The sequence below is a fragment of the Eulemur rufifrons genome, chromosome 7, assembly GCF_041146395.1.
Source record: "Eulemur rufifrons isolate Redbay chromosome 7, OSU_ERuf_1, whole genome shotgun sequence".
Taxonomy (NCBI): Eukaryota; Metazoa; Chordata; class Mammalia; order Primates; family Lemuridae; genus Eulemur; species Eulemur rufifrons.
In genome coordinates, this window is record NC_090989.1 from 181,409,987 (window position 1) to 181,482,075 (window position 72,089).

Here is a 72,089-nt window from a genome sequence, read left to right on the forward strand (position 1 = left end):
TCTGCTTGAACAATAGCATTCACATCCAAAGAGTTTCCTGAAAGAAAGAGATTGTGCCACATAATTGTATAACTCATTAGAACAAAAACAAAAGATGATGTTTCTTCTTTAGGGTGAAATAATTCATTTTCTATTTTAAATTAATCATTTTGAATATGCAAAATTAGGGGCAAATATTCATCATATTGGCAATTACGTGAAATAATTTCATATTTAATATGGTACTATTTTCAACTCATTTATACTGCTGGCTAACAGCTACCATAAAAAGTTAATATTTTCCTGAATTTATATTCTATATAATAGTGTGATTCATTATGTTGCTATGAAGGGGGAAAAACTGTATAGAAGTAGGTTTGCTATGGACAGGTTTGGTTAATACTACGTTGAGTAGACTGTGCATGAAATAGAGAGTAGATTTGGACCTGAAATAAAAATGCATCAAAAATTACGAAATTTCATTCAGTATTAAAAAAAAAATTCTTTTTATAACGAAAGCATCTCCAGGATCCCACCTCTGGCCCATCATTGCTGGGTAGTAGAATGCACTGGTAGTGACTTTGGAAATGAACTTTGTTCTGGCCTGGTCTTGATCACAAATGATGGGCTTATTCTCCTTTAAGTTTTGCTAACCCAGTTTGACCCCCTATCTTCAGTTTTACCAGAGATTTGAATTATACATTTAGATTTGCAATGACACTATAGAATGTGGGGTTCAAGCCTTTCCAGATGTTGATTTATTAGATAAGTCTTAAATTTTAAATTGACCCAAAGATGGTGAGTTTAAAATCCATAAGATAATTTAGGAATCAGGCAGAATTTTAGGACAAAGCAATATGCAGAAAACATCCTTTGGCCCAACCCAGTCAGCTGTTAAACTAAGAAAGAGCTATTGAACTAGGGGAAAAGAAGAAAAGAATAAAAAAAAAAAAATATGTCCTTTTGGTTAGAGAATCTACTTCTCCCACCCAATATCTGTGTCTGTTTTTCTGGAGTCACTTTTTATTCTGATTTTCCCTTGCCCTGGGTTAGTTTACATTTCTTATCTCTGACCATGTTAAGCCACGATAGGCATTTCAAGCTTCCCCACTTGCTGTACCCTGTTTGGGTCTTTTTTTTTTTTTTTTTTTTTTAATTGAGACAGGATCTTACTCTGTTTCACTCTGTTGCCCGGGTTAGATTGCAGTGGTGTTATCATAACTCACTGGAACCTCAAACTCCTCGGCTCAAATGATCCTCCTGCCTCAGCCTCCTGAGTAGTTACAGGCACACACCACCACACCCAGCTAATTTTTTCATTTTTGTGGATGTGGGGTCTTGCTATGTTGCTCAGGCTGACCGGTGTCTTTTTTTTTTTTTTTCCCCCACGTAAGTTTGAGCCATTATAACTTTTTTGATGATAGTTTTATGACTGTGCTCATGTTGTGGATGAAATTTTTATTTTTATGTGGGATATCTTAGGATTCATGGTGGTTTCAGACTGGAGTGAGAGCTGTTTTTGAAAATAAGCTAAGCTAATTTCAGCTGTTACTAAAGTTCTCTGAGTCTCTGTTTTTGCCTATTTGTAAATGAAGGTAATAATAAATTAAATAATGCATATAAAATACTTAGCATTTGCCTTGCATATAGTAAATGTCCAATAAATCTATTACTGCATTTACCTATTCTATCAGGATGGTTTATGCTTTCCCAAAAATCATTGCAATTAATTCTAGTTTGGGTTAATAATGGATTTAGTCTGTTACATGTATTCTAAATGGGGTAACCATGAATCTTATTTAAATGTATATTTATTTCAATGAAGAGGAAAAGCCAAATGGTTTCATCATTACCAGCTCACCACATAATCATGCTGTGGTGGAAATCTACTTGTGAAGAGTAGCCTCCCCATTTTTCTTCAAATAGAATCAATAGATGTGAGTTATTTCATTACTTATGAAATATTTCAGGGAGAAATGTAATAGTGTGCATAATTTAAAATAATTTAATGTAGACAGACAAACCAAGACTAATTATGGGGTTAGATTTTCCCAGTAAATATTTATATAACTGACTTTCTTAGTTTGGAAATCGGTCCTGTAATGATTTCCATGTTCTCTGCCCTCAGTAATGCAGCACTTTCTCATCATCAAGATCTAGTTTCTTTGTGGGGCTTTCCTGAGTAACCCTACCATGGAATAGTACTTTTCTACTATAACCATTTCTAGTATTACAAGACCAGAAAATTGTTTCTGTGTTATTTTGAAATTTTCTCAATTTTTCATTACATATATATTTCTTCTTCTTCTTCTTCTTCTTCTTCTTCTTCTTCTTCTTCTTCTTCTTCTTCTTCTCTTCTTCACTTCATTACAAGATTTTGGAATCCCCTGTTTCCTATCCACCTTCTCATGTCCAAGATACATGTTTATGTGTTTGTAGATAGTTAGGGAATTAAGTAACATAGCTCAACTTCTAATTGTGAGTTAAGTAAATCAAATAAACAGTTGCAAAATGTAGGCTTAGTAACAAGTTAAGGTTTATTTCTGAAATATTAATAAAAATGTTAATAAATCTACATGACTTTAATAGTGTAAAAATTATGACTACTATAATTTTAATTATGAAATATTTGATGAAATTTTGTACCTATAAGCCAAAAAACTAACTTTTGGATGGCTTTTATTCCATGTTTTCCAGGAACTACTTTGAAATCATTTGGATTATGCTGTACATAATGGAAGAAATATTGCCCCATGCTCCAACTTTCAATTTTTAAATGAAAAATATATATATATATCCCTTAAACCCCTCTTCCCTGGTTTGAAATTAAGCCCTTTGGGGAGTAAGTATTGTTATAGTTCTTTCTAAGACTCTGATAAGATAGGTATGAATGTAGTGGGAAATTAGCACAGACATGTTTTTGCACATAATAAGTAATCATTTCATTTTATTTTTTTGTTCCACTTTTCAGCTTTAAAGTATGTATACCAAATATTGAAATGGAATTATCCCACTTTGATCAGCCAGTGCTATAGAGTTAGATTATTTTCCAAATTTGACACAATCATAATCAAGAATTACTTCTTAGTAGACTTTTCAGAGTTTCTCAGTTATGTTCTTTGGATCTCATGATGTTAGGTTAGAAATGGATCTTCGAGAACATTTTATTCGTTACCCTAATGGGGAGATAGACCCCAAGAGTCTTCTCAAGGTTATAAAGCCTGTTAGTGGTGGAGTCAGATACAGAAATCAGGTCTCCTGACTTCTTGTATGGTGCCGTTTTTAGTACACCATATTTCCTCTGAGTCAGATCAATATAATGTTCCCTGCTGACATTCACAAATCTTTCAGGTATTTGTGGATAATGTAGCATAGTGGCTATTTTTGAGTATCACCCCAGAATTTAAAATATTAAATGATGGTTTTCACTTTAACATGCTTTTGCATATAAATTAATTCACAACTTAGTTTTTTTTCTGTAAAATAATAATAGATTCCTGATATTTTGGTTTTTCTAGTTTTCTCAAGTGGGTTGATTGATGGAGACAATCTGAGTAATTCACGGGGAGGAAAGCAAACAAGAAAGAAGAAAGAATTATTTCATTCTCATTCAGAGTGTACAATGCACATAGTTTGATGTTTTCATCAGGGATTCCAAATCCGTTGTTTCTATAGCTAATAATAGTTTGCTCTTCAGATAGGCTGTAAAACTTTGTAGAGGTTAAAACTTTCACCACACAAGTGTGGCTGTTTGTTCACTGCAGTACATTGCCAGGTAAACTTTAACCGAAAGCTCAGGAGATTTAATATTTTAATCCTACAGAAGCAATTTTGTGCACTGGCAAAATAGAACCTGGATTTTGAGTATTTCTCGGAGGAGCTAGGCTGAGAATTTAAAATATGTTAGAGCTCTCGTTGAGGCAAAGAACATCTGCTGGACTGCAAGCTAATAAAACAGAATCGGACAAAGATGAGGTCTGTGACACATGTCCTGCTAGAGCCAGATCTGAGAGCTCAAACTGGTTGTTTTGACAAACTGATCAAGACACCAGCCTTGTGGAAACTGCCTTGCTAGGACAGCTGTCCCCTTCCTTCAGGGTTCTGCCTCCAAATCTCCCTTGCAGCAGAATTTAGGTGCATGTCATCATGTCGCACACATACAATCTAAAGGCTGAGGTCCCATCCCTTTTCTGTTTGATAGATTCTCCCATATGATTTGGGGGGTAAATATTGGGACTTGGACCAAGTAAAAATTAACCAAATGACATAGGGAAAGATATGAACTTTCAGATTCAAGTCTTTTCTTCCTCCACCTTTGATTTATACAAGTTTCTCAATGTATCTCATATCCACTAGTTTCTTGTAAAATATAGTAATAGCAATTCCCACCTTCTTTATGGTATAATTTTTTTTTAATGGAATTTAATATACACCTGAAGTATGTGAAAGTTCTTCAACTGGGTCATACCCTATGCAGGATAAATTGCTGTGATTGCAGTAGTTCTTTGCAGATCGTCTCTTTTAAATGCAGTAGTGCATTATTTTTCTAGAGCTACCACAAACTGGATGGCTTAAAGAACAGAAATGCATTGTCTCATTGTTCTGGAGGCGAGGTTTGTTCCTTCCTAGGTCTGTGAGCATCTGTTCCATACCTTTCTCTTTGCTTCTGGTGATTTCTGACAATCTTTGGAATTCCTTGATTTCTATTATCCCAATCTCTGTTTTCACCTTCATGTGATATTCTCCCAGTATATATATCTATGTCCAAATTTCTTCTTTTTAAAATGACACCAGTCATATTGGATAAGGGACCCACCCTACTCCAGGATGACCTCATACTGGAGGGAGCAGGGATGCAATTCAACTTATAACAAGGAACATGACCTTTTTTTTTTTTTATTTTGTATTATTTTTTTCTTATTGCTGCTTTTATTCATTTAAAAATTTGGGATTACCATAATGTTATTCTGGATCTTTTTGTTCCTCCATGCATCCTCTCTTTATAAGCCTAAAATCAATTCTTATATGTTCCTTTGCATAATCTCAGAGTGTACTAGAATATGTGTACCATGAGATTAGCACTGAGTAATTGTGAATCAATCATAGTAAATTAACGGTCTAGGCTAATGTGACGACCTACTATTATTTTAGTGGCTTCTGAGAATCACCAAATGATACATCCAAGCCTGATGATTCTTTGTGTATTTTTTGAATTACAAAGAACTTTAATTTACATTATCTCACTTAAACCAACATAGTTACTATTTATACCCATGTTAAAGATGTGGAAATTCAAGTGAAGAGGTGATGAACTGCCAAAAAGGTCACTTGGCTAATAAGTGATCCAGCCTGGTTTAGATTTTATGAGAGACTGTAATTTTAAATCTAGAATTCTTTCTACTCTAGTCATCATACTGCTCTTTAGAAAATCGATGTAGGTAGGCTTATGACCTCTGTTTGAGAGCCATGGATTTATATGGTGGACCCTGTAAGCACAGATTGTCCATATACAATCTCCATTTCCTCACATCAGACATTTCTGATTTCTATAATCTGTTAACAGTGGTTATTGTGCATGAGGTTCTATAGTTGATATATATTATGAAAAGAATTGTTTCATTTCTCTGAATCATTTTGTTTCTGCAGAAATCTCATGTATTTGTTTTCTGTTGCTGCTCTAGTGAATTACCATAAATTTAGTGGCTTAAAACAAACTCATTTATTAGCTCATAATTTTCATGGATCAGAAGTATGGCATAGTAACCTAACTGAACTGGGTTTGTTTATCCCATGCAATGGAAACCCAAACATCAAAGCACCAAGTTTTTGCAGGGAGGAAAGTTTATTGTCAGGCGGCCAAAACAAGAAGGCAGAACTCAGACTCAAATCCGTCTCCCTGAGCACTTAGATTCCGCCTGTAGGTTGCCTGCTGGGTTCATCTGGGCATGTTCAAGTTAAGGTATTGACTGCCACGCTAGAAAAGAAAATTTTTTCCTTGGGGCCATGATGTTTTATTAGGAAAATAGAATAAAAACTTTGAAGACAAAATGATCCTTTCGAAATTAATGACAAATTTGTTCTTTTTTTTATTGTTTTCTGTGTGTGAGTTATATGCAGCTTGAAAATCAGTTCTTGCGGCTCCCAGGGTGAAGAGACGTGAGTTACATATATTTCACTAGGCCCTGGGCTCAAAGGTAGCATGAATTAAATACAACTCACATGGCAGTTAATGTGTTAAGTGACATTCAACCTGGTGGTTCATGGCAACAGAAAAACAACTCACAACTTTGTTATATAAAAGTTGAACCAGATTGGTCTGTTACAGTTACAGGTGCAGGATGGATCTCTGCTCAGGGTGTCACAAGGCCCAAAGCAAGGCCATCATAAGCTTGTTTTTTCTTCCCCTGGACCTACAGTGAAAATTTGTTTCCAAGCTCAAGCTGTTGGCAGAATTCAGCTCCATGCAATTGTAGGATTGAAGTCCCCACGTAAGCAATAACTTCTATTTCCCCGCAGCTTCTCGAATCTGCTTTCTGTCTCTACCAATTTGCCTGTTCTAGATGTTTTTATATAAGTGGAATTATATAATATTTGTTTCTTTTTGTTTAATGTAGCTGCTTATTTTAATTTCAGTGCAGTATCTGCTGCTGTAAGCAATATTTTCAGACTTGTGTGATTTGCATGATCGGGAAAGTATTTTGTTAATGTGTTGTTAAAAAACAGCAAATGAAAACATAATTTGTCAATCTTATTTAATAACCAATGATTCTGACAAGAAATTATATGTGAAAATTTTCATCACTATGTTATTAATTACAGCAAAATGATAAGCTATATGATAATATGAATAAACTATATGCATATATGATGATAGGTGAATAATTAAGAAACTATAAGAAAATGCTGCCCGATGATTTCCACATAGTAGAATAACAGGTGAATTTTATTTCTGTTTTTATTTTACACATTTGTTACATTAAACATGATTGTTTTCCTAAGAGAAATATCTATAAACAAGAACAAATTTATATAAATTGATGAACACTTCTATATATCTATATATTCTATTTATAATTATTGAAGCTAAAAAGTTCAAACTACTACTAAGTATTATTAGTTCATAACGTATTTCTGAGTTAAAATAAAACACAAATCTGTGAATTCTTACCAGGAGAGGAAGTGACAATGAGGAAATACAAATGTGAATCCAAAGCCCTGGATTTCAGTTTTGCATGTTAGAATTATTTTAGCATAAAACACATAATAAAATTAGTGTAAAGTATGTGGCTGGGCGCGGTGGCTCACATCGGTAATCCCAGCACTCTGGGAGGCCAAGGCGGACAGATCACTTGAGCTCAGGAGTTCTAGACCAGCCTGAACAAAAGCCTGACCTCATCTCTACAGAAAATAGAAAAATTAGCCAGGCAGCATGGTGGCATGCACCCATAATCCCAGCTACTCAAGAGACTGAGACACTAGGATCCTTTGAGCCCAGCAGTTTGAGGATGCAGTGAGCTATGATGACACCACTGCGCTCTAGCCAGGGTGACAGAGCAAGACTCTGTCTCCAAAGAGGAAAAAAAAATTAAAATTAATGTAAAATATTAATATCATTTAAAAAAAAAACTTTTATTAAAAGATTTGTTGCATAACAGTAGATGAAAGAAAATTTAGTTCATGTTTTATTATTTTTGAAAATGGCAGCAATAAATGTTTCATTAATAAGATTACAGGTATATTTGCATCTAGAGAGAAGATTCATAAAGAAAGAAGTTATTTTTACTTGTCATTCATTTAGCTTGAAACAAAGAGGAAAAAAAATATGAGCTTAATCAGTTGTCACATAGCTTCTGAGAAACCCAATATCTAATTATGCTGAGATTTGACATTCTCTTAGGTTTTGGGGGGTTTTTGTATGTTTTGTTTTGGCTAATCAGTCTATGGATTGACCAATGTCTGACTACTCTTAGAACATAACTGCCATAAATCTATCTCATTATATGGAAGAATGCCTTAAAACAGAGAAAAATCATAAAATAAAATGAAGGAATAAATATAAAAAAACACTGGAGAGGGATTTGGGTAGCATATTTTTGCAATCTTACCTCCATGTGTTGCTTGACCACATTCCTTGAACTTGACTTTCTCATCTGTTGTTTGGGATATTACTCCCTCTTTGGGTTACGAGTTATATGTTATATGTTAAAATTGATTATCCAAATCAGACCAAGTGTCTTATTTGATGTCTGAAGGCTAACAAACAAATGCATTTATGAAAAGTTATCCCCATCCCTACGAGGGAAAGTCTTGATTTAAGAAAATCTACTATTTCAAAAATTGGTAAATTAAAAGATTAATCACTATATAAAATAAATCTTCATGTCATGCCTGTCCATCGACACGCTTGAAGCTCTGACTCGGGGGGTGGGGCAAGGGCAATATACATAACCTAAACTTTTATACCCCCATAATATACTGAAATAAAAAAAAGCAAATAAAACCCCAAAACAATCATCTGTCATATATCTAGAGAATTATTTGAATTTTGAATAATTTACTTTATCTTCATTCACTTGTTTTCACATTAAGACTCCTCCCACCCCCCCCACCCCCCGCCTTTTATTTTTATTTCTATTTTCTTTTGAACATTTCTGTCAGATTCCTAGAAGGAAATTGAGGAATTCAAGCTTGCTTTTTTCCTATGTAATCATCTTGTTTAAAATCGTCCAAGTTCATAAATGTAACCATAAATGTTAAGATAAAACAAATATATCAAATTAAAAAAAAAATTTTCATGTCATGAAATAATCCTTATATGATACATCTAAATTATTGGCTACTGTATCCCTAATAATATTATATACACATATGTCTATATCTGTGTACTGCTATGTAAATGATAAATATTTGTGATGTATTTATTTAAAATTACTTCATTTCTGAGCAACATGGTAGGTCAAAAGGATTATCATGGTCATTTTGTGTTAAATATTGATTTAAGGAGAAAATGTCTGATTTTTTTTCTTATTTTATTTTTTGCCATCTTTTTATTCTGATAAGCAATTGTGTCATATAAACAATGTATCACCAAGTAGATATTTTCTGTACAGTCTGAGAGGGGGTTTGGACTAGGGCATTTCTGTATTGATATCCTGAGAGTTACATATCCCTGGAGACCAATTACAAAGGTTCACAGGGTTGTTTTTATTTTGCTTTCTCTTGATGCCTTTTTAATGAGGTCTCCCAGTAAACAGCAAGCATGATGCTTTCCTGTTGGAGACCTGTCTGCCGCCTTCAACCATTTATTACTAATACATCTGGGAAACGATTTATAAATTAAATATTAGGAAAATGTACTTGAGGAAAAAAAGTGGTTAAGAGGTATAATTTATAATTCTCATTTAGGAGAAAGTTGTGCTAGCCATTTGCTGATGGAAGGACTCCGAGAGTCACTCAAAGGAGCACAGTTGTGGTTTATATAATAAATAGAGATGTACATGAAAAGAATCTTCAGTGTGTATATCTGGGCATGTGGTTCATTTTAATAACTGTGAAGACGTAAGTTCCCAATTTTTTCCTCCGAGTGACCCCATGGAGTATTGGTAAATAATAAAGGACAGAACTGATCTATCAATATGTGCTATCTCATCACTCCTCCACATGACAAAAATACAATGTTTATAAATAGTGAAAATAGTTTCATCATAGCATAAAATGTGATATTAGTAGATGTCGCTGTCATGAGTTTGTGCTAGAGGATTTCAGAGGCTATTTTAGAACAGTCTTTCCATTGTATGGCTGGTGAGACTGAGGGCATGCCTGTATTAATGACTTACCTAAGGTCTCATAATGCTAAGATACTAAGTTTTGGAGATTATCTGTGAAGCTTATTTGGAGATTTATTTTTGCACATATATGGCAGATTTGTATGATAGAAATCTGCTCTGCAGCTAATCAATCAGATTAAGCCTGTGCATTATGATTATATCTTTTACATTTGTATTATTACAGGAAGAAGAACAGAAGCTGTGTTTATACATGCAGAATGTAGGAGGAACAAATTATAGCTTTGGGATCATTTTCTTTTTCTTTTTTTTTTTTGAGACAGAGTCTCACTCTGTTGCCCAGGCTAGAGTGAGTGCTGTGGCATCAGCGTAGCTCACAGCAACCTCAAACTCCTGAGCTCAAGCAATCCTCCTGTCTCAGCCTCCCGAGTAGCTGGGACTACAGGCATGCACCACCATGCCCGGCTAATTTTTTTTTTTTTTATATATATATTTTTAGCTGTCCATATCATTTCTTTCTATTTTTAGTAGAGATGGGGTCTCGCGCTTGCTCAGGCTGGTCTCGAACTCCTGAGCTCAAACGATCCGCCCACCTCGGCCTCCCAGAGTGCTAGGATTACAGGCGTGAGCCACCTCGCCCGGCCAAGGGATCATTTTCTAAAATGTGAATTCCAGCTGGGTGTGGTGGCTCATGCCTGTAATCTTAGTACTCTGGGAGGCTGAGGCAGGAAGATTGCTTGAGCTCAGGAGTTCCAGACCAGCCTGAGCAAGAGCGAGGCCCCATCTCCACTAAAAGTAGAAAAATTAGCTGGACCTAATGTTGCATGCCTGTAGTCCAAGATCAGTAGTCTGAGGCAGGAAGATTGCTTGAGCCCAGCAGTGTGAGGTTGCAGTGAGCTATGATGATGCCACTGCACTCTAGCATGGTGACATAGTGAGACTCTGCCTTAAAAAAAAAAAAAAAAGTTATGAATTCCAGGGAATCGAAACATACTCCTCTTGAGTTTTAATTAATTAATTAATTTCAAAATATTAAGGGGGTACAAATGTTTTAGGTTACGTGTTTGAGTCCTGGCTATAGGTGTGCCCATCACCCAAACGGTGTTCATAGTATCCATTGGGTTGTTTCATACCCCTCCCCTACTCCCTCTCCCCACTGGTTGATTTCCACTGAGTTTTCCTTCCCTCTGTGCATGTGTGTGCTCTTCAGTTAGAGTTAGTTCCAATTTCATAGTGAGTACATATGGTGTTTGTTTCACCATCCTCCTATGTATTACAGGTTTTTATTAATAAAGCATTTGTTCCTTTTTTTAAAGTTCTGAATAATTTCCAGATATCTTCAATACTGCTATAATGGTTACACATAATAATTTCAAAGATATAAGAAATGAATTCACAACTCTGAAATCATAACTTTGTGGTCAATATTTATTTTCAGATCCCATTTTAATCTTTTTTATTTCATTTTTACAAGAATGTTTAGTCGGTACTTCAATGTGAATGTCAAAGAAATACTGAAGTATGTATCGTGATATCTATTCTATTTATTTGAAAGAAAATGTATATATATTATCTATGTATACAATATACCTATATGTCTGCATCTATATAAAATATATAATTTTATAAATATATTTATTAGGATAGATAGATAAAGATAATAGTTGATATTTTTTGGTGAAATCCAGCTAGTATCCAGCTGTTACCATATCATGAAAGGCTTCCACTGGGTCCTTATAAAAATTTCAGTATTTGGGAAAGTTAATGGAAATTAACAATATCATAATTTTGTAGGTACCTGTATATAGTTTCACTTACCTATATTAATCTAATCCAGGCTGGTTTGTGAGGAGAGATAGCAGAAATCAGTGATGCACATTCAATCATTTCTCTTTATCTTATTTAAATCATATTCTTCTTGATAAATGCTATCTTGGCAAATGTAAGAAGATAAATGACCCTTAAATGAACTTTGTGGGACAGACGCTGAAAATCTGTGTTGACAGCATGTCTCTAATTCATCCTCCTGACAACATTTACAGTTGGAAAAGAACAGAGTATTCTGTAAGAGTCATAGTTTTTAGATAAAGATTGTTACGGAGGCATAATAATTCTAGACGATTTCCATCTTCTAACAATCTCTTGAAATTAATAATAAAGACAATGGCTTTTCTGTTCATCCAACTTTACCACATCAGGCAGTGGAAATAGAAAATGATATAAAATTAATCCCTTCTCTTGACAGTTGTAAAATGGTAATCCTCCATTTTATCCTCTCAGAGGATATTTGAAGATAACTTTTTTATTCTCCTATTTTCACATTCTGTCTCATAACCTCATATATTGTATAGCCCATTTCATTGCTGGTGGTCAAAATAAGACTGCAGTGGAAAGCCACAGCGAGGTTACTAGGGTTCTGAAGAATGTATCAACACAGAAAACCAATTTCAGATATAGTTTCAATGTTATTGCTTTAGAATACATGCCCTTTCCTGAGATACCAAAAATCAAAGACTAGATCAGCTCATTCATGTGAATAAGCTTAGGGATAAATTACGTCTTTTTACTTTCATATTAAAAAACCAGTAGTATAGTCTGCCTGACTGTGGGATCTTGGTCAAGCAAAGCTAAATGTTATTGTGACTAATTTATGCTACTAATAAAATGTCAGAACTATTCCTTAGTCTCTTTATTAGTTATGCTGTTGCTTTTGTAATCTGTGTTTTCAGAATGATCACCAGCCAACAAATATAGTTCTGTATTTCAACTGGACTTTACATATCAAGTGATGATGTTAATACAGTCAGTATCCTCTGTGATTATTATTTAGTTAACTTACAAACTGATATGCATCATGCATGTTTATTTCTTTAGAAATATTGAGCGATTTATATAATACAATCCATAAAGGTACCTGAAATCTAATTAAGAAAATCTTAATTAATTGCATTTGTTGGAAAGAAGCTAGACTATTCATACCAAGGATTTGAAAGTTACAGCCTTAGATGATTGTCCTGTTTCATGTTTTTGAATGGCTTTTCAAAAGGAAGTTTGATTTTTCAAGCTGGGAATTCCAAAATTCCCTATCCTTTCAACCAGTGGACTAATTGCTTGTATGCATGTCTGCTTGCCCACCTACCTTCCTTCCTCCCATCCTTCTCTCTTTCCTTCCTTCCTGCCTCCCTCTTTTTCTTTCTTTCTTTTATAATTAAAAAACTCAAAGTCTTTGGAAAAGGTATTAAATCGTTTTACTTTTTGTGTCTTTGCCTTAGGATATACATTTCATTGTTTTGTACTTCTTTCCTTTGACTCTGTGGTGACCATATTTTGAAGCATCATTTTCCCCTTTACAATTGTGATGGAATACACATAGTACAAAAAAACTCTTAAATTTTAAGTTTAATGTTTTTTTCCATATATGTACTCATGTAATAACCACTACCCAGATCAAGATAGGGAATATTTTCATAAACTGGTGAAGTTCTCCTTTACTATTCCTGGTCAATACCTCCCCTATCCTGGAGTAATTGCTCCTTTGACTTTGATAACTATAGATTAATTTTGCCTGTTCTTAAACTTCATATAGCTAGAATTCAAAAGTGCGTACTTCTTTATATCTAGCTTTTTTGCTCAACATAATATCTTTGTGACATTTTTTCATGCTATTCCATGTATCAGGAATGTGTTCTTTTGATTGGGCTATATTATTCCATTGTATGAATATATCAGTCTCTTCATGCTTCTTTTGGTGATGGATGTAACTGAAGCATATTTACTCATTTACTCATGTATTTTTGTTTGTCAACAATTCTCTTGCCAGGTGGATATACCCATATGGACTATGGTTTTCTTTTCTAATTTTTATGCTGTGGCAAGTATTTTTAAGTGATTTCTATCTTTGAATGTTCTTGAAATCTCAGAAATTATCTAGCAACTGCAGGTTAAGGAAAATGCTTCAAATGTCCTCTTTATATTTACACGACAAATTTGTGCCATCAAACAGAATTTCCATTTCAATGCAGCATGAGCCCAGATTGGGTAATATCCCTCTTTTGGTGGTCATTGATCTTCATTTCTTCTTTATGTTTCTTTTAATGTCTCACCTTTACCACTCCAAAATTGGGGGTCCTTTGAGTGAATTTTTTCTCTAATTTCTGAGAATCTGGCATATTTTGTCACATAATAGGTACTCTATAGTTTTTGATGAATTAATAAATTTTACTTAACAGTTTTGGATATTTCATAGGAGATTCTTATTAAGTGTATAGCAAACACTTATTATTTTTAGTGTCATAATAAAAATGCTAATATGACTACACTTTTTAACATAGCATCAAGGGGAAAGAGTTAGATATGAGGACTCCACTTCTTTTTTTGCTTGTTTTTAAGAGACAGGGTCTTGCTCTGTCACCCAGGCTAGAGTGCAGTGGCGTCTTCATAGCTCACTGCAGCCTCCAACTCCCAGGCTCAAGTGATTCTTCCAGCTCAGCCTTCCAAGTACCTGGGACTACAGGCACATGCCACCACATCTAGATATTTGGGTTTTTTTTTAATTTTTTGTAGAAATGGGGTCTCGCTCTGTTGCCCATGCTGGTCTTGAACTCCTTTTCTCAAGTGATCCTTCCAGCTCAACCTCTTAAAGTGTTGGGATTACAAGTCTGAGTCACTGTGCCTGGCCAGAATCCTGTTTTTAAGTGTCAATTCTGTTTTACTTTATATTATAAAGTAAATTTATAATATAGTATATGTATATTATATTTAAAAATTCTAAAATGAGCTATATCTTCACAGCAAGTGTATATGATCCACCTTTACACTTCAGTTGGAAACATTGGTTATTGCTTTGTATTGTCTCAATTTTTATAATTCTTTTGCTCATTTCCTGTCAGGCTTCTATCACATTCATTATTTTAACTCAACTCTCAATTCTCTACTACCACTCAAGCCTCCTGATTTTCTGCTTTTGATATTCTTTCTTTATCTCAAGCAAGTAACCACGTGGAATCAGTATAAAAATTTAACCCTGTAGACTGTGAAAGAATCAAGTCCATGGGCGTTAGTTCATAGACTGTGTAAATTTTGTTTAGGAGACCATTTTTTGTTGAATTGTGGAGGAGTTGGGGATACTTCTCTGGTGTTTAATTTCAACTTTGAGCTCAGAATAGCTAACTCAGTCAGGCATAGAAAAAAACCAATATGTTCAAATATGGATGACATCCTGCAGTTTTTCATGTACTGATGTTTAGAACGAGCATTATTAGCATTTCCTAAATAGTCACTCACTCAAGTTGAATGTCATGCTTCCATGACATTCCTGTTCTTCCTCTAGGACTCTCTTCTCATTTCCACCACCTAATGTTTGTATATGACAAGCACACATGCTTCTGTACTTATCTTTCTCTGTCATTTCATTTTATGCATTTAACCTTTATTTTGAACTTTTCATATGATTTTTTGCTCCTTGGGTCATTTTTTAATATCATGGATATTATTTTATTTTGGTTATACTTCACATATCTATCCATTCTTATTATTATTTGCTCTTTAACTCACGTTTTTAACATAACATGTTTTATTACTTCCAGTTACTATAGATTACTCATTCCATTCTCTCATTCTCTCTCTCTCTCTTTCTACACACACACACACACACACACACACACACATTTTTAAGTTTCATCTTGTATTATGCAGTAAGCCCTACTAAACTGATACATGTGTCAAGTAATGAGACTCCAATGTCTGAATCACAGGCCACCTGTGTTACTATGAGAACATGGCACTGTCATCACTGTATAGCAATGTTGAACATAGTTTAACTGAGCTATTAAATAATCGATGACACTTTGGTCACAGGTTTTTTTGTGTGTTTGTAATTGAAAACAAAAGGTAGAATTGCATAGTAGTTGAGATGGAAAACTCTAGAATCAGATTGCCTGAGGTGGAATTACAGATATTCTACGTGCTATTGTGTGGCTTGAGGCAATTTACATAAATTCACTGGATCTTGTTTTATTCCTTTTTAAAAAGGATGATATTAGAACCTATTTAATAGAATTGTTAAGGTGATTAAGTTACACTATATCTTCAGAGTAGAGGGTAAACACTCAATAAATGTTAGCTGTTATTACTATTGTTCCAGGTGTGTAGGTCATTTTTATTCAAAATATGTATAAGATTTCACATGATCTTCTATACACATACATAGTAAAAATGTACTATGTAAATTAGATTAAGTTATGGATTATTTTCTCCAACTGAAATTGTCTTTTCATTCATTTTGGCTCTTGTATCTCTACTTTAGCTGAACCAAAGTGAATGATAACAACCGTAGAGAGATTGCTTCTTGACTACAAATAATGAGATACTCCTCTTGAAATTACTTCAACAATGTTCTTGATAGAATTATTCTCAATCACTTATTTTCAGAATCGGGATATTACTGCTAAGAATAACAGCAGAAAACTCAAATATCACTTTTTGAAACACTAAGCCTTTTTTAATATTGGGAAGATGTGTTAGTTGTGAAAGAAAGATGAACATCAAATCTTTTGGACACATACATGTGTCATCCTAAATTCTTTAGCTTTGAAAAACAAATTTTTCTTGGTATTTTTTTCATTGTGAAAAGATTTTTATATAAACCCTGATTTTAAAAATAATAATTTTAAAGTATTTTTCTGACTACCTACTAATCATGGCTAAAATTGTGGAATTCTTCAGTTAAACATTTCATGTTTTGTGTTAACAACTCATTGTTTAACCTAATTATATTAGCACCCAGAGTCTATTTTGGTGCTACTGGTGGGAGACCAAAGGATAGCACAAACAGAGCTAAATCCCCCTCTCTACATAAACTCTAGGGACAGTGCCTCCAGCTCATGAATGACAGCTGGTGTGGAGATATGGCTAGAAATGTGTAGATGTAAGACTTTCCTGACCTAGGAGATTTCGGGGTTTTTTAACAATGTAGAATGACTAGTGGGTTCCAAAGGTCCATGCCTTTCATGTACCAGAGATGCTACTTGAATTATTTATGTAGGTGTTTCATCCCACTTATTAGACTGCACCATCTTTGGTGTCACCTTTAAGGTTTAAAATTGTTTCTTCTTCACCATTTAGCATAATGCCCTGCACATAGTTGGTCCCACATAAATATTTCTCTATAAATAAAATAAGCATATTAGTTTCAAAAAGCACAGTGAAATAATAGGGCTATTTTAAAAGAATATGTCAACAAAAATAGCATATATATATATACATTGAAGAACTATGTAACATGATTCTCACTAAAATGTTAATAGGTAGTTATCATTGGCTGAGAATTCGAGTGATTAAAACTTCTCTTCTTTGTAATTGTATCATTTTTATAGTGATCATGTATTATTTATATAATCAGAAATGAAAGAACATACTCATAGTAGATTAAAAAGGAAAACCTAAACAAACCATTAACTGTAGAAAAATCAATAAAGTTTTCCAAAACTACTTTCCCTCAAATTATCACACGTAGACCTTCAAAGACTGGATCTTTTTGTGTATATTTAAATTTTTCTACAGTATGGAGAGAGAAGAAAATCTTCAAAACAATTTTTTTATCAGATCACCATTACATTTATGGAAAGATCTGCCCAAAATAGCACAGAAAAGAATATTTCAGATCAATTGCACTTATGAATATAGGTTCATGAATCCTAATTTAAATTATCAAATAATTTGTACATTAAAGAAAAATCACATAAAGAAAGGAAAATAATAAACATTAAGTGAGCTTTGTTGGAAAACTCTTCCAATATTTCAAAATTGGGAAGCAATTTCCTCTTCACCTAAATCATTATTTCCAGCACGTTAAGTATAATGCAAGTGTAGGTTTAATCACTTTCTATTTTGGTAGCTCATTTAAGAGCACCACTATTTTTACCCAGTGGATAAGGTGTGCTGACTTCTCCGTTGACTTAAAAGAGTGCCAGGTAGTCATACACTGCAGTGTGAAATGGGCTCTTCCTTCCTGCATTCATGCTAAGAGAGCCTACTGTCTGTTACGTGGCCCCTGGCTTTAGCCTTCCCAGCATGAGTGACCATTGCAGAAGTAACTGTATTTTGTAAAGGTATTGATTGTGTTGGTTTATAAAGGCCCCATAATATTTTACCCATATCAAATTCAGGCTCTCTGTGTAAGAGAACTGTAATAGCTAGAGCCTTCTGGTAATCTATATGAATTTTATAGAATTGCAGTTTATGGATCAAGCATTGTAATAGCACAGAGTTTCATTGGGCTTAACCAGGTGTGGGAAATTGTTGAGTGCTTTTATAAAGTCATAACATTTTCAAGGACATGGATGTGATGGGTCATTTTATAAGAAAGAAGAAAATGGATTAAACATATCCAGTTATTTTTAGTTCAATGGCAAGTGTAACACAGAAAATACTTTTTCTTGGCATATATTTCTGTGGGACTCAGGGCTTGGCTTTGGTGATCTGCTAATTTCCTTTGCCTTTTACTTTTTAAATATTTTTTTCTTTTATCCTTCTGTTAATAATATCATTTCTATAGGTTTCATAAACCTTCTAAATACTACAGTACTCCACATAGGATTATTGCTCTTGCTGTTGGCCTTATGTATTCTCACCTATTCTTTGAAATTTGTTTTTTAATTTATTTTGGCACTGTCTCATTAGAATTCTGGATTTCACCACATTCTCCTCCTTCACTACCAACTCTGGAAGCTTAATAACCAAAGTTATAAACTATGTCTGTAATTTTTTTATTAGCATACTCTAACAGTCTTAACTACTGGGTGGATTTCAATACAAGGTTAATTGGGCTGAGAATTATTTAGTCAATCACCAGCCAATTTAATGAGCATTAGGTTACATTCTTTGGGGTTTTTAAGAGATATACAAGATAGTAGTGTGTTCTGTCCTTAAGAGTGAACAATCTAGTGGAGAGAGAAATAAAAAATATATATTAAGCAGAGAATGGTTTTATGTAATAAAAGACCGTTTTCAATAAATTATGAGCTGATTCCCTCAGAATGATCATTACATTTCATGGGCCAACTGTATACTCCAAAAAGAATAATTTCTTTCAATGTGAGGCTCTATATATCATGTCACTTTATATTCTTGACCCTAACTTTTTTCCTACTAACTTTATGACCTTGGGAAATTTACTTAATTTATCTATGCCATCAATTTTTCATCTTTAAATTGAAGGTACTAGCAATATCTGCCTTAAATGCTATATGTAAAAATATAATTTAAATGTAAAGAATGATAATTGGTAGATAGCCCAACCGTCTTGTGTTACAGATGATAAATTGACATATCAAAGTAGGCGGCTTCCCCCAATGAGATGGCTGTGCTCCCTTAGTGGACATTACATTTATTAACTCTTCATGTTTCCTCATTTGAGTTACCACTTGCCACTCTTGCTTCTAAAAAGACTTTGTGACCTGTGATATAACAAAAATCAAGGGACTTTCCATTGTCCTGACTTTTTACTGAATCAGGCTTACTTCTTTTATCAGAAGTCTCACAGTTTGATAAATTTCCTCCTCAGCTGAGGGCTGGCAGGTAGATTATGAGCAAGGGCTTCAGCTCACCTCATGTGGGACATGCTGCCCACTCCCTTCAGGTGCTTTTCTGCCCTGGACTGGACAGAGGCACCTTTGCTTTTCATATAACATAATTTCCTTTTCTCGTCTTCCTTTCTCTTGGCAGTGTTAAAGCTTAAAATGTTGAGACAGTCCAGTGGTTATTTGTCTACAATCAAATAGACAGTTGGTGGAAAATTCAAGATCGGAATCCAGTTCCTTCAATCCTTCAATCTTTTTTTTTTTTTTTTTTTTGAGACAGAGTGTTGCTTTGTTGCCCTGGCTAGACTGAGTGCCCTGGCGTCAGCCTAGCTCACAGCAACCTCAAACTCCTGGGCATAAGCGATCCTACTGCCTCAGCCTCCCGAGTAGCTGGGACTATAGGCATGCGCCACCATGCCCGGCTAATTTTTTTTTTCTATATATATTTTAGTTGGCCAGATAATTTCTTTCTATTTTTAGTAGAGATGGGGTCTCACTCTTGCTCAGGCTGGTCTTGAACTCCTGACCTCGAGCGATCCACCCGCCTCGGGCTCCCAGAGTGCTAGGATTACAGGCGTGAGCCACCGCGCCCGGCCCCTTCAATCTTATATTCTTTCTATTCTATTGGGAGCCAATCAAGAATATTAACAACCCATTTGAGCTGGTTTCTGAAACAGTAATCTCAATCCCACAATCTCAATCTAGATTTGGGTTCAGGAATTCTGAGTTTGCACCGAGTTCTTTTGTGCTTCACTCTGGGATCTTGAGAAAGGCTGTGAATTTCACCTCTCTTCCCATTCCTCATACGAATAACCTGCCAACAGACCCCTTGGAGAGTGATTGTAATAAACTAAAAAAATGAGATTATATCTACGAAATTGGATATCCTCTTACCATTCAATCCAGCAATCACACTCCTTGGAGTTTACCCACAAGAGTTGAAAACATGTCCACACAAAACCTGCACATGGATGTTCATAGCAGCTTTATTCATAATTGCCAAAACATGGAAGTAACCAAGATGTCCTTTCAGTAGGTGAATGGATAAATAAATCATAGCACATCCAGACAATGAATGTTATTCAGCCCTCAAAAGAAATGAGCTATCGAGCCACAAAAAGACATGAAGGAAACTTCAATGCCTATTACTAAGTGAAAGAAGAAAATCTGAAAAATCTATATATTGTATGCTTCCAACTATATGGCTTTCTGGAAAAGGTGAAGCTATGGAGAGAGTGAAAAGATCAGTTGTTGCCAGAGGTTAGGAGTGAGGGAGAAATTATTAGGTAAAGCACAGAGGATCTTTAGGTCAGTCAAACTCCTCTGCATGGATGCTATAATGGTTGTAGACATGTTATTCTAGATTTTTTCCAAAGCTATAGGATGCGCAACACTGACAGTGAACTTTAAACTATTGACTCTGGGTGATAATGATGTGTCAGTGTGGGTTCGTTGATTATAACAAATGTACCACTGGTGGGTGGGGGATGCTGATAATGGGGGAAGCAGTATGTGTAGGGGCAGGGGATATATGAGATATATGGGAAATCTCCATACCTTCCCCTCAATTTTGCTGTGGACTTAAAACTGCTTTAAAAAATAAAGTATATTTAAAAAATCATCATACATGAAAAAATGAGATTTATAGCAACCTCTTTAAAATAATATAGAGAGTATTTCCAAATGCCAAGACATAAGGTTTCCAACATAAAATTGCTTACAGTCAGGTTCTAAAATTACTACTTAATCATTAGGTACAATAGAATTTACCCAAGTAGCAAATATTTACTTCCTGTCCTGTTATATATTGCTTAACGTGGTCCAGTGTCAGCATAAAGCTGTAATTTGGCAATTGCATTTGTGTATTTAATAACTGTTGATAAAGCTGAAATAATGAATCGGTAAAAAGATTCCACTTTTGTAAAGCACATCCAGGGTTTATACAAAAGGAAATCATTCAGCATTTCTGGTATATAAAAGACAGGAGGTACTATATTAAGAAGAAATAACATAAAATAATGCCAGAGACACTGAATTGATGAAAGTAATCAATAACAATTTTAATCAGTGTTGGCCAGCATTGGGAAGGAAAGGAATAATTTAAAGTTTATGATGTTTGTATCACAGTCTTTACAGAATCCCAGGAGATGAAGGAAGCCTTGGATCTTATTTCAGGACAAGGACACTGAAAAGATAAAGAAATTCCTCAAGATCTTATGGTAAAAGTAGATTTATTTACATTTGCTTTAGGATTCAGGAGTAAGTTTAGCATGTAGAAGTTAAATGGCTACATGGTACAAGTTTTAAAAAGAATTTCCAGAAATTGGATACTCCTAATGATGGAAAATGTATTAAATAAGCTGCTTTGAATAATAGTGAATATTCCATTTTTCAAGTAATCAGTCATATTATAGTCTCCTGACCTGAATTATGTACCAAAAATCCTATTGGGTGAAAAGCTTCAATAAATATATCAACATTCCATAGTAATATAGCTTTGTGTATCTTCTAACATTCAACTTTTTAAAAATTTTATAGTTTTTAGGAATACATAGAGTTAAAGAACTTGGAATGTCCTATCCAGAAATAAAGGGGGGGGGGAGTGGGAAGAGTCTACCTTCTGAGATTCTCACGTATTCAGGACGTATTCAACATTTATTTGTTCCTAGACAGGGAACGGAATAAACTGATCTCCTTAAGTCCCTTCCAGCTCAATGATTCAAAAAAAGCTGGCATTTTAGTGAAATGTAATATGGATGACATAATATAACACTGCAAATAGAGAAGTCTGCAACTAAAAGATAAAGCACTTATATGTCCAATAGCATTGTGTGAATAAATCTAAAATGTAATTTGTACCAAGTTTTAAAACTTCTACTAACAAACTTAACATAGTGTCATGCAGAAGATGAAGAGGCAAAGGATATGTTTAGGTAACCTGTAGATAACCAAATGCGTGTTGTATTAAATGAATCCAGCAAATCTTTAGAAGAATAATGTGTAACCAAATATAAGTGCGGTTTCCAGGGTCTGTCTAGTTCTCTTTTCTTCCCCTAAACACACAAATATAAGCACGCACATCAGCCCAAATATTTATTTCCCTTTGGTTTCACATTATTCAGTGTTTATCGTCATGGCACTTGAGGATTATAATTTTTAGTTAAAAGTTAAATTGTCTCAGGTGTGGATTCTGCCAAAAGGCATGATTACTGGCAACATGATGTCTGAAAGACAGTCCCAGTTTAGCCCTCTCCCGTCACCCTGATAACCAACATTGCATAATAAGCAATGCCTTGTGATGAGGCTTTAGAGGTGGCAGGGAGTGAGCTTTGGGATATGTGTAAGGGGGTTTTATACTGTTGATCTTGAGCTCTTCTTTCTGCTCTTCTATAGTGGGTAGCACTAACCAGTCCTTGAGGCTGTTCTTCAGACCTTCACTGGGCATTCTACTGAATGACATACGTCAGCGGTGCCCAACCTTTTTGGCAGCAGGGACTACTTAGATGGATGACAATTTTTCCATGGACTAGGGGTGGCTGGGGGATGGTTTTGGGATGATTCAAACATATTACATTTATTGTGCACTTTATTTCTATTATTATTACATTATAATACATTGTGAAATAATTATACAACTCACCATAGGTTGGGGACTCCTGAAGTATGTGACCTTCCCAAAGTCTAACATCTGTTCATCAAAGATAGTGCAAACATCAAGATCATTTATAATGTAACTGCTGAGTCATGAGTGTTTACTTGGTAGACAAAATTCTTAAGTACTTTACAACATTTCTCTTACATAATATTATACTCATGGCCATCTTTTGAGGTAACACTCAAAAGAATGTTCTTCGCATTTTACCAATTAAAAACTTTAGTCACAGAGAGATGAAGTGATTTTCTCAACATCACATAGGAAGTAAAAGCCTGTCAGAGAATTTGGACTTCTACCTTTCTTTTAGATGTTGTCTCTAAAACATGCAATCTGAACATTGGTGTACCTGATTTTAAGTTCCGAGGCACTGTCTAATTCTGCCTCTTTAGCCATTATGGTAGTTTTTACGGACAGCTTTATCTTTCTGTACTCTGAAAATGTAAAAATAAAGTAAAAAGACAGCACAAAATGTCGCTAGATGTCTCTCATCAGAGATGAAGTTATGCAGAGTTAGAGAGGGGTTTTAACCACATCTAGAGCACTGCCCAGGGGAAGAATGCAGACCAGTCTTTGAAGTCGATTTGTGTTATCCTGTGCCCCTTAACCAGGGTTCCAATACCAGTTCCACTAGAGGAACTTTCCACCCCTGCCCTTTTCAGATGTCTCCAAGGTAGAACAGTGCTAGGCCAGGGGTCAGGAGACCTGGGCTCTGGGGCTTTTATAAAATGGGAGGTCTGAATTTGATAGTGTCCAAAGTTCCTACCAGCTCCAGACAGATGTTATCATTGTCACTGCCTCTGAAAAACAAAGGCACCTTTTCAATTATAAATTCTAAATGATTTTTAATAGTGCATTCTATTTGGATTCCTGACAGCCTATATCAGGAAAATACGCAAAGTTTTGGATAAAGTCCTTATATCCAAAGCCATTGCTCTGTAAACTGGTCTCCACTGCCAGTCCCTTCTCTCCTATCCATTGTCAGTATATCTGCTATGGATGGTACACAGGAATTGATTTTAGCATTTGGCTGAACCTCTATACATCCTTGAAGCAATTCAGAATTTTAGAGGAAGATATTTAGCTCCTTGTCATGAAGTATGGAGATCTTTTCACATAAATGGAGAGTTGTTAATGTCCTGTTTCTCTTAACGTCTGAATGTGACATGGTGTCAGAGGGTTGCTTTATCATGTGTAGGGATGGAGAGAACATGAGGTCATGAGATAAAACATTTCCTGAAAATTACTTTGTGCTCTGTTGTCCAGGAACTAAATTCCTTTTATTCCTGTTTGCCACCTGTCCAGGATTTCTAGTGCCGAATCTGAATTTCCATGTCAAACTGAAAAAGCAGCATTGGTTTTAGTTGCCCTCTTTCTCACATCAACTTTAGGTTTTCGCATGTAAGGCAATGCCATTGTTCTTAGTGAAATGAACTTTGAATGAACTCCAACAGTAATGAACTAATAGCCAATAAAATAAATAATTGATTCATCTCAGAACACTCTGGCTCCTAGAAGTGATGTTCCTGAGAAGCTGGTGTGTAACTGCCCTCTGGAAAGACTCTCAAGTTTTTGCCTTTTTATATTTACTTTTTCCAAATGGACAATTTTTGACAAACAAACTCCTAAGAGCAGTCAAGTGTCAAATACAAAGTTATGGCTGGTGCAGCTGCCTTTGGGATCACACGCTCCATTTATTCATTATAGAAAGCTCAGATGCACAAACATGTGGTGCCATTTTGTGTACCTGTCAGTTTAGTGCATTTAATGAACATTGATCACGCTCATCCAGACACACTTCTAGATGCCGCAAACAAGAAGTCAGCGGTTTCTGAAAGACAGGGTAGAAACTTCCTTTTTTTTGCAAATGTACCTCTATAGAATCCCCCTTTTTTTGCCAAAAATAAATTAATGAACATAACTAAAACGTACCTTAAAATTCACTACAAAAGAGAAAATACGTTAATTAAAAATTTGTTCTAGTTTTGCTAATATAAATCCAGTATTTGTCTACTTTAAGTTAAAGTTTTAATGACTTAAACAATCATTAGATTACTGTATGGATATTTGAAGTTTTGTAGCTTTGTCTGCTCAAAAAAATCATTTTTTACTTTTTAAAAATATCCTTTCCATTATAAAACCTCTTACTATTTTCCCATTCATAAATTCTGTCAAGTACACTGATCAATTGGTGCCAGATTTATTGTTCTACATTATAGTGAGAATAGTACTTCTTATTTTTTTACCGTTTGATTTTTACATCCTGTCAAAATTCTCATAAAAGGAGTAGTTTAGCTTCTTGTAATTGGAAGATGTCATTTTTTTTAGAAATGAATTTTTTTTGTTTGCTGTCTCAGTTATTATCAGGAGCAAATTTAAAAAAAAATACTTGTTCAATTAGTTTGCCCCAGCGAGAGGGCCATTATATTTAGCAAGGATTTACTTATAACTATTGTATTGGGAGATTATCCTAATCAGTTTTTGGAAAAAGCTAAGTACATTTGTATTATTCTACATGTGTTATTTTAGCATTTATATTTCTTTTGATCGAGGTTTTATTTAATCACCCTGGGGCACAAGATAGCTGAAGAAGACAGATGTGCTCAAATTATACTACAGACTCATCTGAACAACTCATGGGTTTTATAAGTTGCTGATGAAAATTAGAATTGAATGATAATGTCAAGTGTCTCAGATACCCAATGTTTATACTTGATAACCTCATGAAATGAATTGAGCATTGCATCCAGAATGGGGTACACCTTTAAAAAAATTCACCTAGCTATTTTTAGTCTAAGACTCTATTATTCAAAAACAATAAACATGTGTATAATAAAGTATATTCAAAGGTATTCATTGCAGCTTTTTCTGAAATAGAAGAAAATTGTGAATAATCTAAGATTCTACCAACAGGGGAAGGGTTCGGAAAGTTATGGTCCACACCTATAGCAGAATATTATAAACCCATTAAAAATAAGGCAGACCAATATGTTCTGATACGAAGTGATGTGCATATCCATGAGAAAAGCAACATGTGGAACAATCCATATGTTGTGATGCTTTTTATTTAATAAAATCAATGAAAAATATACACATCTTTCTGTGTATGTATGTAAATGTAAAGAATAAGTTTGGAAGCAGAAGTGTCTTCCTCTGTGGAGGAGAACGAGATGTGGAACATTAACAAGGGGATTTGGATACAAACATCTCCATTTTTCAATATTTTACAAAAATGATACATTAAGCTGGATTTCGTGTAATTGTGGGTAATTGACTTCTTTTCATAAAGAAGAAAGTCCATGGAGCAGGTAATAGGAAACATAATTAATCCAATCAACTGGTACTTATTGAATACATACTATATGTCAGTCACTATGTTTGGCACAGGGAATGCAGTGGAGAGCACAGAAATGCATTGGCCTGAGCTCAGGGATATAGAAACTATTAGAAATTGTATAAGCATACAAATTTATTATCATGTGGGAGAAGTACAGGGAATCAGAAAAGTTTACAATGATCTGATCAGTGAAGGTTTCCTGAAGAAGGAATTTTTACACCAACATCTGAAGCCTGAGTCATGGTTACCTAAGCAAAGAGACTATTTATAAAGTCAAAACAATAGTAACACTGAAGAGAGGGGTTGGGCGAGTACAAATATAGAGTATACCTAGGTCAAGTGGAAATCTTACAAAATAGTCCAGATTATGTAGCCTATCTTATTGGCTCCAGCTAATCTGTAATGCTTTGCAAGTGGTAAACCATTCGGAAAACTCAGTCACTGTAACTCTGACTGCACAAGCAATGAGCCAAGTAATATTGAAACCAGTAAATCTTTATTTGTTCATTTCTGATCCACTCATGCTGACCTATCCCAATTGAGTTTCAGCTCACCATTACTGGTATTATTTGAGTAACTGGGCATCTGGCATTGCCCAGGCCATACCCAAACATCACCTGTTCAAACTACCTCTCCTGTCTTTCTCCCTTTCCTTCCCTCCTTCCATCCGTGTGCTGAGGCATTCATGCATCCAGTAAAACATGTACAACACACTTTGCATATGTCAGAAATTAGGGAGAGCAACCATGGTTTTTACCCTATAAATGCATATTCTTTTGGAAGAAACAGACAAAAGTTAATAATAATCACAAATAGTGACTAATATTATAAATGAAATGATTGGGGGGTGCTGAGACAGAAAATAAAGAGGGGGCCTTGTTTAGTTGGTATATTCACTGATGGTCTCTTTCAGGAGGTGGCACTAAGCTGAAGCTTCAGCACTAGAAAGAGCCAGGTATGACAGGATTCCTCCTCATATACATTTATAAAGCTGAATAATATTCCAGTGTGTGTGTGTGTGTGTGTATGTATATGTATATATATGTATGTGTATATATATGTATATGTGTGTGTGTATATGTGCATATATACACACACACACACACACACACACACACGCTACATTTTCTTTATCCATTTATCTGGTGGTAGACACCATGGTGCTTTCATGTTTAACCTATTGTGAATAATGCATCAATGAACATGCTAGTGCAGCTGTCTCTTGGGCACACTAATTTCGATTCCTTTGGAAATATACCCAGAATTGAGATTACTGGAATCATATGGTAATTCTATTTTTAGTTTTCTGAGGAAACTCCATACTGTTTCCCATAATGGCTGTATCAATTTACATTCCTACCAACAGTGAACAAGGATTCCCTTTTCTCCATACCCTTGGCAACTCTTGTTATCTTTCGTCTTTTTGATAATAGCCATTCTGACAAGTGTGAAGTGATATCTCATTGTGATTTTAATTTGCATTTTTCTGATGATCAGTGATTATGAACATTTTTTCATCTCTCTATTGGCCATGTGTATGTCTACTTTTGAGAATGTCTATTTAGGTTTCTTGCCCATTTTTTGATTGGGTTATTTGTTTTCTTGCTATTGAGCTGAGTTCCTTATATATTTTGGTTATTGGCCTCTTGTCAGATGTATGACATACAAATATTTTTTCCCAACCCATAAGCTTCCATTTTATTTTGTTAATTGTTTTCTTTGCTGTGCAGAAGCTTTTTAGTTTTATACAATCCCATTTGTTTATTTTTGCTTCTGTTGCCTGTGCTTTGGAGTCATAGCCAAGAAAAATTTGCCCAGACCAATGTTGTAGAGCATTTCCTCTATGTTTTGTTCTAGTGATTTTACAGTTTTAGGTCTTGAATATTCAAGTCTTTAATCCATTTTGAGTTGATTTATGTATATCGTGTGAGATAAGGGTTCAATTTCATTCTGCTCATGGATATCTGGTAATTTGCTACAACATGGACAAACTGGGAGGACACTGAGATAGTGAAATGAGCTAGGCACAGAAAGACAAATACCGCATGATCTCACTTATATGTGGAATCTAAAAAAGTTGGACTCATCAAAGTAGAGAGTAGAATGGTGGTTACCAGAGGCTGGTAGAGGGGACAGGATAGGGAAAGGAAGAGAGGTTGATCAAAGAGTACAAAGTTTCAGTAAGAGAGGAGAAACAAGCTTTAGTGATCCATTGCACATAATGGTGAGTATAATAAATGATAAACCACTGTGTATGTATAATTTCTAAAAGAGTGGAGTTTAAATGTTTTTGCTTCAAAAATAGTAAATATGTGAGGTGATAGATTTGTTCATTAGCCTGATTTAATCGTTCCACATTGTAAACATATATCAAAACACCACATTGTACCCTATAAATATATATAAATATTATTTATCTATTAAAATGAAAATTAAAAAAATTGAACGAATAAAATGTAGAAATATGTCTTTAAAAAAAGAGAAAAAGCCAGCTATGAGAATAGTGAAGGGAAGGGCATGTCCAAGTCTGGAGCTGGGAAAGAACTTGGAGCATTGAGGGACTGAAGCAGGGAGAATGCAAATGGAGGAGGAGCACAGTTTCAATTGAACAAGGATTTTAGCTCCAGGTTGGTGCAGCACCTGGGGGGAAATACTGATGGCACAGCCCTTATGGAGACAGTGAAAGATCCGAGTGTTTTATAATGTCCAGGGCTGGCATTCTTTATCTTGGAATCATTGAATCTTAGGTGTGGAAGAGAGTCTGAAGGTGATCTAATAAAATCATTTCCCCTGTTGCATGCATTTTGTAGGGAAGATCTGAGTAGCTGAAGTTCTCAGTCACTAGTTCCCGCCCTGTAAGCCAGTTTTGTGGTTGATTCAAAGACCTACCATCCTTTTCTTCGGTAAAGGTGATCGATCCTGAATAGGTAAAGAGCACCATCCTGCTTCCTCCCATATGGTTTTAATTCATGCCTCCAATGTCCTGAATGAAAACCCTCTTTACACCCTAGGAATCTTGGCAATAGGAAACATTTAAAGCAGTCATTATTTTAAGCGGAGCTCTCTTAAACCCTGAGACAGGAGAAAATAACTCTCTCTTAAACCATCTCCAGGGAAGGTTTCTTCCCAATTGTTCCCCATGAAATCTGTTTCTGTATCTTTCCAAAATTTGTGAAGTGGAGAGTTGAGCCAACTCTATAAATAATTTAAGTCAAAGAGCTTCATACAAAAGCAAATCTCCTGAATGATTCCCATGGTTGTGTGTACTATTAAACACCAGTAATCCAATCAATTAATTACCAATTCAATGAGGTAAGTTCTGAAGAACTTATACATAAATACAGTCATCCCTCCATATCCGTGGGGAATTGGTTCCAGAACCTCCCTTGGATACCAAAATCCACAGATGCTCAAGTCTTTTATATAAAATGGTATTTGCATATATTAATAACCTATGAATATCCTCCTGTAATCATCTCTGGATTACTTATAATGCCTAATACAATGTAATGCTATATAGTTGTTATACTGTATTTTTAGGGAATAATGACATGGAAAAAAAGTCTGTACATGTTCAGTACAAACAAAACCATCATTTTTTTCCCCAATTTTTTTTATAGGTTTAGGGCATAGAAATGAGTTATGTTGTGTAGTGGTAAACTCTGGGCTTTTAGTGTACCCATCATCCAAATGGTGTCCCCAATAGGTAATTTTTCATCCCTTGCCCCTCTCACACCCTCCCTTTTTCCAAATATTTTTGATCTGTGGTGGGTCGATACAAAAAGCCAACTGTATACGCTACATATAATCTGTAATAGAAACACTGGCAGCGTATCTCTACCGGGGTTTCTCATTTGACCCACAAAACACAGGAGATTATTTGAGTTACTATTTTCTCAGTTCTCCCAAGGAATACTAATACTGTTCTGTTACTATTCCAGATGCATAGGAGAAAAATATAATCTATTACATACAAGGGATGTTCCTCTTTTGAGAAAGCCCACTTAAGAAAAGTTCGTAGGTTATTTAAAAATAAAACCTATACATAAATAAATGCCTACCTACAATCTCTATGAAATTCTATAGAAAAAAAAATTTTATATCTATTTGCTCTTATTTTCTTCCCACAAAACCTGGAGCTCTACTATGATTTCTGTCCTCTTGTAATTAATTTCTAGTTGTCGACTTAAACTGTGCCTTTACTGGCAAATTAAAGTGTTAAGGCAATTGAGGAGACAATGCAGGTCAAAACACTGTTTATATCTCTATTACAGGCAAAGGCTGGACCCTTAGTAAATGTCTGTTGAGTAAAGTTGAATTGAATTAGTTTGAATTGAATTGAATTGCTTTGAGAGAGCTGGAGCTGGAGCCAATTATTACTTCATCCTTTGGCCAGTATTTTCAGCTGAATATTTCAACAATTATTCATTCAACCAACATTTTATTGAATGCATACCTATTATGAGCCAGGCAAAAACTTGGTGTAGGGTTGTAGAGTCAAAGATGAAATAAACTTGGTCGCTAGTCCATTATTGCTAACAATCTACAGAGGAAGACAAGGTATAAAAGTGTGACCCATGGGTGTAAGTAGGGTTATAGGGATCTCTCACAGGATAAGTAAATGAGATGGGAAAAGTGGTGGGTGGGGCACGAGAAGGCATCCTGGAGGGGGTGGCACCTGATTACAGTCCTAAGGTATGACCTTCCTAGTCAGATGAGGAAGGGACTATAATTTCCATTTAGGAGTGAAAATGTATAGTGCAGTATTTTCTTTCAGGTGTTTTCTAAGCTTTTTATTATCTAATTGACTCTTTCTAGAATCACTTTCTATTGGCCTCTGGTGTTGTAGATTTGGACATGGGGTATTTGTTGGAAAGGAACCCTTTGTGATCTCAGTGTTTGGTGAGATATTAACTGCAAAGTTTAATGTCTCATCTATCTTTTATTTTAAGCATCTATATATATTTTTCCTATTTTGTAAATAGATATGGATATAAATTGGTAGATTATAAATAAAATATGTGTGTTAAGCTGAGAATATTCCTTAGCAATATGCTTTCTGTCCTCCAGGAATTGGCTAGATGATTTTTCAGAACAATCTTTTTAAAGTATAGAATGGTGGATTTGGAGATTACAGGTCCTAATATTAAATTCTGTTTTCATCGGGTAGTAGAACAAAATGTTGCCCATGTGAATTTTTACCTATAATGGAGGAAAGGGATCTATGTGGATCTTTAAATTCAGTTACATAAAATGTTTACTTCATGTATGGATTTCTTGAGACAGATTGTGGTAAATGTTTTGTCATCTTCAACTTTTTTTCTGCTTTCTTCCTGTTTTCATACCAACGGAACCTGTTTATTGCCAAAGTGCTCAGATACATTTAAGAATTATGTATGCCGCAATCTCAATTCTAGTAAGGAAAAGGGAGACACTAATAATTAAATCTGTTTAATTGACAGTATCATAGATTTTCCCCCTTTGGAAATCACTTGAGCATAAGAAAAATGAGATACATATCAATAACTGCTCTAAGCCTTAGGAGAAAATTTTCCATAAAGAAATCTACTCCATTAATGTTCCTTAAAATAAAATACTGTATAATAATATAATGTATGTTAAAAGACCCAGTTATTTTAATATTATTTTTGCAATATGATGAATAACACCTTTTCATTGCCATAAGTGTGCATTCTATATAAAGCCCTTTATATTGTGAAACTTAAAACATATCATTTCAAACAATCAAACTCCATATTTTTAAATCTGCATATTTTATTTCAGAGAGCTTGCCACTTAAAAGCAATGGAAAAAAAGAAAATGCAGAACTCTAACAGAAGTTCTAAAAAATTTAATATGCATAATATCATCTTTATATTGATTAAAATATAGATATCCAGGCCTACTTCTAACCATTCTGATTGAAAACCTCCTGGCCTAGGGTCTGAAACCTTTTTTAAAATGGAAATCATGAATGATTATGATTCAAGTGGCTTCTAGTATACACTCTGAGAAACTTTGAATCATGAAGCTTTATTACCTGTATCTTAGAAGATTCGTGCTATTTATTTTGGCAAGGGAGAAGGGACCATGGTGAGCTAGGGTAGAGTTCGTGTAGCTGTCTGGAGGTAATGGCATGTTTAATTTATCAGTGGAGCCATACATCTTGGAAACAAATCAACATTCAGTGGGGTCGTTGCAGTCTTTAGTCTGCAAGTATTAATGGATCTGTTCCCAGCATCAGAACTGGCACTTGCGTTGTATTTTAAGCCTATGAAGTGATGACGTGCCTCCCGCCAGAATTGTTTTGCCTCCTTTACTTTCTCTTTATTAATTCTCCTTCTTATGTTTATTTTGACCTTCATGAGGTTGTAGAATGTTCACTCTTGGTTAACAGCTTGCACCCCTTTACCTTGTATTTCTTTCACTAGTTCTAGCTGTAAAAATGTTAAGGTAGCCCTTTACTTTAAAACTGTACTTATTTATTCATTTATTTGTTTGTTTACTTTGTGGCACTGTTTGTTTACAACAATGTCTTTCATTCAACCTTCCTGTTCAAAATTATTTGCCAAAATAAGAAATGAAAGGCAGAAAGTGAGGTCTCAGTACAGTAGGTAACATACATTTCAGGAGACGCTCAGCTCAGGTACGGGGGTAGATCACAGGCTGGTTTAGCAGGTACAGGCAGGGTAGGCTAAGGAGTGTATCCACAGTCTGAGCCTGGTTCTCAGGTGGGCAGGGTGTTTGAAATGGGATATGAAAACATTTGTGATTTACTAATTTGATAAACCTCTGCAGCAGAGTTTCTCAAGGTATGGTTCACAGAGAGGATAAACATGCTATATCTTCAACTCTACTTTTTAGAGAGAAAGGGACTACTAACCACATGGGATACTGAGACAGCAGGTGTAAACCAGGACATTCCAGGCTACACTGTGGCCATGATCACCCTATTCCTCAACTATCATCCCTAGAATTATGGGAGAGGTTGGTTAAAATTGCAGATCCTTAAGGATTATTTTAAAATTTCCAGAAGTAGGATGGGAATCTACTGTGCATTTTGTTCCTGGGAGATTAAAACCAAGCAAGAGAACTCCTGCTTTAGAGCATTAGGACAGTGGAGTCCTCAGTGTGGGCTCCAGACCAGCAATATCCACATCATCTGTTAAGTTGTTAGAAATGCAGATCCTCAGGCCAAACCCTAGGCCTACTGAATCAGAAGCTGCGGCTGGGGCCAGAAAATATGTTTTAACAGAGGCTTAGCTTATTCTGATGCATACTAAAGTCGGAGAACCATTGTTCAATTGGATCTGACAAGCCAGTGCCTCTTTGATTTATTGTTTTTATTATTAATATTTAGTATCATAATGTGATTTTTAAAAATTTGGTTGCTCTTTCAACTTGCATTTTCTCATGTCAGTGATGGTAAAATTTTAGCCATCATTGAAAGAATTATAAGGAGATAACTATAGGGAGATTTGAATGTTCTGCCTCAGCTTGAACCATAGTCATCTGGAGTATTTCTGTATGTGTGTGAGAGAGAGAGAGAGAGAGAGAGAAAGAGATGCTAAAATGGAGGAAGAGGACAAGTCTTGTGGCTGGGATGGCTAATGAAAAGGAGTGGATGGGATTTGGGGCAGGGGAAGAACAACAAAACAGGACAGATATTCTCTTAGAGAGCCTGGTTATGATCCTTCATTTCTGATGCCTGAGGCATTCGGCTCTACAGTGAGCACCAACATGGTCAAGTTCATCTGCTCTTTAGCTCAACACGCGGACTATTTTAAAACCAGCGCCTTTTGAAAACAATATTTGGAAGTAAATTTTTTAGTTTTAGCCTTAGGATTGTCAGAACTAGTGTTTGTATAAGCCTCTGGCAATAAGTAAATGAGATTAACAAAGCCAAGAGAAATGCACAGAAGTTTTACCGACCTAAAATGCAGTTTTCTTTTCTTTCCATAAATATTATATTTACAGAGATATACTTGGCATTCAGTCACATTTATCCAAAGCGTCCATATCATGCTTTGGTTTCCTGATGGCAAAGGTACTAACTGAAAACTGAGTCACGTAGACCTCAGATCCATCAACTGACGGTACTCAAAAATCACTCACAGATCTTTAAAGTCCAATGTATAAGATTTTGTGTCATTATGTATTATTGTGTGTCTTTGCTTAATAAGATACTACCTTAATAAATACTGTAAGCAGCCAAATTTGCGAATTATTCATAATTCTCAACAGCTCCATGTCTTCAGTTTACATATATATATATATATATATATTTCATTTTTGGAGACAGGGGTCTTGCTTTGTCACCCAGTCTGGAGTGCAGTGCAGTGGTGCAATTATAGCTCACTACAACCTCCAAATCCTGGAATCAGGCGATCCTCCTGGCTCAGCCTCCTGAGTAGCTCAGACTACAGGCACACACCACCATGTCTGGCTGATTTTTTATTTAATTATTTTTTGTAGAGATGGCGTCTTGTCATGTTGCCCAGGCTGGTCTCGAATTCCTGGCCTCAAGTGATCTTCCTGCCTTGGCCTCCCAAAGTACTGGGATTACAGGCCACTGTACCTGGCATCCTTGGTTTACTTTTATTGTGTCCAAGGAAGTCAGAGAAGGTTTAGCTAAAGGTCCCAATTAATGTATGTGCCTAAGTATATTTAAAGGTATGTGTTTGTCCTTGAATGATTTGATGTCTATGTATTACAAAGCCAAACATTCTGAATTTTTTTTTTATTCACCCATCCATTCAACACATATAAAACAAGGTTAAGTGACTAGTCCATGGCCATGTGCTGAATTAACAGTCAATTCAAGATTGGACCTGGTGCCTTAGAATGCGGCATATATTTCAAACACCATTCACCTGAGTCTTCAACTCATTTATAAAATATTGCACTTGAAGACAAAGGTAGTTTCTATATTTTACATCCAATAATTACTAATTAAAAGTGAGAACATTTGGATAAGTCCAAGGGAACCTCCAATAACCCATTATTGAGATAAGTGGAAAACAATATCCATCAATAAGCACGTGTATTAATATGTGATTCAAAAGCAACATTTTCAAGGAAGGAAAGGTATCTTATTTAAGCCTCCCAAGTCTGTGTGCTGTGATTGAATCAGTATAGCTTACCATAGGGCCCAAGAGAAATAAAACTGTATTTTCCAATATTATCTGTCCCCAAAAGAGACTCTTCTTCATGGGGAAATATTCTAACAAACTGAAGATAAAGTATAACCTTTGGGGGCCTCTTCTTCAACATATTCTATTCTGGAGAATAGAAGGTAATAAATAAAGTATTAGGCTAGATCTTCAGTTCAAATTTAATTTTGATTCCTGCAGTGGATTTGGCTGTGGCATTCAAACATAGTTTTTGCAGGTGCAGAGAGAGAGAGAGAGAGAGAGAGAGAGTGTCATTCAGCCCTGCAGTGTGACTAATTGCTCAGAATCGTCTATAGGAAGGGGGGGTGGGAAAACCTGCCTCCAAATCTTCATTGTATTTTATTGAGGGTCCTTGGGAGCAGAATAGGCATTGAGAAATTGTCAGCAAGTGGACAATATCCAAAGCAGGTGGATCTAAGTTTAAAGAAAATCCTGTGTCAAGTGAATTTTTTTATAAATAGAAAACTCTGTGAAAATGTGATCTTTTAAAAAATGCTTTATTTTCATTTCTGATTAACCTTCATTTGAAGCTGGCTCTTACCAATATAGATTTTGTTCTTCTCATTTTTTTGCTTTTTTTCCTCTTTCCGGTAACTAGCATTCTATAATTATTAATAGTTTTTAATATGCTGTTTAAAGAACTATCAGGGGATCTACGTAGGTATGAAACAAAATCTATTTATAATGAAAATACTTGTTGAAGTAAGCTCTATAAAATAGGAATTTAGTATATCCTTAAGTCATATCTTTCTGCAACCTTGTGGAAATGTACAGTTCCTGTGTCATTTTGATCACTTCATTTCTTTCTTTACTTTTTGCCTCCTGGTCATATTATACCTTCGTTAAATCTAACTCAGGATCAGGGATGGAATTCATCAAGTAATTAGCTTTTTTACAATTGTCAGGAACTGAAAGAAAATAACCAAAAAACAAAAAAAATACACAGTATTTTCTGAACCATAAAGATATAAGCAGATATAACCCAAGAATAAAATGGATTGTCAGTAAGTGTGAGATGAAGAAAATCTAGATCTTAGTGAATACTGAGGATTATGATTACCTTGCTATCTACAAAGCATCCTACTGAATTTCAAGACATTTTTCTAACAGAAGCAGAATTGCAAGACTTTTTTGTGTGTTTTCTTTCATATTTCTTTTATCCTATGTTTCTTAAATATTGAATTACCATAATCTTGTCATTTATTTTTCTCCCCATATAGACAGTTTTATATCAGAAGGAAACAGTCTAATTTAGGACTTTTGTAATATTCAACTTGGTTAGTTTTATTATATTAATATTATGTGGACCATAAACTACTTGGGTAGTTTAAGGAGTGACATCTCAATAGTGATAGATCCACTTCTACTATTTCTGTGATAGGTAAGATCCAGGCACTTACTTTTAGGCATGACTGATGTGAATCCTAAATTATCAAACATTTTTGAATGAGTTAATGAGAGTGCATCTGGTTCTTTATTCCAAGTTTAATTCTGAACTGGATATCTGCACTTTGTCTTTGAAGAAATATATCCTAGAGGGGTAAAAAGCCTTTCTTTCCTTCTTAGTAACTTACTTAGGAGAAGTAGTTTACATAAAAATAGTAGCTTATTTATGAAAAAAATAATTTACTTAGAATTCTGTAAGAGAAGGATGGCTTTGAAGGAAGTCCTGTGGAGTCGTTGCAGAAAAGTTTCCTTTGACAAAGGTGTCCCTTCAGTGTAATTGATGAGTTGGTTCCATCCTGGTTCCTGGTGACCCATCCAGCACTGAGTAGGAAATGGTGCAAGAAATGAATGTTGTGGTCTCATTTGTCAGGCAGGGCCACTAGTTTCTTGGCAGGACACCTAAATGTCCTTCCATTCTTTTCTCACTCTTACCCATGCATCCTTTTCTCTTCAGTGCTTTTCTCTTTCTGTAACCAGCAGGGTGACTGTCACTGCCCTTTCAGTAGTATCTCAGCATTAGTTCTCAAGAGATTGGCAGCCTGTTTTAAAGTCCGTATTAGGCTTCTATAGCAAAGAATACAAATCATTAAAAATCACAGTAGTGCAATAAGAAAGAATATGGATCATTCCGAAGTAATTTCCATCATACATGACTGAGCTCAATTTTAAATATGTATTTCAGTGTCTACCTAACTCACTGAGGCTGTGTTTCTTGCAGACAAGCCGGTTCATGTGTGTAAGGGAAGAAAAGCAGTGACCACTCCCTCTGGGAGTGGTTCCCTGTTGGTTTTCTTTCCTCTTCATATAGTTAAGCAGTCAGTTTTAATTTGACTAGCCAGCTTAATTTGTGTGTAAGTTGATTCATTTGTAGTTTATCTTGTTTCCTTTTAGATTTTAGGCTAGGAAGGAAGAAATGGCTCTGCGTAGTTTATCTGATAAACTAATACATGTGATTAAGTTTTAATATTAATTCATCAGGAAATCATTTTAGCCTCTTCAAGGATAGCAACCACCACCTTATTTGTATACTCTTATAGGACTATTTATTTTTCCTTCATGGCAATATTATTATTATTTTACATGTGTGTGTACATATATATATTTGCATGCTCATTTTAAATTTTTTCACCCAGTTTTTTCAAATACTTTTTTTTAAGAGTCAGGCTCTCACTCTGTTGCCCAAGCTGGAGTGCAGTGGCATGATCACAGCTCACTACAGCCTTGAACTCTTGGGCTCAAGTGATCCTCCCACCTCGGGTCTTACTGTGTTGCCCAGGCTGATCTTGAACTCCTGAATTCAAGCCACCCTCCTGCTTCAGCCTCCTAAGTTACTAGGGTTACAGATATAAGCCACTGTGCCCAGCCAAGCAACGACTTTACATCAGGCTCAGTTACTTCAGTGAATATAAATGGATAAAAACCCCTGCCTTGTGAAGTTTATATTGTAGTAAAGAGAGGCAATTTAACAACGTGTATTTTAGTGTCAAGTAATGAAAAGTGCTATGAAGATAAAATGAAGCAGAGTAAACATAGAGAACGACCAAGGAGGAGAGGCAGTGGCGACAGTACCTATGCCGGTTAGGAAAATCTTCTCAGACGAGGGAGTGTAGAGTCAAGAACTGGATGACAAGGAGCGATCCATCCTGGGAAGACCAGTGGGAAGAACCCTTCAGGCAGAAGGGGCAGCCTTGAGGGAAACTCTGTTACTGAATTGGAGACAGAGAAAGGCGGCCAGTGAAGCTGGGGTGGTGACTGAGGGAAGGTGGTAGAAATGTCACGTGGAGAGAGAACACAGAGCCCTATTGGCTGGCATAAGAAGTTCAGGTTTTTTTTTTTTTTTTCTAAATTCAGTGGGAAATCAAAGTAGGCTTTTAATTTGTATCTCACTTGTTTAGAACATTCCTGCCATATGAGGACAGAGTCTGTGGTTACCATTGCAGCCCAGCACTTAATAAATACTGGGTGGGGGAATGGATGGTCAGACAAATGAACCCATGTCCCTCAACCCCTGTTGTTCTTTTACTTAAGTGATTCTATTCAAAAGCTTTTTATTTGCTTGACTTTTTTAAATATCACAATCACATACATGAGGGCTGTCCAGAAAGTACCCAGCCATGTAACCGTTCTTGTGATGTTAACAATGGCTGGATACTTTCTGGACAGCCCTTGTATTGCTGTTTGGGATTGTTTGTATCCCTTGACAAAGTAAGTTTACAATTTACTTTATCTAAATAATTAGAATTTCCTACATCCCATACCTTGAATGCCATAGCCTTTTCTCTCATCTTGTATGTAAAAAAAAAAAAAAAGATGATTGGCTTGACAGCTTGAACATGATTGAGGGTCCATTTAAGCTTACTTGTGTTTCCATCTGATTACTAATCCTAAAGGATAATGTTAAGCCAGATTCTGTAGCACAGAGGTCAGAGGATCAGACATCAACTCTCCTGAAATGATGAGATGGGATAGATAGAATGATTATAAACCGGTTAATCTCCCTTCAGGAGGAGCCTGGAGTCAAGAGATGTGTTTGCGGCCTTGGGAACAGCCTCCCTGCTGGTCCGGGATTCCTCTCTAACAAGGGTCACAGCACATCAAGGTACTAACACCTGGGAGTAGAAAGATGACAGCTATTTGCAATTCTTCATAAATCTAGAAAATAGAGGTAAAACCAAGGATATTGTGGAAGATAACACAAATGTTAACTAGATAACCTTCTTTTGAAAATAATATTTAGGTTGGGCCTAGTGGCTCACACCTATTACCCCAGCATTTTGGGAAGCTGAGGCTGGAGGATTGCTTGAAACCACAAGTTCAAGACCAGCCTGGGCAACACAGCAAGACCTCATCCCTAAAAAAAAAGAAAAGAAAAAGAAAACAATTAGCCAGGTGTGGTGGCAAGTGCCTGTAGTCTCAGCCACTCAGGAAGCTAAGGCAGGAGGATCGCTTGAGCCCAGAAGTTTAAGTCTACAATGAGCTATTATATGATTGTGCCTGCCTGGGCTACAGAGCAAGACCTTGTCTCTAAAAAAATTTAAAAAAAGGAAAGAATGACAATAATATTTAAATTTATAGACAGTTTTTCTCAGAAGAAATTCATGTTTGCTTCCTGAAAATTTTTCTTTTTTATTGCTAAAGGTAGGAGGTGTTTTTCTTGTGATTTCGTAATTCTTTTTACTTTGCTTGAATTATCTCTAAAAATTAAACATAGATTTTCAAATATAAGCTCAAAGAACACTTGGACTTTATTGCTAGAATCTCCATGAAATACAAATAAGTGGTATTATTATGTAATAATATAAGAGTAATAACTGACTAATTCTCCTTTGCATTTCTTCATGTCTTTAATATTTAACTTATTTTTCATGATCCTGTTTGTCCTAATGTTAGCACCTTTTTTTGCTGTATATTTACCAAGCAGTATATTTGGTTGGAGCTTCCAAAACCCATCCGGCTGTACCACTTCCTCCTCTACTGACACTCAGGGATGCCCCTAAGATCAATTTAAGGCTTCGCACAGAGATAGCGATAGCCCACATCAGGTTTGCATGTTTCCCCCTTGTCTGGGCTGTGTGATCCTTGGGGGCAGTGACTATAACCCTGCTCTTTTTCTATCTCCTGGAACACACAGCAGAAACTGTACTTTATAGGAGATACTCAGCTAGCTGTTCAATGACTAGATAGATGGACAGATGCATGAATGAAAATTTTATTTCCTGTTCTGATTTTGGTTGGGTTCTTAAATCCATAATTCCCTAATCTGCCAGCTCTGCTAGGAGACACCAATTTCAAAATGCCTTGTGACCTTGCAGAGACCATTGGAAAGGGCAGCATTAGCCCAAGCAGAGGGAGATTTTTTTCTTAGTAGAAGATTTTTTTTTTTTTCCTGCACATTTTCACCTTTTAGAGAGTGGGCCCTTTTTTCCTACTGTGGCATAGTCGTGTTTTTATTACTGCACGCAACTAGACTGCAGTACATATGTTACAATGAGCCATGCCACACTGGTGCAAAGATAAACGAATGTGATGTTAATGTGACTTGAATGCAGAATCTGTTTTTCTGTTCCGTAGCCTCCAGAGTTTTAGAGAATTTTGTCACTGTCCCATTTAACTGGCATCTTTCTTAAAGGGCTGGATTTATTCATGCCAATTATTTTCTCATTCTCTCCCTGATTCCTTTCACTCAAATTCAGTAAACTTTCATCTTCCAGTACATTATCCTGCAGCTCATTTATACCTTTACCCTCGCTCCTTGAATTCAATTCAGAATCTGATTTGGAGCTTGTCTCTCTAAGTGTAAAACACCTTCTGCTATAAATAAACACACTGAGTGTACTTAGGTTGGATACTTCGATGAGTCAAACCAGCATATGTTTTGCTTCATGCTATCAGCATCTTGTGGGTTGAATTCTCATCATTTTTTGCCCCGACGATGACAGTGCTAAATATGTCTGGAGGGACTAAGGCAGGCTGAGGAAATGTCTCTGCAACTGTTGGAGAGAGCCGAGTTAAATCTGGCCTGCTAGCCTAATAAAAAGAGTGTAATCCCTCTTTCCTTTTCTTCTTACTCCGTTTATTTGTGAGGATCATGGATTAGCAAACCGGGGGATAGCAGACAAGCAAGGAATAGCTAGGGGAAGAACAGTGCTACCAGCAAAGTAGTCCCATCCCATTTTACAGATGAATGCCTGAGGCTCAGAGAAGTGAATGACTTATCCCTAGTCACAAGGCAAACAAGTGATAAGGTTGGGATTTGAATTCAGGCTTTCGAGCTCTGAGTTGGGGCTTAAAACTTCTGGGAGTCTCTATCACTTGACTTAAGGTGGGATAAGCTCCCTCTCCAACTATGGGTCAGGAATGGGTGGAACTATGAATGCGCAGTGCACTGACAGCTCTCCATGAGGAAATTCCCAGAAAAGCCATTCTCAGCAACTTTACTAAGCGTGGTAGAAGCTGCTTGGGGTTTCCCCATTTGCAAGCCCTTTAAGGAGACATAGCACCAGGATTTAGAATGCAGGCATTTCTTTCTGTTGTTTTTATTTGGTGGTGGTGGGGGGGGGGGAGGGGGGCTGCTGTCAAAACTCCAGGTCAGAAAGAGTCCCGTTTTAATGTCACTGACACCAACACGTAGTTGAGTACTTACTCTGTGCTGATTACAGTTTTAAGTGTGTTTATCTCTACTAATTCATTCAATCATCATCACAATCCATATGATATAGCTAATATTAGTGTCATCTTATGAATGAGGAATTATTGAGAGAATAAGGAACTTGTCCAAGGTCACACAGCCAGTGAGTAAAGAATGCACTAGTCCTCTGACTCCAGAGCCTCTGCCCGCCTCTGCCCTCAAGCTCCAGCCTGCAAGGCTTCTGAGATTCAAAGGAGTCAAGTAGTCGCTAGCCTCAGGCCATATGTCTGGTAAGAGGTAGACCTGAGATTAAGAACAGTTCCACTGATTTCCTGAACCCGTTCTCTTTACCACCACCAAATACATGAGGCTGAATAGCCCCCTTCCCCAGTCTCATGTCACTGTTTATTACTAAATTGTTCTTTATTGGTGGTATTTGCCCTCAGGTCTTTTCCCTTCTAAATTGTATGTCCCTGGAAATCAGGGACTTTGTCTTTTCCAAAATTAGGTTTTTAGTCCTTCTCCGATTATTGTCAGTGTTACGTTATTCAGTCTTTGTCAATTAACCTAAAGAAAATTATCTTCAGTACAAGAGACCATCAAACCTAGAATCTTGATGTTTCTTTCTCATTGAAAATAACTGGTTGTCATATTATCTTTGACGTGCCCAAGATCACACAGCAAAACTCTAATAATAATAAGCACAATCATAACAAAAAATAGTAACAAATAATTATTTAATGCTTAAAATGTAACAGGTACTATTTCAAGAGATTGATATATGTTATATATATATATATATATACCATTATTTTATATTACATATATCTATCATATGTACTTATATATACATGTCTTATGTATATATAAGTATATATACATTATATATACTTGTTTTTTCCTTTGAAAAAAGAAAAAAATAGATAAAAATTTAAGTAACTTTCCCAAGATTACCTAGCTATGTAAGAGATGGAACCAGAATTCATATTCAGGTGATCTGGCTTTAGAGGCTTCTTTTAACCACCATACTAATGAGAAAAGAAGTGCCTTTTCCAGTGCATGGGCACTTACACATAATTACAATATGAGCAAGTCACTGCTGCTGTTTCATTTATAAGAGGATACAGAAGACACTAAAAATAACGGCAGGTGCAATTAAATGATGGCATGTGTTAATATTTTTATCTTGAGCAGAGCCACGGCCAGATTCTACTATATCAGAAATGTTATTTTACTTGGAAAGGCCAGTAACATTTAAAAACACTGTGCAGCTTTATTGAACAACACACGAGAATCTGACACCGCGTGGAACATCAAGCCACCGAAAGAATACTGCTGTCTCTCTGTGTATAAACACCAGTCAATAAACAGGAGAATTTAAGTACTACTGTGAAAACCATATGTCTTTTTATGGTGGGGCAATAATGCTCACAAAACAGAGGTGATCATGACCTTTCTATTTGTTCTGTGTGTATGCATATTTATGTGTGTGTATTATAGTGTATTTTGTCTGTATATGCTTAAATACATGCATGCAATTATATATCCACATATATGTAAGGAAGTTATGTACTATGTCTCTCCAAATAATTGCTGAATGGTGTTTTATATTTCAAATTATTACAGCAATGATGAATTTTTGAAAAGTAAAACCACTTTATGTTGGTCACTTACCAACAACTTGAAAACCCTTTAAGCTCTACAAAAAAGTTTGCAAAAATGCTCTCTCTTCAGTCTGTTTTTCTGCACAAATACTGTCACTGTCTGAGTTTTAGACTCCATAATTTATCTCCTGGACTATTACAATCACCTCTTAATTGTTCTCTCTGACTTAAATCTCTTGCTCCTAATGTTCATTTCCCATATGAAGGCCTCTCAGTAACACAGGCTGAATTTTTCAATGGTTCATCATTGGGTACAGAAGGAAAACCAAATTTTTTTTACTTTTGCTTAGACGTGTCATAATTTATCTTTCGGTTCAAGAAAAAATTGAAGTTTCATATACTTGATGTTATCATCTTTCCTCCATTAATTGTCATCTGTAATAATGACTCTTTTTTTTTCCCCAGTCAACATATTGCATGCATCTCTATTTAACATTTATTTCTTCATTAGTTGTTCATGAGTGTATCTATCTTGCACAATACTTCCACCTAAGCATAGTGCCCTCAGTATAATAGATTCTAAGTGCATGCCTGTAGTGTTGAAATGTTGCTCATCAATCATAAATTTTGGCACATTCTAATTATCTAGTGTCTTTAAGAGTTAGTGTTGTAATAAAAATATAATAATTATTTTTCTATCAATCATTAAGTCCATATCAGTGTAGCGGGAATTGTAACTCTTCAAATAGCCTGAAACATCCGTGTTTATGATTAACTTCTAATATTTAAATATATTGTATCTATATATTATATTATATATTCTTTTTTGTGCTTATTTATCATCTGTCTTCACTATTATAATGTCCACAAGAGCAAATACTTTGTTTTGTTTCTCTGTACAAGACCTAAAAGAATATAGGAGAGCTACTCTCACTATTTATATATATATATTCAATAAATTTATTCAAAAATATGTATTGAGTACAGAGATATATATACATATTTTTGAATGAATATATTAAAATGTATATACTCTACATATTCATACATTTAGTATGAATTTTCTATTTATATCTATACTCAAGATTTAGTTTTGAATGAATTTATTGCATATTTATGTGTTGGGTTCCGTCAGAAGTACTTCAAATGCATTATCCCTTTAAATCCCTCAAGATCCCAGTTAATTGTAGATGCTATTATTTCCCTAATTTTAAGGATAAGGAAATAGACTTGGCATAGGTAAGTGGCTTGTTAAAGGATATTCAGCTCATAAAAGGTGGAATCAAGACTTAGATCCAGGTCTGTCTGACACAAAAGCAAATGCCCATAGCTGCTGTGATATACTTCTGCCATAATAATTAACTGAAAGGAAATTTTGCATGGAAATGTAGCAATAATTATGCCTGGTGGGGTCACAGGCACTAACAGGATAAGACCATCAAATGCTGTCGTAGTCCCCTAGGATAAGGTGAGCACAGCCAAGCTCAGAGCAGGCAGTGAACGCTGGTGCTGAGAGAGAAGCTCTTGGGCATGCATGAGGACTAGGTCACAAGGCTGGGCAGATAGTGTAGTAGTCAGTTGGAAACATTACGAATCAGAATCTGGCTAACTAGAGAACAAGGAGCCAGCATGGTAAGTTAAAGTGAGTAAATTCATCTCTCAGGAAGGGGAAAACAAATGTGTACACAGTTGGAGGGGAAGATGTACCAGGTCCTTTGTGATACCATTCTCTACTGTTGGAGAGATAAGTGGCTATGTGTCCTGATAGGGCTTCTCAATTGTGAGTGATAAAAACCCTACACATGTGAACTTGTGAGTTCCCTTCTTTCTCCCCAGGATCTAAATTAAACACTAGAAAGATTCTCTGAAGGTTTGACCAGAGCACGAAGTACTGACTACTTTAGGTCCTATGCCACGGCTTCTTTATTAACAGCCCTTCCTCTCCCAGATTCCATAGAGCTGGGAGAGATGGTTCTCTGAATGCTTAAAATGCTTAAAATGTAACAGGTACTATTTCAAGAGATTGATATATGTTATATATATATATATATATAAAATCATTTTATATTACATTTTATATTGGACTAATAACGCACACAATTCTCTATTTACCATAGTTGTGGCAGCTGTATCACAATTATCCATTTAACAAATATCACTGAGTACCAACTATGACAACGTAGAGAATATATTACTTCCTCTGTTAAGTCTGCTCTGGTTGTTCAACAGCCCAGATGTCCTCATCTGTTAACTGAGAGTGATCAAGTCTAATTTGTGTTTGGTGTGCAGTTTCAGTGAGAATGTACAGGAAAGTACTATGTGAATGATGAAGTACTCTATAAATATGAGGTGCTATTTTATCATCAATACTGAGCCATCCAAGGCTGCCTTTCTATCTCCAGATGCTTTCACTTTAAGTTTTTCAACCAAGCCCATGTAACTCCCTTTTTATTTTTGATGATCACTTTAATTTTCACTTCCAAACAGAAGTTCACAGTTTTGAGAGAGTGCATATTGCCTATATAATTGCCTAATCAAAAGATGATGCTAGGAGATAAGAAAAACTTAGAACCTTTATACATTTTTCCAAACTAGGGTGGTATTTAGAGCATGTCAGGCTTTAAAAGAGGGGAAAATAATAGAGGAAAACTTTGTCATTTTCAAGATCATTATTTGAACGATAGTTTCATTAACCAAGAATATGCAAATTGTCTATCAATAGACATGTGGGTTGTTTTCATATCTTGGCTATTGTGAATAATGCTGCAATCAATATAGGGGTACAGAGAGTTCTTCGAGATCCTGATTTCAATTCTTTTGGACACATATCCAGAAGTGGTATTGCTGGATCATATGCTAGTTCTTTTTTTAATTTTATAGAATATTCATGCAATAGAATATTTTCAGCCTTACAAAAGAATGAAATCCTGCCATTTGTGACAACGTGGATGAACCTGGAAGACGTTATGCTAAGTGAAATAAGCTAGACATAGAAGGACGAATGCTGCATGATTCCACTTATATGAAGCTTCTAAAATAGTCAAACTCATAGAAGCAGAGAAGGGAATGACAGTTGCCAAGGGCTGGGAGAGGGGGAAATTGAACAATTGACATTTATTCAATAGGTGAGGAGTTTCAGTCATGCAAGATGAAAAAGTTTTAGAGATCTACTGTACAACATAATGCCCGTAGTTAATAATACTGCATTGTGCACTTAAAATTTTGTTAAGCGGGTAAAACTTATGTTAAGTGGGCTTGCAAAACAAAACAAAACAAAAAACTCAAAGAGGCACAGAAAACTTTTGGAGGTGATAGACATGTCTATTACCTTGAATGTGGTGATAGTCTAACATATGTAGCATATGTCTAAACTCATTAAATTGCATACATTAAAAGTGCACAGTGTTTTGTGTATAAATTGTACTTCCATAAAGCTGTTATTTTTTAAAAAAAAGAATAGGAAGATGAACCTATGGAGAGGAATGAGCAGAGAATGAGCCTGCAGTAATAAGGCAGAGCAACAAGCCCAGAAATCAGTTAGTCAAATCAAAACCAAGTAAGGTATCACCCCACAACTGTTAGGATGGCTATTATCAGAAAGACAAATACATGTGTTGGTGAGGAGGTGGAGCAAAGGGAACCTTTGTGCATTGTTGGTAGGAGTGTAAATTGGTATAGCCATTTTGGAAAACTGCTTGGGAAGATGCAGAAAAAATGGGAGCTAAGATCTGAGATAAATGTCCTCTTGTAAAACCAGACTGTGTTATATAGTAGGACATAGGAGAAAAACAAAGAAAGCACCCAACTCCTTTTTCTATGACCTAAAAGAAGAATGTGGAGATATGAGGAGGTATTTCCTCTTCCCTTTCATGATTAATCAATTTTATTTATGATAATAGAGAAGAAATATCCTTAAGTAAGGAAATAAGAATGACCTTGACCAGGTATATTATTATCCAGATATGGATATAGTCTGAATTTAATTTTTATTAATGTAGATAATAGCTTACATGGGCCTTATGGCGACATTACTAGCACTCTAAAATTTAATTAGATTTTTAGAGCTTCTGTTAATGTCTTTTGTAGGATTATACAATCTAGGGCATCACCAGCAAGCTTCATACGTTTTATTTTCATTATGATCTGAAATTAGAGAAATGAAGTATTTTGCATAATCAAACAGTTTTGATTTGGGGGACTTTAAATAAAAACCCAAACGGTTGAAATCAGTATTTTTTGTACCAAACTGCTTATCTGTATTTTTGTATCTACTGTACATATATTTATTAACTAATATCAAGGAATTCATCTCTTGTTTTACTTTTATTAATGTCGATTTTTTCATAATTAATTTACTGTAACCCTACAAATTTATTTATCCTCTCAATGATTTTAAAATAATTATTTTGATGCAACGTGTTTTCTTTAATGTGTATATTTTCCTGAATTTTTTTTTTCTGGTGAAATGTTCCATTTTCTTTGTCACCTCATTACTATACCCTGATTATATATATAATATGCCCTCCCAGGTCCAGTGCACCCCTTAAATTAGTAGGAAAGAAATGTGTTCGACCTTTTTTCGAGTCACCACATCAATGTGATGGACACTTTTGTAAATTTTAACCCATTTATCTCTTTCCCTCCCAAGCCAAAAACAGGAATTCAGAGCAAGAATTAAATCTCCATTTTATGTAACTCATGCTTATAAAAGGAGATAGATACTATTGATTCTTACTGACATTTTCTGTTTTTATTATTCAAACCCTTAATTTTGGGTACCATAAAAATCATGTACATGATTAAGTGACATTCAGAGAAACTGGGAAATAACAACTGATCCAGCATTGATATAAAGAATCAGTGTGGTATAGAGAGCAGGGAAAATGGTAACAAGAACCAAAAGCTTATGTATAGTCTCCGGTATTTATTGATGTTTGATCCAGAAAAGTCATTGTACTTGCGTTTTCTTCTCTGCAAAATGAGAGTGTTGGGAAGGATAGTCCCAGGATCCCATTTGAGCTCCAGCACAATAAAAAGTTAATCATTGCAGAAACACCAAGTGTAACTTGCTTTGTGAGTGCATCATGTGAGTTCACCCAGGCTTTGTGCAGCATTCTCTGCTGTAATAGTTCTGTCCTTATATGCCTTCTGATGGCTTTGAGAGAGATTCTGTTTGGGAAGGGATTTAGTCTGGCATGATTAGAGCCTAGTAATTACAAAAGTACCAATTGGTCCTCATCTATAATTACAGTATGAGCTTGTATTGGGTGGAGGAGGACCTGGGCAAGATTCCTAAAACTTAAATGTATCCATACTTTTGGTCTTATATTTTTTGCTGTATTTGGCATTTATCTTTAATGATTGTCAGACTTCTATTCCTTCAGTCACCTCTATTTATGAGTTGAAAAGGAGAGGGACCAGAGTACATAGGACTATGTAAGAAATAATCCCTTATCACACAGTTTATTTCCTCATTCCAGTATGAAGATAAGATCACAACAGAGATGAAACAATGGCAAGGAAAGATAACATCAAGTTGCAGCTTGTTAAAGAGACATGCCCCCAGACAATCCTACCCGCCTCTTCTCTAGGAGCTCTAAAAATTTACCTTTTTGTGTGTTGTTGCTATATGGGCCTTGATTATTGCAGATAGTCATGGTTGGGCTTTACAATGAATTTTTAATTTTTTTCCTGATTAGATCTTGATAATTATTCATAACGTTCATCTGAGTGAAATAAAATGATATATACTGACACGGGTGTTAACAGATTGTAAGATTTGATATGTTTTGATAAGAAATGGTAATGATAAATGACAGTGACCTGATTTGCGAAACAATCTTCTTGCATAAAATAATCTACTAGTTTGTAATTATATGATTAACTCACAAGAAAAAAAAGTCAATCAAGTCAGAATGATCATGTTATAGAATCAAGAAATGTCTAGAATGTTTGAATTTAATTTGTGAGCTCTAAAGTGAATTCCTACTATAAATACTATTTTTAAAAAATGTTAGGAAAGGGTGTTTATTTATTGGGAACAAAAACTCAAAAGATAACCACGAAAGAAAAAAGAGCAAAAATCCCCCAAAGGAGTAAAGGGAGCTGCTTATTGTTAGATCTTAGTGCTTATGAAACACTTCCACATATGTAAAACCTCATCTCAAAAGAAATAAAGTATAATCAAGTCCATTTTAAAGATGGAGAATCTGAGGCTGTGGGATTCAATGCCATGCTCTTAACCACGTAGCTTTTCAGAGGCAAAATTCGGAAATTGGTTGCAGACTTGGAAAAATCTAAGGGATGTGGATCCTAAAGAGTTTTTAGCACATTTGATTATGAACTTTATCATAGAGAGTTCAATTAAGACTCTATTTATAGTACTTGCAAGAAATAGATATGTTTAACTTAAAGGTTGCTATTATAAAAATAGCCCAAACTATAATAAATAAACAGAATGAATTATAGTTTGGTTAATATGCGAAATGATTAGGATGATTTAACTTGAAACCAGCTAACTATATGAAAATATATTTATAAAACTATACTTGAAATCTAGAAGTTATTTGGAAAAGAAAAGTCACACTTTCATGGTGTGAATATAAAAAATATTGAAGTGATTTATATTGTTCTGTGATCTATGTTATGTGATATTGTTCTCTACTCCACTGATGATCATCCCTCTACTCCAAGCTACCTTTCGTTACTAATTTGATATCAATAAATGTTTCATGACTGGATGGCTGTATACCTGAATGTGTGAATAATTTAAAAACTTTTTCGATCACATTAGTAGCCGTTACATTTAGGAATGTAAATAGTGGGTGAGTAATTAAGAGAGATCATAATAAGCCTTTCGGAAGTAGAGAAAAAGAGGAATCTCTGATTATAAATAACTAAAAGCAATGGCTAAATCACTAAATACTAGGAATACTTGATCTGTCAGCAGCCTTAGAAACAAAAATAAAACCAATAATTATGGTGTGCAAGCAACTAATCACCCCTGGATTGCTCAGGAATAGGATATGCACGAGACTCGCATACAGGTAGGGGTGGACTTATGGGTTCTTCCAGTAACAGGCTGCAGTTGAATGCAGCAAGGGCAGTGGCGTACAAATATGCAGTAACTAATAGGCAAATTTAATATCAGTAAAGAAAAATCATCAACCTGTGTTTGGCTTTATAATAACCATTACTCTTCATTTGGAGTTATTGATTGTTCTAAAGGCCAGACCAAGTGTAGTGAACTGTTACTGCCACTCTGGGTGAATGTAGACCCTTCAAATGATCATTATCCAGAGAGGACAATATAAATAGTTGAAGTGTTGAAAATATAGGACAAAGAAGACAGGCAGAAAAGGGAAAAAGTGGGTTATTGCTTCCTTTTGGCCTTTTTTTTTTTTTTTTTTTTACACAAAGGGAGATACTTTGCTTCTATACTTTATTTCTCATGACCAGAAATCTCTCCAGCAATGTATTTTAACTGCCCTGGTAAGGGCATGAGTATAAGGACATTTTTACAGTTAAAGTTTTTCTGTTTTGTCAGTGATGCAGAAAGGGCATCTTCAAAAAGTATGGAAAATAAATTCAGTGTTTCAGTAAATTATGTGTTCAGCCAGGTGTGTCTGTGTTTCTTATCTCTTCAAGAAGTCACTCTTGAAGGGTGTCTTTTGGGGCAACGATTACATTGTTGTGTGGTCCCAGAGGAAGAACTAGACCAAGTTTTGTGGGAGAAGTTAACTGTTGAGTTAATAGTTAGCTAATGCTAAAAACCTAACACTAGATATTCAAAACTCACCCCTCTTGATCTCCCCTCCAGTCTTTTCAAAATCAGGGTCAATATTCATATCTATTAATTTTGAATTGTATTTGTTCCTGGTAAGCACCTAGTTTGTGCTAAATATTTTGCTAGGCATTGTGTAGATTATTGAATCCACACTGTACACTGATCAGACAGGAATTTGTCATCCCTATTTTATTTATCATGAATTGAGGCGAAGAGAGCTTTGGTCACTTGCCAACTCTGCACAACTAAGAGCAGATAGACTTGAGCTCACATCTCCCTGCATCTCAGCTTCATGGTCTATCACTACACAAACCTGTCTGAACGTGGAATGGGTGGCCTCATGAGAGGGAGTTCCCCCTCCCTGAGGTAAGAGTAGTAGCAGTAGTAGCAGCCCTCCCCCTCCCTCCTCCTCCTTCTCCTACTGCTAATACAGCAACAGCTACCTCTTTGTATTGTGCTATCTAAAATTTTATTTATTTATTTTATTCAGGTGAAATGCGTATAACATAGAATTAACCATTTTAAAATAAACAATGAAGTGGTAATTAGTACATCCACAATGTTGTGCAACCATCACCTCTATCTACTTCTAATATATTTTCCTCACCTTAGAATAAAACCCCATTCCCATTAGACAGTTACCATTCCTCCTCCACACCCCACCCCCAACCCTAGCAAACACCAATCTGCTTCCTATCTCTTTGGATTTACCTATTCTGGATATTTCATATAAATGGAATCATACAACATGTAACCTTTTATGTCTGGCTTCTTTCACTTAGTATAATGTTTTTGAGATTCATCCACACTGTAGTACATATCAGTACTTCATTCCTTTTAATGGGTGAATAATATTTCATTGTATATATGTACACCACATTTTGTCTGTCTATTCACCTGTCTATGGACACTTGAGTTGTTCCCACCTTTTGGCTATGGTGTTTAGTGCTGCTCTGAACATTTAGGCACAAGTATTTGTTTGGGTAACTGTTTTCAATTTTTTGGGAGCTACATCTCTTTGAGCATTTATTTTGTGCTAGTTAATGAACTAAGTGCTTTGCATATAGGAACTCTTTAAATTCTCATTTTAAAGAGAGAACTTAAAAGCTTTGAGGTGAAAACTATTATCTTTGTTTTACGAAGAAGGAAATGAATTCACAGCAAGGTTAAGGTACCCTGTATTGGGTCATGCATTGGGTTGTGCTGAGATTCAAACCCCAGGAGCCAAGTTCCAGAGTCTTCTTTAGTTTTTCTTCCTTGTGTTTCTTCAGCTTCAGACTTAACACTTACAGCTGTTTTAGCCATTTGCTCCGTGATACCATCCTTGCCTGTCTTTCCTGGGTATACACTGATTTGTCACATTTCCTCATAAAATTCAGAATCCAGTATTGGATACGGTATTCCAGAAGTAATTTTTTTTAAATTATTATTATTATCATCCTCACCATTATTGGTATTTTGATTACATTTGAAAGGTACTTACATATTAGTTTTTTAAAATAATGTTTATTAGTTTCATCCCTTAATAATGAAAATTATATGATAAAACAAAAAAGCCCTGAGCTTCACCGCTCAGAGTGTCCCTGTTGCAATTAAAAAATAAAACCAAATAAAAAGTCACAGTACATATGCAAGGTTAAAAATCCAAACAGTGAAGAAATATATAAAATTTTCCTTACAACTTTTTTCTGGAAAAAGGAATTTTGAATATTCTCAAATGTATGTTCTAGATGTATTCTGACAATGGTTGTATGAAGAGTCTCATTTATTTCCTGTTTTAGCTAATTTAACAGGTATGTAACAAACCAAAGGTTACCACTGAGTTGGTAGTGGACCAGAACTCCCAGGTCCTTGTCTCATGATCTGCTACCAAGGCATAGCCCCAACTCTGCCATACGGGGCTTATGCAGTTGATTTTATTAACCTAAATGCAGAACTTGCCATGCCCCGGGGTAATTCACTGGGCATGTTTTAGCTCAATGCCATTCTCTCAAGAAAAAATTCATATTCTAAGTCTGCGATCCAGTCAGTTAACTATTTTTCTCAGTTGGGAAAGTGCAGAGAACTTTGCCACTTAGTGATGCTGAGTGCTTATGTTTATCAAGTAACAAGGTTTCAGTTGTAAAATCTGAGGTTTGTTTGTGTGATGTGATGTGGAGGGATGGAGGGTCATTCTTTAACTGTAGCATTTCAAACTATGGAGGTTCTATGCAATTCTCAGTTTGAGTATTGAATTGCACAATCTCTTGCTCAGTATAATTTATTAGCTGAGAGATGTGCCTACATTAGTAGTATTTGACCATATTTTAATTTCACTATGCTGCTATGAATTAAACCAAATGGTAGAGTTATAATATATGAGTCCATTTTTATACCATTATAAGTTAATATTAACCTATAAAAGGAAATGTATTTTAAAAAATGAAATATGTTTTACCTAGCTCTGAAATACATCTCTTTCTTGCTTATAATAGTCCTATCATACTAAGTAAAGCTAAATTTTTTCTTGTATCTTTTTCAATAAACTATTTGTGTTAGAATGGAAATATCTAATTATCAGGTGTATACAACTGAATTTTGATGTATTCATTAATTCTAAATATATTAATTAAGCATTATCTATTTGTTCCCTTTTATGAGATCTCTTATGTTGATAATGATAATTTGGAAATGGTCATACTTGTTAAAACTAAGCAATTTTCCACTGGACTTTTCAAGAATGTATTTTTTCCCACCTAGTCAGTGTCCAGGAATTTTGTGATTTCTCTTCTTTTCTTTTTTTTTTTTTTCCTTTTAGAGATAAAGGCAAGCCAAATGGTTATCTTATTTTTATTAAGATTATTTTATATAAGCAGAGATTCTTCTTGGTGTCCTTTTTAAATGGATTTTGTGATAGGAAGAAATGCAAATGAAGTAACAGGGGTGCTCATAAATTTCTAGCCTGGTGACTATAATGCAGGGTATTGGCTTTGCTATCAAACCTCCCCATGCACATTTTCTTTGTGTTAGTGACTTATGCAATATTGGATCTTTCATCCGTACATTAGACTGTATAATTCTTCCTTTCCACCTAGTGTATGTTGTGTTTCACCCTTTATATGCGTATGGATGTATGTGTGAATGTAGCATTCTTTCTTACCTGAATCTAAGAAGTATCAGCATCAGATTTCCTCTATACATTTCAAATCGGATAAATGGATACCCTGCGGTTATGAAAATTACACACATTTAATACCTAAGGCAAGAGGCTTGCAGGCTCAGCAAATTCCTAAATGATAATCTGCCCCATGTTGATGCCAAAGTGGTGTTAACACTTTCCAGGGAAAGATCTCGGATGGTGATTGTTCCTTCAGAGATTTGAATGTACCACCATACCTTTTCAAACTTTCTTCTTCCTTTCACCTAATTTTATGAGTCATATCCATCTTTGAAAGGAATTTTCATTTAGAATTATCCAAATATAGACACATGCCATGAGATCTCTGAAGACAGTATAAAAATATGAACTTGAAAAGTAAAAAAATGCACAGGTTATATTGGGACTACTCACAAATGCCCCTACCTTTCACATGGCATTTGCAGTCCCATCATTATTCCCTCTGCAGTGCATCTTCTAGGCAAAATATGTTCCAAAGAAGTTGTCTGTGGTATTTCAAATTAAACGATAACATTTGCTAGGCACAGAACTACTCTCATAATATGGCCAATCAGACTATTCATCTTGGTGTTGTTTCCCTTTAGAATTACTTTATGATGCCGGTGGCCAGGTGGTAAGCAGAGACAAAAGGAGATGATTTCTAGAGATGGTACCAAACACAGCTCAAAGCACTGAAAAGTGTTTAAGTCATTTATTAGACTCTGGCTGCTACAAAAGGCTAACTGGGTTCCTGGCCTTTCTGGCTATATAAGCCCAATAATTGGGTCCACAGGATAACCAATGACTATAAGAGATGATCTGATTTTTATGGTTTACTTCAGTTTCTGAGGCAAGCATAGTAAATATATATTGTTATCACTCCTCTTCCCTTGTATTTATGGATGCTATCACGAATTTCTTATTGAAGTCTTTTCTGCTAAACCAGCTACTGCTTCATAATCTTTCTTAATATAGCACCCGAGAGAGCTGTTGTTTCTGGGTCAGGGTTGTCACCTGAGATGTAACTGACCTGGCCATCCATCTCTGAGTTGAGTTATAGTCATCTTTCTCTCTAACAAATCTTTAATATGGCAGGTGTTGAGATAAAGGTCTTTCACTTTTTCTGTTGGTCACCCTGATAATAGAAGTACCCTGAATTTCTTATCCTATGTATAATTTTTCACCGCAATCACTCAGGATGGTCTTTCCTGGGATTGCCAGCTCAACTCTAATTCTGGCCATTATTTTTTCTCAAGTTTTCAATCACCTCATAACCGACATTGTTCCAAAAGTCATTCCCTGAGGAATTCTGACTGTTTCCGCTTTGAAAATCTCCTGCCAGGTCATTGGAGATAAACATGTATATTCTGGAACTCCCAGACAATAATCCCATGGCTAATTCATGGCTCTATGAATGCTTGATACTGCTATCAGTACAGTGAAGTCTGAAACTTTGCTATGACGGCTACCTCTTTTTGGTTCAAATATGAAGGAGGTAAGGGCAGATATGGGGCCTTCAATCAATATTTCTCCTCTGATGCACATGACCACTGTATCATCTCTGTTTTCCTGATGCTCTTGGGAGTTGACATAGATAAGATGATGGCTTTGCCTATCTTAAGTGCAAAACAATCCACAGTTAGCTCTGGGTAGACTGGCCTCTAAGGATTACAGTTAAAGATAGTTCCCCCCAAAAGCTTTGAAAGTAATCTTTTCTTATAGATTAGTCTATTAAATATGCTTGACATCTCTCTGCTAGAGATTCTGGTGGGGTTGGAACATTGGTTTTGAAATTATTAGTCAATAAATTTGTATGGAATAACTACTGTATGTCTGGCGCTGTGCTACTCACCGGATACAGCAGCAGGTGAAAGGGAGAGAGCTCTTCACGTAGCTTGTGGAGGAAGACAGGCATAAAGCTAAGAGCTCTGCTTTCTGATGGGCCTGACCGAGGAATATCCTTGTCTGACCTAATGAGCCCATGTCCTTCTGGGTTATGAATGGAGTTCATGTACACGGTCTTATGATTGTCTGTCCTAAAACACTAGTAGCTCACCTTAGTCATATTCTGAGGAATCTCAAGGCCCGTGTTGAAATGGACATTATCCACGCCCAAAGCTATAGAAATACAAATGAATTGGTCATTTCCCCTTTCTTTGTTATCCACTCTTAAATAACTTAGTTCCCCTTGCTTTTATACATATATTTATTTTAAAAACTAGAAAGGTTAATATTAATAGTTCTGACAAAAGCTACCATATATTGAGTGTTTCCACTATTACCCAGTACTCTGCTAATAATGTCTCTACACCATCTCAATTAATTATCACAATAACACTATGGGGTTTGAGTTTTCATATCCAGGTTTTGTGGATTCAGAAAACAAAGTATAGGCAAATTCGTTGATCTGTCAAAGGTTGGGCAGCTAGTAAGTGTTAGGTGGTCTGATTCTAGAACCTGAGCTTTTTACTGAGCTGCATCACTAGCAAACATTTGGCCTACTCTCTGCTTTATTAAGGAGAAAACTGAAACCCAGGCTGTTCAGTGACTTGCCAAGTTCACATACTATTTAGCTACAGACTTGGGATTAAATCCTATGTCTTCATTTTAACAGAATGTAAATAGTAACAACCATAGGTAAATAATTTATAGTGCTTACTACATCCCAGCCACTCTCCTAATGCTTTTTATATTGGTTCATGTATTTAATCACCACAACTACCTTGAAGAAGGCACTATTATTATCCCCATTTTATTGATCAGCAAACTGATGCATTCTGACACTGTTAATTGCTTAAGATCAGACAGCTGCAAAACTAAGGAACTAGAATTCTAACTCAGTCTAGTGCCAGAGTTTATGTTCTAACTTGGTGGTTCTCAAAGAGGAGAGGCTTTATTATCCTCCCATTTGCAATGCCTGGAGACATTTTTGGTTGTCACAATTTTGGGGGGGTGTGTACTTATGTAATCTAGTGGGCAGAGGCCAGCGATGCTGCTAAATGTCCTAGAATGTACAAGATAGCCCTTTGCAACAAAGAAGTATTTGCTCATAAATGTCAGTAGTATTATAACCGCTGTTCTAGCTACTGTACTATCCTATCTCTTTATGCCACCACTAAGATCCAGGAAGAAGGGAACAGTATAATATGCTTTCCCAAATCAGGAAGGCAGAGAATAGCCTTTGGCATACATGCTTGGTTTAGTGTGCCTTTTATCATGACTCCAATTCTGGATTGGGATATTATAGTTTAGTATGTACCTCATAAGGAAAAACTAGCTTCGTGCCCAGCAAGAACCTATGGGGGCTCATCAATTATTACAATGGAAGCACAAATTGGTGTGTTTAGATTTAGGAAGAAAGAATGACAACCCAGTCGGAGAAGATGATAAAAGTAGCACTCTGATGACTAGTGGTGATTTTGGCTTCAGTAAAGAAAAGTAACCACATTGTTATTCAAAAAACATGTTATTTTGGAAAGGAAGAAAGCTGATGTTCCAGGCATTTTCTTTTCATTAAAACAAACCTATTTTGAAGATTTAGTATGCCTTTTATCAGTTGTGCAGCTCAATTACAGTTTGGGCAGCAAGTTTGGACAAAAATAAAAAGAGGAATAAAAATATTTTTATACCTACATTGTATGTTTCTCACAAGAGCTTCCAAGTATAATGATCCATGAATTTCATCCAAAAATCTTCAACTGTGTGAATCTTACATTTGGTTACTGGCTAATCAGGATTGGGCCTAAATCCAGTGTATACATTACAGAAGAAGGTGGGGACAGACATTCTGAGCAAAAGGAAATTTCCATATTACTCCCACAGAGGTTTTATGTGGTTCATTATCATCCAGGTAATCAAACACAACACTACCTGCCTATTCCACCTCTCCCACTCCCTGTATTTTCATTTAATAAATATTTTGTACTTTTTACTATGTGCTAGCTTTTGTGGAGACCACAAAAGAAATGAGATACAGTCTCTGCCTTCCCAGAACCAGTAAGTCCTACAGAACTAACATACCTCACACAAATAAAAATCTGTGGACCCTTAGGTATCTCAAAAGATAACGTGGATATGAGTAGGCAAATGGGGATAAGGGATGGGATGCTGTGTGGGTAGTAAGATAGAACATAGAGGCATTATACGGCTGCAGTCCCCAACCCCTGGGCTGAGGACTGGTACTGGCTGGTCGGTAGCCTGTTAGGAACCGGGCTGCACAGCAGGAGGTGAGTGGTGGGGGAGCAAGAGAAGCTTCATCTGTATTTACAGCCGCTCCCCATCGCTCACATCACCACCTGAGCTCTACCTCCTATCGGATCAGCAGCGGCATTAGATTCTCATAGGAGCACGAACCCTATTGTAAACCACGCATGTGAGGGATCTAGGCTGCACGCTCCTTAGGAGAATCTAAAGCCTGATGATCTGAGGTGGAGCTGAGGCAGTGATTTCCATCCCCCTCACCATCTCTTGTCTGTGGAAAAACTGTCTTTCATGAAACCAGTTCTTGGTGCCAAAAAGGTTGGGACCACTGTGTGATAGAACAGAAAAAGGCTTTATTGGCTGAGATTTTCTTTTTTGGGTTAAAGCCCAGGTTCTAGAGTCAGACAGAGCTGCATTTGAATCCTAGTTCTACCACATACAAGTTGAGTGATTTCTGGAGTATCATTTCACTTTTCAGCTTTCTCATTTGTAAAATGAACACGATAGAATTGTTCCAATTATCAAATAAGAGAATTCATGTAAAGCATTTAGTGCACTTATATTATATATCAGCTATTATTACTACTGTTACCTCCCTCATGCTCTATCTTTACATTTACTCACAAGAATCTGAATCTTTACCTTTATGTAGCCACACCCAATGTTCTTGCACATGTCTATTCACTATCTATTGCTGTACATTAAAAATACAATGCCAGCTATTTATGCAATTCAGAAGTTTTTAGTAGCCACATTAGAAAAAAGAAAAATAAGCAAGTGAAATTAATTTTAATAATCTGTTATATTTAACCCAATATATCCAAAATAGTATCATTTCAACATGGAATCCATATAAAATTATTGAGATATTTTACATTGTTTTCATACTAAGTCTTTGAAACTTAGTATGTATTTTACACTTATAGTACATCTCAGTTTGGAATAGCCACATCAGAGTTTCTGAAACTCTCTGTATTAGAGAACTATTTCCTTGGTCTATGCACTTAAGGAAATAATATTGTTGGCCTTCACATGTCTTTTTACTGTATTTGTAGTCATAGATTATTATGACTAGAAGTCTGTCCGAATACAAATGTCAAAAGGCAGAAGACCAAGTTGTTACTGGAGAAATAGAAGCCTATCTTTATTAAACAGATTGACTTTTTTTTTTTTAAACACTTGACTTTAAAGCTACTGATAAAACTTTAAAGTAAGAGTATTCTTTTGAAATAAAAACATCTCATACAAAATAAAACCAAAATTCAGCTCCTCTGTGCCTCAGGCTGAAATAAAAGTATGTGGGAGGACCTAAAAATGTATATCATCAAAGTTAAGTGAACACAGGTCATCTTTAGGTTACAGAAAAAATTTTAGCATAAGGAACACTTCATGTCACTTTATATGAAATGATACCATTTGATTTATGTGAAAGGTTTTGTTGTTGTTGTTGTCATGGTTTTAAGAAATAGGGTCTCTCTCTGTCACCCAGGCTGGAGTGCAGTGGCACAATCATAGCTCACTGCAACCTTGAATTCCCAGGCTCAAGTGATCCTCCTGCCTCCCAAGTAGCTGGTATTACAGGTGTACACCGCCATGCCTGGCTAATTTTTAATTTTATTTTTTGTGGAGCTGGGGTCCGGCTATATTTTTGTAGAGTTGGGGTTAGGCTTTTTCCTAACCCTGCTTCTGTGTCTGGTACTACAGTGTGATATACCATGTTCCTTATCAGAGGAACACAGTAACTTTTTGCATAAAGCTAATTCTTATGACCTAGAGCCAGAACATGTGTGTTAGGCTTCATTTTTCAAACCTAATAATGGACTGCCTTGAGCTATTCACTTTCCTGTCCAATATTCTTTGAAAAACTATATTTGCACTCCTAACTGTGGGTGGCAGTTTTTTACTTCTCAAACCACTATATCAAGTTAGATTTCTACATGAAGTTTACCATTGTTTACTTATATGGAACCACTTATGACAACTTCATTTGTACTCTGCTCTATACAAACCCTGGCACATCAGTTTTAGTCTGTAAGTTGAACATTATAATTAACTGCCCCATTGTGTTTCACTTTTAAAAAGAAACACCACATCATGTTATTAAATTTAAATTACATTAATTTTAAATTAAATTCAGCAACCAAGCTCCTACCTATACATTCAATGTAAATTTCCAAATGGTAAATTGTATTTAGGGCTTGGATATCATGTTTGCCTTAACTATAAAAGACACATATACCCTTGCCATTTAATAAATACTGAGTGCTATTGAATAGTCATAAATGAAATGGATGCCATTATTTTTTTTTGTTGCCTACCCAAAAGGTTAACCAACCAAGAAATAATACATTCAAGTTATAACCTTCCACAGATGACCACATAAACTACTTCGCTGCTTCTGAAAGGGGAGTTCTTAATTATTCCTGAAATAGCTTTTATAATTAAGGAACTTGTCTAATGTGAGAAAGAAAATGAAAGATATACAGTGAAGGTCAAAAAACTTCGGATGCACTGTGCTATATGTTTTGTTTAGTTTTATTAACTTCAAATATTTTTTAGTACATAATGGCATTTTGTAATTGGCCCTCTGATTTTTTTAAAAAGAGTTAATTTGCAAAATATTATTGTCCATTCTTCTTCTTCCTAAAGTTGATAGCATACCACTATTATTCTTTGAAGAATATCCTTCAACTTTAAATGAAGACAACTTAGAAATAAAGGTATCAAAAATAAAAGTAAAATATATATCTTCTTTTATTGAAAATTTAAAACATAGGGAACTTGAGTAAGCACTGCATTTTTTTGCATTTGGGAAAATGAAGAAATTTAGAAGGAAGCATAGCTGCTAGCAGCAATGATAAGGTACCTTGCATTTTTATTGTGGTTTCTGCCTCATTTTGTCTTATGACTCAGTTGGTTACTGTGAGGTTCAAGTTATGGACTTAAGCACCATTTTAGATGGGTAGGAAGACGTCTTGTTATCTTCTTGTCCCAGTACTTAGTGTTTCTCTTCTTCCATCATCAAGTGTGCTTTTGCCCAAGAACTGCAAAAGATAGGCAGACATGGGCTTCTGATATAGCTCATAGTCTAATAAGGCAGATAAAGCATAAGTATTAGTGAACTCTTACAAAATATGCTGTGAATCACAGAGAAGGGAGATTGTGATTATGCATATAAAGCATCTATGGGGCGTTTTAATATTCTGGACATAGTTTCCTACCAAATGTCCTAAGGTTTTTAACCCACAGATAATTGGAAAAACACAGCATAGTCATAAAGTTCTACACTTAAATAATTTCCAAGCTTACTTTGTGAGTTGTTAAGGAAGTCAACAATTTCACTTGTTTGTGCACCTCAAGTACTTCATCATGTGTGAATTATGCCAGACATAATTCACAACTGGAGAAAATTATTTAATACATATGCCCTATTCCTTTTTGGTCAGTTTGACCATCAAGAGAATTCACAGTTAGTTCTTCCTTTGACAAGTTATTTCTAAATGCTATTTTGGGAAATGGTGCATCAGGAACTAGTGCTTTGAGTTTGTTCTGAGGCTAAAATGTTTATATAATGCCCTTTACTTGAACCATTGCCTCTCTCATCAGCCAACATGGCTTAAAGGAATGTTTAGGAAATAAAAACAAGGCATAAAGGTATTGTCCATGGGAGTGGGAATATAGAGGGACAAGAGGAGGAGGGAGAAGAGCAACTATTCAAGAGCTACAAGTAGTCGCGCAGTGTTTATCAAACTTTAGTGTGATTTGCAGTCACCTATCGACCAGTTAGAATGAAACATGCTTGGAATGCTACACTTTTCCCAAAGAGGCTTTGATTTACTGGGTCGCAGGTTGGAACTGAGAAACTGCATTTTATCAAGGGTCCCAAGACTATGAACCACACTTGAGAAACTCTGCTGAAGAGGAAAGGCAAACTCTGCCAAAGTGAGATATCCTAAATTCCATTTTGCATTTTTTTCTCAAGGCAGAAGGTAATCCCAGGACTGAGGTTATTTTGTTTTCAACCACGTTTATTGAATCTCCTTCCCTGGCATGTAACCCAACTGGAAATGACTTTCCTCTTGAGGCTTCAATAACCTTATAGAACACATAATTTGGATTCTGGACCAGATTAGGATAAGAAGAAAAAAAAGTTTTCTTACTTGTATTCTTAAAAATGTATAAACAACATAATGAGCACAGAGTTTTTGTTTGGGATGATGAAAAAAGTCTGGGTGGTGATGGTTGCACAACAATGTGAATGTACTTAATGCCTTTGTTTTGTACATTTAAACAGGTATTATGCATATTTTGACATATGTTATGTATATTATATATTATGTGTATTTCAACATTATATACATATATTACAATAATGATAGCTTTGCTTACTCACTAGTACTTTTTAGATTATTTTATTGACCTATAGGCATGATTCTGCATGAGGACTTCAATGAGGCAGGCAACCATGAAGATTAACTGTTCATCGATTTAGAAAAAACAACTTTTTGCAGTGTATTTTCTTTTGTTTTAGTTTTAGAAAGATCTGAAAAATGGGAATGATGTTTTCTTCAGTCTCTTAAAAAAATAAAAATTAATAGGAAAGCAATGCATGTGTTAAACTTGAAACCTCTCTGTTGTATCTTGAAGCTTGAAAACTTTCAGTTTCTGGATTGGATCAGGTGGTATCTCAGTCCTTTCCTGACATGAAGTTCTACAGCTCTACAGTTTACTGAAATAACTTATATAACATTTGATGTGGAATATTTCACCTAACAATGAGTGTGTAATTCATAATTGGGAGGTTTTGGGGGGAATGTTTTCATTGTTATTTGAAAGTGACTGTGTGCATTCATTGTGCCATACGCAAGGTCAAAAGCATCAAGTGTGTGAGTATTTTGTAATTGGCTGTCTGCTGAAAAGACCAGGGAATTCAATCTATTACCTGTGCTTCAGTGTGCTAAACCAACACTTCATGAATTCCTTTAGAACACAGGATGGCTACACTAATCTCACTATAGTAATTATTGCAGGTGTATCCTGATCATTTAAAAATGGACATTCATATTAGTATGCATTATTTTGTTGAACTCTTAGGGCCATTAGGGAGCATTATAAGAGAATTTTCTTTGAGTACTTGATAGAGAAGATGAAATTCTTGTCAAACAAATATATCCTGCACATTCTGCACACCTAAGATTATTTTCTTGGAACAAAAGGATGCATATGTGAAACAATACATAAGGATTTATTGCTGTTTTCAACTTGCATTTGCATCCTTTACCGGAATCTACAGTTGTATAGAACGATGAGATTAGAACCCTTCAAAGCTTTAAATGACACAACTGGGAAATCAAAATGAAAAAAATTTTCATGAGAGAGAAGGGAGGGTGGTAATTTTTTAAAGTACATTTTTAAAAGAGCTGGAATGATTCCTTCTTCTAACTTGTGATTGTGAGTTTGCTGGTGTGGCAAAAAGCTCGTGTTGCTATGGTATCTTTGAACAATGCTTTTGGCATTGGCTGTCATAGCTGTAACTGGTCATTTTAAAGGGGCGTCATATATGCATTTTGAGTATTGTCATGATAAAGCTGGGCTGTTTTGACATATGTTCTATTTAAAATTAAATTATTTATTTAATTCACAACCCTCTCAAAAATGAACATAGTACGTGGACAAAATAGCACTTGTATATTAATTATTTTAACAACACAAAGGATCAACTATTTTCATTCCAGCTGTTATGTTCATCTTAGAAGGAAGTGGAAGTTCCTTTGTTTTTTTTAACAAGACCTTAATCTTCATTTCTTGCTTTTTTTCTTTTCTTTTTTTTTTTTGCATTTCCAGCTGCCAAAGCTCTCAGTCACTGATCTAATTTTAGTATTCACATATGGAGTAGATGCCAGTCTTGCTTCCTTTAAAAAGTCTTACAGTATAACCAATACATGTTTTTCCCATTGGATGACATACTAAAGTTATATCATCATTTTTTGAGGATAAAAAAAATCCTGGTCAGGCCTTGGCTACCAAAAATATCAAGGGTATGAATATTGATAAGATCCCTAAATTGGTTGCAGTTTTGCTAATATGTTAACTTTATGAATTCTAAATTTAGTTTCCAGCAAGAATCCCCATTAGTCCTTTCTGTAGATTGGCCTCTCAGTGCAAGGACTAGGAAACTGTAAATGGTAATTATATTTGCCCTTAGACAGTTATAACTCCACTTTTCAACCAGCTCCAACATACTTTTTAGGTAGGTCATAGCAAAATTGGGTTACATGTGTAAGGTATATTTTAATATAATAGCAAGGGAATGTTTTTTGTTGTAGTATAGACTTGTGTTCACATCTCAACCTTTCTACTTGTGTTTGTTTGTAATTTCCTTAATGTCTCTGAGCCACTGTTTCCTCAAGTGTGGATAGTAATATCTTCCTTGTGATGGTAATCTAAAATAATGTATGTAAAGGTCTGAGTAGAATGCCTGATAAATGATAGTTATGCAGTAATTAATAACTGCTATTATTATGATTATCAGCAATTACTTAATAAAAAAATGAACCTCTTAGATATAAGTAGAGATTAAAGCAGAACAGAATCATCTTTTTAAATCAAGACCAGATATGGCAGAGACAGACCTGAACTGGGCCTTATAGTATCTTGGTCCCTCTTGTGTGTAAAGTCCTAGGCACACTAATGCAAACTTTACCTTTCATTTATCGTTCATACAACACCCACATGTCATCCCATTATACTTTTCAAAAGAGTTTGACAAAGTGGGCCTTATTATCCATATTTTATGGATGAGGGACCTATAGCACGAAAAGATGTTGGTAGATCTGCAAATGGGGACAAAGTCACATCTAGACCTGATCTCTCCTGATTCCTAGTCCAGTGATATTTCACTTGGACCATGCTGCTCCTTACATAGTGAGTCCCTTCTTTCTTAGGAAACCAAAGCACAAAGAGTTCCCTAAATATGATTGCATTTGATATGTAAACTTTTTGAAAATTTTGGCATTTTAATCACCTTATAAAATGAAATTAACCAAAATAGGAAAATTAAGGGTAGAGAAATAACAAACCATTCAAATTCAGGATTGTTATATTTGGGTCCCCTCTGAAGACTGTACGGAGAGTTCGTAAATGTTTTTCAGGGAGTTCCCCAAGCCCCATGAAATTGCATGTTCCCTGTTGTGTGTTACCAATGTTTTCGAGGGCAGAGGACATATCTGATTTTAATTCCGTGCCTGGTTTTCTAAACATAGAAAAAGAAAAGATATCACAAAGTATATAAAATAAGCAGATTGTTAAAACAGGGTACTGGATTGTCATTTAAGGATGGGATATATTACATTTAAGAAATGCAGACTTTTATGGTGGACTCTTTTGTCTGAGATCTACACAGAGGACTGTATCAGTTAGGAGTGTGTTAAGTTACAGAACATCTGCCTTAAACAATACATTATTCTCATTTAATTGGAAAACTGTAGGTTAGGTGGTTTTAAGATTAGCTCAGAGGTTTCTTTCCTCTTTGCCCTCGTTAGTATCTTTGCTTTTAGTTCTCATGCATCTTAACATACAGTCTCAAGATGTCTGTTATTACTACAGGAATCATATCAAGGTTCAAAGTAGAAAAAAGTGGAGGAAGGGGATGCACCGTTAGGATTTCTCTTATTCCTGTTATTTTCATAAAGAAGGAAAAGTTTTCCCAGAAACCCTTCTCCCATGTAAGACTTTCCTCATAGCTCATCAGCCATTCCCAGCTATCTGGCAACATGAAATAAGATTGCTGTAATTGACGTAGCACAATTATAATTCATCACTGTGACTGAGTTCATAGCTAACTCTAAAGAGAAACAGTATTCTGTCATCATAGAAAAAGGAGAGACTGCTAATTAGCTAACCCACTACCCGTATCTCTTTATTGTGACAATTTTCCACAAATCCAGATAAGTTGACTAAGTTTCACTCTTTTTTACTAAATTGAGAAACATCTTGTCATTCCTAAAATATCCCAATGTGTTAAGTAATAACCATTTACTTAGTTCGTTGCCTCTTAAATATGGCAATTATCGCCAGTATTCTACTTTTAAAGTTGGAGCTATTCATACAAGGAAAACAGTGAGTGATTTTATTAAGTGACAAAGTCAGGTAAAACCTGAAAATAATCATTTGATTTTTGGCAGGTGCTCATTCTGTTCTATGTTAATCCTAACAATGGTCATAGCTGAACATGATGCCATATTTCTTATTTAATCTATGCCTAGTTTTGTGGACTTTGGGTCTTTTGTAATCTTAAATTTTTAGGATAACCTTTAAAAGAAAAAACACACCAGATAATTCTCAGCACTCCTTTATGATACTTTTCTCATGTAAGTCTGTCCTATAATTAGAAGAATAATCTAACACGGCATCAGTTGAAAAACTCATTTGGGGATTTATCAGAAAACACAATCTGCTGTTAGGAAGCAATGGCCATTTTTCAACCAGTTTTTTATCTGGTTTATAAAAGCTAGAGGTATATTGTGCCAATACAAAAACAGACTTTCCATTCTCTTGATCCATTGTTTCCTACTGGGGGGCAATGGGCCCAGCATAAAAATATAATGTTTGAATTTGTGACACGTGTTAGAATCTACTCCCTAATGTTGTAGTGAAGAAAATCAAATAACTTTTCACTGAGTTAACTCATCTGAAGTCTGCTTATCAACCTAGCCAAAGGAGGCAAGAAGGCTGAATTAGTGTTTATACTTGGGATGAAATTGTTGAACAAAACTCTTTGAAAGAAATATTTTTATACATTTATTTACTAGTATAAATGTATACTGTGGGAGTGGCACTGTCTTTCAAAGTACTGTAAAATTGTTTTTATGACTAGGTATATATGGCTTATTTTTATAAAACATGGTTATTGAGTAGTTTTTCCCTTTCCAAACATGTACTTTCTCTATTGATAGAATTGTACAACTTTTTTTTTTTTCCGCTTCCTTATCTCATTTCCAAACTCCCTGCACATTCTGGAGCTGCGCTATAAATGTTCCTCTGAACTTCACATCTAGTCTCATGTCTGCTCCTGTCTTAATATTGTGACTTTTTCCCTACAGTCTTGTTCTGCTACCCTGGGAGGCCAACAGGCACTTGTACTCCTGTAACTTATTTCTCCCTGTTATGTTCTTTTGAAGGACTCTAAAGGCTTTACCCATAAGAATGAATGTTACTTTTTGCCCACTTGAGATTGTGGTAACATCTGACCTGCTTCCCAAGTAGAACTGAGGATAGTTTAATAAATCCATCAGCAAATCAATGGACGGATATTGTTGAGGCATCTGGTATATGGGAGGCTTGGGACTAGATGCTCTGAGAAATGCAAAGAATATAAAATACAGTCTTTGTCCAGAAGGCACTTTTGCAAGGGAAAAGATGACATATGTATATGAAAAATTAATTGTTATGTAAGACTTTCTATACATTATTCGTTGAATTAATTTTTGTTGAATGAATATGGTGCCAGTAACAATAGCTATAGGAATTTGTAAGAGGGACAGATCGTCGTGAGCCAAAGAGACTAAAAAAATCATAGCACATTTGATTTGGAAGAGGTTATCTAGTTCCTCTATCTTACAGATAAGTAAACGGAAGTCTCAAACTAACTTCCAGAGAGCAATTATGATTTTCAAAGAGCTACAAGCTTTTATTGACAGAACCAGGATTTGTTTATAGAGATGGATAAGACTAGATTTATTCAGGAAGGAATGGAGAAAAGGAAGTCCTAAGTGGGAAAATGGAGAAGGGGGCATGAATATGTTAATTTGACAGATGTATTTGGATAGAAACAAACATCAATCTATTGTGAGTAGAGAGTTAAAGAAGATGGTATGGGGCTAGCCTTCTGCTTCCCATCCTCCCACTTTAGCTCTAGAAAATGCCTTCAAGTTAGGGAAAATAGAGGAGTAGTTTTTACCGAAGTGAGTGGTATCTGTGTTTTCTCTTTTTAATGAGGAAAAATTATCATCTCCCCTCTGAAATAGTTAATTCTACAAATAATACTGCTTTAGTCTTGTGATTGTCCTCCATAAATGTTAAACTTGTAAATCATCCAGCTTTGTTGAATTGGAGGCCATCTGTCCCTTCAGAGGTATGTTGGTTCACAGTATTCCAAAATGAGATGATCGTGGCATGTGCCAGCATGGAAAATTAGGAAATCTCTCATCTATGTGTTCTGAGCATTAGTAGGTGATGGTGTCAAAATCATTTGCCCATGAACTTTTCATTAACCTTGCCTGTATCTCATATTAAATTTGTGGGTCTTACCTTCTGAGAACATTTATAAACGCCTTATTCTAGTCAAAGCTGTATACAATACACAGTTTAAAGTCTAGTTAAAATGCTCAGAGGAGGCACAAAATGTGTTTTGAATAATTTGTCACCAAGAATCTCACAGATGTGAAGTATTTCTTAAACTACTTATAAACAAGGGTAAGAATCCAGGGTTTGAAAGTTTTTCTCCAGCTTTCCAGCAGATCAATTAACACATTGCCACACTAGGAAAAAAAAAAAATCTCCCTGGGGCTGCAGTATTTTATTATGAAAATAGAATAAAAACTTCAAAAACAAAATGATGCTTTCTAATTTAATGAAACATTTGTTATTTTTTATTGTTTCGTGTGTGTGAGTTATGTGCAACTCATGTGGCACTAGAATCAATATTTACACTGCACACTACTTGAGTTGTATGTGACTCGTGACATACTTATTGAATTTGTTTCAGAGAAAGGAGTCTTCCTATGCTTCATGAGGCCCTGGGCTCGGCTTAAAACAAACACGAGTTAAATATAACTCATATGGCAGTTAACGTGTTAAAGGGAAGTTTTACTTAAATGGTGAGATTATTTTGGAAATGATAGAGTTCAATAAAGGTGGTTTTGTGATTAAACTGGTTTATCTTTTGAGAAAAAGTTGAAAATGAAAGAAAGCAGAGACAACATAGGGCCTTGATAACAGAAGCAATAAATAAAATAGAAATGAAGAGTTAAACATGCTCCATCGCAGAGGACATGCAAGATTTCTCCCAGAAGTACATCTGACATTAGAATACCCTAATTCCATATCAGGAAGAAGGCATAGAAAGAACTATAGAATTTTAGGGATGAAATAAAAGTATAAGATTTTCTATTGTGATCCTTTCACTTCCCTCCTATTTTCCTTGTAATGTAGTTATATTCATTAACAGTATTTACATTCTTTACAGCAGCTACACATTTGTGCATGGGGGTTAGGAATGAAGTGTGTCCTCAACAAGTGGTTAAATTGAAAGAATTGCATAGTCAGGTTCTTGAGGGAGAAACCCTTATAATACCATGACAAATATCAATAGATAACTTTGTTTTAATTTTTTTTTTATTTCAGCATATTATGGGGATACAAATGTTTAGGTTACATATATTGCCTTTACCCCACCCAAGTCAAAGCTTCCAGCGTGTCCATCCCCCAGACAGTGTGCACTGCACACATTAGGTGTGAATATACCCATCCCCTCCTCCCCACTCCCATTTGCCTGACACCTGATGGGTGTTACTACTATATGTGTATTTAAGTGTTGATCAGTTAATACCAATTTGATGCTGAATACATGTGGTGCTTGTTTTTCCATTCTTGTGATACTTCACTTAGTAGAATGGGCTCCAGCTCCATCTAGGATAATATAAGAGGTGCTAGATCACCATTAATTTTGTGGCTGAGTAGAACTTCGTGGTATATATGCACCACATTTTATTAATCTGCTCATGTATTGATGGGCACTTGGGTTGTTTCCACATCTTTGTCATTGTGAATTGTGCTGCTATAAACATTCTAGTGCAGATGTCTTTTTTACAGAATGCTTTTTATTCCTTTGGGTAGATGCTCAGTAATGGGATTGCTGGATCAAATGGTAGTTCTACTTGTAGCTCTTGGAGGTATCTCCATATTGCTTTCCACAAGAGGGTGTACTAGTTTGCAGTCCCACAAGCAGTGCATGAGTATTCTTATCACTCTGCATCCATGCCAACATTTATTGTTTTGGGACTTTTTGATAAAGGCCATTCTCACTTTTATTGAACATTTGTGAAGTGCTATTTAATTAATTCTTTCAAGAAATCTTTATTGAGCACTTTTTTAAGTCACAAGAATATATCAGTGAACAAGGCAAATGAAAATTCCTGATTTCTAGGAAATGTATGAGGTAAGCCAGGTCGTTTCATGCCAGAAAGCAAGGAATCTATCAGAGATGAATGGGATCATGGCAAAAGGACACAGAGGTGACTTAAAGGGCTCCTCACTGCTTTAAAATGGGACAATTTAACCATCAATAAGAATAATGTCTGCAATTGATTTAAGAATCATAAATATGTAATAAAATCTATTAGTTCCTGAGTAATAGATAGTGTTCATCATAACCTGATGAATAGCTTCTGCTTATTCCCATTTACTGATGAGGAAAATGAGACTTTAGAAGGCTAAGCAATTAGCCCAAAACCCCCAATTAGTAAGTGGTAGAACTTGGTGTTCAAACTCAAGAGAGCTTGCATTCACAGACAGAGCTACTGACAGCTGTATACTATATCTTCCTGCTTAATTAGTCAATAAGCTTGATGTTCTTCTTGTGGTAGACAAAAGAAAAGCATGGGGGCATGTATTATTGCCTAATCCTTTTCTGGAAGGCTCATTCTGAACTTCTCCAGTGAAGAATTTCAGGGCTCATAAGGTCAAGCTAGAAAGTTTCTAAATAAAAAGGTAGCTATCAGCCAACTGTCATTCTTATCTATACAGCTTGAAGGGCAGATCTTCACATCCTGTGCGTGCATGTGTGTGTGTGTGTGTGTGTGTGTGGTGTATATGTGTGTGTGTTTTCCACTTCGACACTTTCATTCCTAAAATTTGTTCTCTCAAGATAAGTGATAAAGGATATGACTCAGATTGAATCTAAAAGTAGCAATCCTCCAATCCTCTGACTACTTTGGACTTCCAAGTTATCTGTGTGAAAACTGATTTTGGACAATTCTATTTGATTTGAAATATATTTTAATCAAAGTAGAAACTATTATTGCTACTGAAGGAAAAACAAGGAAGAATAAATGCAGAATTTATATAAAAACATTACCACAAAGGCAGGACTTAGACAATAATAAATGTTTTGTGACTTATTATTTCTGATGTGTATATGATTACTGTGTACTGTATATGATTCTGTGTATATGATTACTACAGAACATATTGTTATATGTGGCCACACTGAGGAATGTACTCCAGA